Genomic DNA, 72,089 nt, shown 5'->3' with positions numbered 1-72,089 from the left:
GAGGTTTTAGTTTAAGTTCTCAAGCTGGCTGTGTAGACTTCAGTAAGTCAATTTCTCTGAGACCCCATTTTCCCTCATGCACAAAATGTGGAGAATAATAGCAGAGTACTTTGTGAAACATCCAGTGCAAAAATCTACTTTAAAATGCAATGTATAATGCACAGAGAAAGAAGAGACTTCTGTTTGGATCCTTCTCTGTAAGAGATGCCAGAGTAACTTTAGCAAAATTCCAATGGAAATAGGAAATTGTACTCAACCAGGAAGAAAAAATAAAACTGGTATGGAGTCCATTCACTGTGAGACACTGGACACATTAGGTAAAATGTTAGTCAGCATCACATTACCATAATGAAACATGAGATAATTAACTTATGAGAAAAGGTTTATTTTGGCTTTCAGATTGGAGATTCTAGTCCATGCTCAATTGGCCCTATTACTTTTGGACCTATGGCAAGGTAGCACATCATGGTGGGAGCTGGTGACAGAGCAAAACCACTCACCTCACAAGCCAGGGAACAAAACAGAAAGAGGAATGAGTTCATGCCCCACTGTCCCTTCAAGGGCATATTCCTGCTGACCTGAAAACCTCCCAGTAGATCCTACCTCCTGATGGCTCTTCTGTGTCCCAATAGCATCACTCTGGGCAGCAATCCTCCAACACATTGGCCTTTAAGTGACATTCAATATCCAAACTATAGCAGTGTACTAGTCATATTTTCTTGTCACTATGACAGAACTCCTGACAGAAACAACTTTGGGAGGAAGGATTTATTTTGGCTCACAGTTTCAAAGGGTTCAATCCTGGTTACTTGACTCCATGTGCTTGGGCAGAGCATCATCGTTGCAGGAGCATGTGGCAGAGGAACTTCTCACCTCATTGTGGACAGGAGGCAGAAAGTAAAGGACAGGAAGGGGCCAGTGACAAGGTACCTACAAAAACCCAGCCCAAGTGACCTCCTTCATCCAGCTACGCTCCACCTCCTAAAGTTTCCAGAACTTCCTAAAATAGCACCGCCACCTGGAGACAAAGACCTCAACACGTATGAGCCTGTGGGGGCACATTTTATATTCAAACCAACCCTGAGTTTCTTTTGCTCCAAAATAACATTCCTCTAAGGTTAGCTTTGAAAATTAAAGTCTCTAACATATGGCTCAGATCATAATTAAAATGAAGTAAATATGAGTTATAACTTTACTAATTTGGATATTTCTATTGATGAGACAATTAGTTGTGAATGACAACCTACAATAGGATGAAGTGAATTTCTAAGTAAACAGACTCCCCAACACATGACCTGTGCATGTAATAAGTATAATGCGTGTATATACATTCAAAAACCTAACAATAATATATTATTTAGTTAATGTGTCAGGGTTCCAGCAAACCAGCCTCAGGTTCTTGATGCACAATTAAGATACAGAACACAGAAAAACTGTTATATGGCTTATTTCAACAAAAGTACAAAGATTAAAATCAAGAAAGGTAAAGATCACATAAGGAAGAGCCAGGAGTGACAAGATACAAGCTTCTTGTTTCCTCTCCCGAGGGTGGGGAGGCTGTATGGGCTGCAGTGAATTTTCCCTATAATAATATATGACAGCACAACTGATCTGATGAATGGTCAGCCAGGAACATTCCACACTGTGGGTCCCAGGTTCTAACATGAAGGCATGGAGTACCTACCTAGCTCACCTCAGTTCCTCGGTGTGCAGCCCTGTCAGACCTCAAAACAGATACAGTATGACCCAGGGTCACCATCCTAAATCACACTGTCAGCCTAAACTGTATAGTATACAGTTTGGCCCAGGTCCCAGATATACAATGAAACTTGTATCAGGCAGGATATTCCAAGGGCTGAAAAGTTAAGTTCCAGGAACTAATGAAAGGCCAATTTGTTTGGAATCAGCAGGGATTAAACACTACAATTTGCTAAATTAGCATTTGCTGCAGAGGCTATCCCCCTAACCTGGGTCGAGTTTTTCTTACAGCAAAATAATCATTCTTATCTGAGCATTGATACCCAGTATGTAATATATACCCTATTGTATGTGGAATATAGACCTTAAACAAATGCAGTAACATTATGAAACATTGGTCACACTATGGGGAGGTCACACACAGAACGGTTAGTGTAAAAGCAGGAAACTAGGAACTTGAATATGGATGATGTACTCTCTATGCAAGAATGAATAGAGAAATCTTAAACCAGCTGGAACCACCATAAGAAAGGGATTAAGGTAGAATGTAGACAATTAGAGGAGATAAACCAATTGGGGGTATAACACATATGTGCATGGAAATACCACAAGGAAACTCCTGGTATAGCCACTTTTATCTCAAAGAAGCAAAAATGTCATGTTTTTCTTTTTATATTTTTTCTTCTGAAAAATTGGAGAACAGGAAGGTGGAACAGGTCCTGCCAAGTAGGGAGGGTTGGCACCAGTGGGAGGGGGAGGTGATAGGGGGAGAGGGTAGGAGGGTGAATAAGGTGCAAAAAAATGTATACACATGTATGCAAATGCAAAAATGATAGCTGTTGAAACTATTCCAAAGTATGTTGATACATTGTAAGAACCTTTGTAAGTGCCAAAATATATCTCCACTCAGCACAAAAATAAAGGAAAAAATATATACATATACTCCAATAGATAGCAGTATAAGTAGGCCTAACATTTGAGAAGCCAGGTTAATTAAGGGATAGATTTAAAGAAACAGCTAAGCCATCTCCATTAGCTAAGGTTCTCCAGAGAAACAGAAGCAATAAGATGTGTGTGTGTGTGTGTGTGTGTGTGTGTGTGTGTGTGTGTGAGAGAGAGAGAGAGAGAATCTGTATCAGGAATTGGCCATGCAATTATGCAGGCTGACAATTTCCAGATCTGCTAGATGAATTGCAAACCCAGGAAAGCTAGTAGTTTGGTTTAAATCTGAAAGCAGTGTATGTCTAGGTTCACAGGCTATCAGACAGGAGGAATTCTTTCTTTTTACCTGGGAAGAGTGTCAACATTCTTGTTCTATTTAGGTTCTTAACCTGTTGAATGACAGAGATTCCAAGATGGTGACTAGAGGGAGGAAGCAGAAAGTGTGCTTCCTAAAGTAAAATCTTGGAGAGACACTGGAGAAACACTCTGCAGGAAAAACCACCAAGAAGGGCAAAACTCCAACTCCTCCACACCCCCAGCCCATGCATAGCATCCCCACTCCACGTTAAATGGAGAAACCAGAGGGCTCCCGCACCACCAGATGCCAGCTCCTACTGGCTCGAGAGAAGCAGACCACCAGGTGAGCTAAGTGGCATGTGTTACTCCCACAAACAATCCTGGGCCAGATCAGCATAGCCCCCTGGACAGACTGACCCTCACCCAGGGAAAAAAGAGAAAAAAAACTTTATAAACAACAACAACAAAAAGATATGTAGTAAAGAGGGAGGGGCACCCTGAGCACCGAAGGGGGGGAGGGGCAATCCCTCACAGAACTGTAAATAAACAAGCTGGCTGGAGAAAGCAGGAGTGGTGGTACATGCCCAGCAACCAGGAGCAGGAAAGCTTGTAACACTGCCTGTGTGAGAAAAGCTCCACTGGAGAAGGGTTAGGGACACTTCCCACATGAAATGTAAATAAATACACCAGCCAGAGAAGGTGGGTATAGCACCACCTCCCCCAGTGTGCTTGGAAAGGGGAAAGCTTGTAGCAGTGGTGGTCATGCCCAGGAGAACTCTGAGTAAACAAAGCCTGCGGGGCCAGGTGAGTGCTAAGCTCACTCCTGAGATCTGCATAAATAAAGCCTCCAGCAACAGCAGGCTGACAGCAGCAGGCAGGCAAGCCACAGCCGCAGATAGCCATTCACAGAACTGTCTCCAGACCCTATTTCTCTTTTTTTTCTGTCCTTTGATGAGACAACGACTAACTAGAACTGCATGCTGAAGGTCTAACTGAAACTCTATTGCATTTGAACTTAGAGATTTTTTTAAATCCTCTCTCTGTCTCTCTAATGCCTGTTTAACTTACTGTTGATTAGTACACTGTATCTCCCTGTTTATTTTTGGCACTGTTTTTTTTTTAATGTTGTTTGTTAGTTTTGGTTTTTGTAGTTGTTTGTTTGTTTCTTTGTTTTTCCCTTTATCTTTACCTTCCTTGCTTTCCCTCTCCTCTCACCCTCCCATTCTAGATATCACCACTGTTATTATTATGAGCTAAAAAATACTTAATTGCACACACTACAAGGACAGTAACAATAGCAAGGGCAATGATGGGAAGACAGAAAAAACAGGGAAACCAGTTTCCCCCCAGTAATAAATTAGTATAGGAACCAGAGGGAAATAAAGAAAACAGATACTCAGATCCAGACTCCAACAAAACGAAGATAAATTATGCCAAAGAACCCAATGAAGCCCACAAGAACAACCTGAAAGGAGAAATCCTGCAAGTAATCAATGAGAATTTTATAGAGATGATACTGGATATGGTCAACCAAAATGTACAGAGAACATTCAAGAAATTCCTAGACAACAAAAATAGAGAATTAGAGAAAGCACAAAAACAAATAAAAAAAACTATAGAAGCACTGTATAAACACCAAAGTGAAACACAGAACACGATGAATAGATAAATGAACTCAGGACAAAAATAGACAACATTAAAGAGAAAAGGACTCAGGATATGGAAAACCTCAGAAAAAGAACAAAACAGAAATGCAAAACAAAATGGAAGGCCAATCCAGCAGAACAGAACAAGCAGAAGACAATCTCAGAACTCGAAAATGAAATGGTAATTAAAGGAAAAAACAAGGAACTATTAGTTAACAACTCAAGACCTGTGAAAAGAAAATGCAAGAACTCACTGAATCTATCAAAAGACAAACCCCAAGAATCATGGGCATTGAAGAAGGAGAAGAGGTGCAAGCAAAGGGAATGCATAATATATTCAACAAAATAATTACAGAAAATTTCCCAAATCTAGAGAAATCTATGCACATACAGATTCAAGAGGCCTCCAGAACACCAAACAGACCTGACTAAAAAAGAACCACCCCATGGCATATTATCATTAAAACAAGTACAGAGACTCAAGAAAGAATATTGAAGGCTCTAAGAGAGAAAAAACAAATAACACACAAAGGTAAACCCATCAAAATCACAGCAGACTTCTCAACAGAAAAATTAAAAGCAAGAAGAGCTTCGGTTGAGATATTCCAGGCACTGAATGAAAATAACTTCAACCCTAGGATACTCTACCCAGCAAAACTATCATTCAAAATGGATGGAGCAATAAAAGTCTTCCATGATAAGCACAAACTAAAACAATATATGACCACAAAGCCACCACTACAAAAGATGCTTCAAGGGATTATGCACAAAGAAAGTGACACCCAACTTAACCATGAAAAGACAGGCAGTACCAAACTACAGGAAAAGAAAAAGCAAGAAAGTAGAGAGTAACCTCAACTTAGGTACACAAAAACAAACCTTCAAACAACTAAGACAACTACATGATAGGAATCACCACATACCTATCAGTACTAACACTTAATGTTAATGGACTTAATTCACCCATCAAAAGGCACCGTTTGATGAACTGGCTTAAAAAGGAAGACCCAAAAATTTGTTGCTTACAGGAGACCCATCTCACCGACAGAAATAAGCACAGGCTTAGGATGAAAGGGTGGAAGAAGACCTACCAAGCCAATGGCCCCCCAAAACAGCAGAAATAACAATACTTATCTCTGACAAAGTAGACTTCAAACCTACATTGATCAAATGAGATAAAAAAGGACATTCCATACTAATAAAAGGGGAAATAGACAAAAAGGAAATAACAATAATAAACCTATATGCACCCAATGTCAAAGAATCCAATTTCATCAAACATACCCTGAAGGACCTAAAAGCATATATTAACTCCAACACAGTGGTCGTGGGAGAATTTAATATAGGTTCTTGAAGTAGTCTCTGATGATTTCCTGGACTTTCATGGTGTTTGTTGTTATCTTCCCTCTCGCATTCCTGATTCTACTAATTTGGGTTTTTTCTCTCCTCATTTTAGTCAGGTTTGCCAGGGGTCTGTCGATCTTGTTTAGTTTTTCAAAGAACCAACTTTTTGTTTCATTAATTCTTTGTATGGTTTTTTTTGGCTTCTATTTCATTGATTTCAGCTCTTATTTTTATTATGTCTCTCTTTCTATTTGTTTTGTGATTTGCTTGTTCTTGTTTTTCTAGGAGTTTGAGATGTATCATTAGGTCATTGATTTGGGATTTTTCAGTCTTTTTAATATATGCACTCATGGCTATAAACTTTCCTCTCAGGACTGCCTTAGCTGTGTCCCATAGGTTCCAGTTGGTTGCATTTTCATTTTCATTGACTTCCAGGAACTTTTTAATTTCCTCTTTTATTTCACCAATGACCCATTGTTTATTAAGCAATGAGTTATTTAGTTTCCAGTTGTTTGCATGTTTTTTGTCTTTACGTTTGTTTTTGAGTTCTAGTTTCATTGCATTGTGATCAGATAGAATGCATGGTATAATTTCTGTTTTCTTATATTTGCTGAGGCTTGCTTTGTGCCCTAGGATATGATCTATTTTGGAGAAGGTTCCATGGGCTGCTGAGAAGAAGGTATATTGTGTAGAAGTTGGATGAAATGTTCTGTAGACATCAAGTAGGCCCATTTGATCAACTGTATATTTTAGATCTAGGATTTCTTTATTGATTTTTTGTTGGATGACCTATCTATTAATGGTAATGGAGTGTTAAAGAGAAGAGCATGGGGTGGGGTAAGTGTCGGTGAGATGGGTCTCCTGTAAGCAACAAATTGTTGGATCTTCTTTTTTTTCTTTTTTGTCTAGCATGCTAATCTTAGCCTTTATTCCACCTCATGAATTATGTCACAGAATGGGCTGATAACTTTTGAGTGGTGTTCCATGCATTATACATTGTTCTGCTTCTAATACAATTCTACAATACTCATTTCACATACACATACATTAACCTATAAATTAAACCTACATAAAAATATTGAATGTTATCAGGCAAATGCAATTCTGGTACAAAGAATCTAAGCTGAATAATACACTTGTTTTGTCATCATAGAACTCAGAAGCTCATAAGGAAGACAAACAAGCAAGTCAATGACTATAAAAGACATCTAACCATTGGATCTTCTTTTTAATCCATTTCTCAAGTGGTGCCTTTTGATGGGTGAATTAAGTCCATTAGCATTAAGTGTTAGTACTGATAGGTATGTGGTGATTCCTGTCATTTAGTTGTCTTAGTTGCTTGAAGGTTTGATTGGGTGTACCTTAGTTGAGGTTACTCTCTACTTTCTTGCTTTTTCTTTTCCTGCAGTTTCGTGCTGCCTGTCTTTTCATGGTTATGTTGGGTTTCACTTTCTGTGTGCAGAATTTCTTGAAGAAACTTTTGTAGTGGTGGCTTTGTGGTCATATATTGTTTTAGTTTGTGCTTATCATGGAAGACTTTTATTGCTCCATCTATTTTGAATGATAGTTTTGCTGGGTAGAGTATTCTAGGGTTGAAGTTATTTTTATTCAGTGCCCGGAAGATTTCACCCCACACTCTTCTTGCTTTTATTGTTTCTGTTGAGAAGTCTGCTGTGATTTTGATGGGTTTACATTTGTATGTTATTTGTTTTTCTCTCTTACAGCCTTCAATATTCTTTCCCTAGTTTCTGAGCTTTTGTTTTAATGATGATATGCTGTGGGGTAGTTCTTTTTTGGTCAGGTCTGTTTGGTGTCCTGGAGGCCTCTTGCATCTGTATGGGAATGTCTTTCTCTAGATTTGGGAAATTTTCTGTTATTATTTTGTTGAATATATTACACATTCCCTTTGCTTGCACCTCTTCTCCTTTTTTGCTTCCCATGATTCTCAGGTTTGGTCTTTTGATGGAGTCAGTGAGTTCTTGCATTTTCTTTTCACAGGTCTTGAGTTGTTTAATTAATAGTTCTTTGGTTTTTCCTTTAATTACCAGTTCATCTTTGAGTTCTGAGATTCTGTCTTCTGTTTGTTCTTTTTTGCTGGATTGGCCTTCCATTTTGTTTTGCAGTTCTGTTTCATTGTTTTTTCTGAGGATTTCCATATCCTGGGTCATTTCCTCTTTAATGTTGTCTATTTTTGTCCTGAGTTCATTTATATGCTTATTCATCGTGTTCTCTGTTTCACTTTGGTGTTTATACAGTGCCTCTATGGTTTCCTTTATTTCTTCTTTTGCTTTTTCAAATTCTCTATTTTTGTTGTCTTGTAATTTCTTGAGTGTCTCCTGTACATTTTGGTTGACCCTATCCAGTATCATCTCTATAAAATTCTCATTGAGTACCTGTAGTATGTCTTCTTTTAAACTATTCTTGTGGGCTTCATTGGGTTCTTTGGCATAGTTTATCTTCATTTTGTTTCAGTCTGGATCTGAGTATCTGTTTTCTTCATTTCCCTCTAGTTCCTGTACTAATTTTTTGCTGTGGGGAAACTGGTTTCCCTGTTTTTTCTTTGCCCTTAGTGTTGTTATGGTCCCTGTACTGTGTGCAATTAAGTATTTTCTGGCTTGTAATAATAGCACTAGTGATATTTAGAATGGAAGGGTGAGAGGGGATGGAAAGCAAAGAAGTTAAAGGAAAAGGGAAAAACAAATAATCAAGTAGAAAAAAACAAAACAAAGAAACAAAAAAACTTTCAAAGATATAAACAGGGAGAGACAGTGTACTAATCAACTGTAAACTGAAAAGGCATTAGAGAAACAGAGAGGATTGAAAATAAAAAATAAAAAGAGTAAAGATAAGAATAAAAATAATAAGTAAATGAAAGAAAAAATATATAAAATATAATATAATAAAACAAAATAAAAAATAAAAACCTCCAAGTTCAAATGCAATGAAGTTTCAGTCTTAATAATTTTTGTGTTCGTCCCTCAGCCTCCAATCCTGGAGATGGTGCCTCAGATTTTGTTCTGTAGTTGTCTCATCAAAGGGGAGACATAAAGTAGAACAAAACTGCACAAAAAAAAAACCCACCAAGTGTCCCAAGTTCCAATGCAATACAGTTTTAGTAAGTTTTTCAGCATGCAGGTGTAGTTCAGTTGTTTTCTCATCAAAGACAGGGAGAGAGAAAAAAAAAAGAGTCTGGAGACAGGTCTGTGAATGGCTATCTGTGGCTGTGGCTTGCCTGCCCGCTGATGTTAGCCTGCTGTTGCTGGAGGCTTTACTTATGCAGATCTCTGGGGTGAGTTTAGCACTCACCTGTCCCAGAAGGCTTTGTTTACTCAGAGTTCTCCTGTGCGTAAGCCGCTGCTACAGGCTTTCCCCTTTCCAAGCACACTGGGGGAGGTGACACGGCACCCACTTTCTCAGGCCTGTGTGTTTATTTACAGTTCACATGGGAAGTGGGTCTTCCTCCCTCTCCTGTGGAGTTTTCCTCCCACCACCACTTTTACAAGCTTTCCCGCTCCTGATTGCTGGGTGTGTTCTGCTGCTCCTGCCAGCCTGCGTGTTTGTTTACAGCTCAAATGGGTAGTGGGTCTTCCCTTATCTCCTGTATCATTTTCCTCCCTCCACCACTCTCAAAAGCTTTCCCACTCCTGGTTGAGGAGTGTGCACCCCCGCTCCCACCAGATCCTCTCCAGCCAGGCCGGGCTTGTTTATTTACAGTTCTGGGAAGGATTCCCTTCCCCCCCTCTTTGGTGCTCAGGGCACCCCACTCTCTTTGCTACGTGTCTTTATTGTTCTTTTTGCTTATTACTCAGTTTCTCTTTTTTTTCCCCTGGTGGGAGTTGGTCTGTCCAGGGGCTATGCTGATCTGGCCTAGGGTTGTCTGTGGGAGTACTGCGTACTGCTTAGCTCATCTTGTCCACGTCTTCCCAAGCCATCTGGGAGCGGGTGAGTGGCAGCGGCCCGGGTCCCTCCTGGTTTTCCTGTTTAATGTGAAGTGGAGATTCTCTGCACAGGCTGGAGGTGTGGAGGGGTCAAAGTTTTGCCTCTTCTCGGTGGCCTTGCCTGCCAGGTGTGTCTCCAGCGTTTCTCCAAGATTTCACTGTAGGAGGCATGCTTTCTGCTTCCTCCCTCTACCTGCCATCTTGGAATCTAGGTCTATAACAAAATTCTTGTGATCAAATGATTTATAAATAATTTCTGTCTTATGGTTCTAGAAGCTAGAAGTTCAGATTCAGTGTGTGCTAAGGGATTGCTCTTATTCCAAGATGGTGCTTTCCTGCTCTGTCCTCACATAATGAAAGAGCAAAAGGAATGACTGCTGTCTCCTCACATAGCAGGAAGAAGGGCAAAAAAGAAACTATGACACTCCCTTCAACTGCTTCTGTAAGAATATTAAACTATTAATCATTTCCCTGAAAGCCCCATCTCTTAATAGGATCCTATCATATTGGCAATTATACCTCAACATATAATTTTTGGAGAGACATATATATATTCCAACTGTAGTAAACAGCTCTCAAAAGATTGCCCAGGAATACTTAGGGAATCTCAAAATCCTTTTAGGGGGCCATAGGCCAAATTAGTTTCATAGTGTTACTAAGATTACTAAGATTGTTTTTGCTTTTCTAACTGTTTGGTATTTATATCAATGGGACAAAAGAAATAGTGGGTAAAATTGCTGAAGCCTTAACATGAACCAGCACTGTGGTACCACATTGAACCAGCACAAAGCATGTGCAAGAGAAAAAAAAAACAGAGTTACTTTAGAATGCCACTGGTAAAGCAGTAAAAATTATTAAATTTATTGAATTTTCACCCTCTGTGTATATATTTCCAATGCTTCATGTGAGAACCAGAAGTCTACATTTTGCACATTTTGCTGTATTTTGCAGATGAATGGTTGTCTAGTGGAAAAGCACTTATGTGATTATTTGAATTGCAAACACAACTAGCTGCTTTTTTTTCACAACACACCATTTTTAAGGGAGTTTAAGGAAAACTGGTTATTCAGACCTGTTTGGATATTTGTCAAATATTTTCTACCAAATTGACAAGGACAGCTTTCTCCAGTTCATATCCTCCAAAAGCCATGTGTTGAAGTCTTGGTTGCCAGGTTATATTATTGGGAGGTAGTGGGACATTTATGGGCTGAAGCTTAGTGGAAGGAAGTTAGGTCACTGGGTATGTGCTGATAGGACCCTGGCCTCTCCCTCCTTTCTCTCTTTACTTCCTTGTCTCCATGAGGTGAGCAGCTTCCTCTCATCATGACATACTGCCTTACTACAGGACCATGGCAATGAGACTAATGGACATGAACTGAAACCCCAGAACCCAGGAGCAAAATTCACATTTCCTCCTTGAAGTTTATTATTATAAGTATTTTGTTACAGTGACAGAAAGCTGCTTTGAAGCAAGTAACTTCAAAGCAAAACAACTGGAGGCATGGCTCAAGTGGTAGAGAGCTTGTCTAGTAAGCATGAGGCCTTGAAGTCAAGCCCTAGTACTGAAATGAAAAGTTTAACAACTGTTGTTCTAAACTACTAGACCCTTAAAAACTTTACTAAGGTGGTTTGCTATTTCTCAGTCACAAGTATATCTTATCATCAGAGAACTTGTCTTGGCAAATCAAATGTAGGTGTGAGGAGATGTTCTGTGTAACGGATTCCAGAACACCAAAGGGGATTACAGCACTCAAGAATAGCAGAGGCCAGGAGGCAACACTTGACCATTAGAGACAAAGTGGATGTAATTGTCATAATGGCCTCTGCATTTTGCCTGGCTTTCGTCATTAGTAATTCATCCTGGAAACTACATTCTAAAAGCAAATATAAATCTGTTTTAAGCTACAAAATACTCCTTTGTGTAGGTGTGCTGTATCTATTTAGTTGGTTCCCTGTAAAAGAAATGGAAAATGAAAATATAAGGAAATGTAAGGAAAATGAAATATAAGGTTAATGATATAACAGATTAGTTCATATCACACTAACTCTCCTGCCCTCCAAAAGCAACTATAGAAGCTAACTGTGATATATAAAACAATGTCTGGAACAATGAGTCAATAATTGAGGGTCCAAAACCCTGGGAAAAAGGGAACATTCAAGGTTAAGTACCTTTTCACATTGGTTTCCCCGTGGGAATTTTCTATTCTCTGAGTGCAAGGGAGCAGAGGTCAAGCAGAAATCGGAGTCATATGAAGAGAGACAGAGGAGAAAGAGGTCACAGTTCCAGGATGCACAAACAACACGAGGCTGAGAGAGAAAACTCCAGAGAGGAAAGAAACCACAGAGGAGTGAACTGAAAATTAAACAGTGGTGGAGTGAACATTGCTAAAAATCTGCTTTTTCCATCAAAGCCATGAAAACACTGTCAAAAATGATCAAACTTTAAAGTTTCACACCTCTGAAAATTAACCAAAGACCAGCAAGACTTCAAGGAATATTTACTTAAGAAAACAATAATTGAATGCCAGTAAGAATGGAAAATTCTATGACACTTGGACTTGCTCTAATTCCATCCATCTCTCATCAGCATCACAGTAGCCTCAAAAACCAAGAGAAATGCAGTGACCATATCTGGAATTAAAAAGAAAATAACAAAAACACTGGGAGGATCATAATATGATTGGAATGACCCCCTTTCAATAGAGCTGCTTTTTATTTGCCTTGTGTGGAAGCTCATCTAAGAACTCCATTTTCAGGATATGTCTTTATTTGACCTTACTTAGAGCTGTCCCGGTAAAACCAATTCTTTCTCTGAGCTGTCTGTCAAACAAACAGATGAAAAACCCAGAAGATATCACTTATATTGTAACTGTCTGAGATAGTGAAACCATATGGAGGAAACAAGGGGCTGATCAAAGCTTTAAAGAAACACTGGGGAATGCGATGTCAGGGCCTTGAAAACCTCTGACATAATCTTGGGAGTTGAGAGGGTCACAGGCATGTATGAATGGGGTCATGTGTCCAGTTGTCTCTCAGAAAAGGTCTGAGAAGTTTATAAGCTCTCATTTCTAGATGTCTTCTACATGGCTTTATGCAAGCAAGAATTGAAGGTAAAGTTGTAAACTCCTGTCAGAGCACTGATGGTGAATCCCAGCGTGAGCGCATGCACACACACACACACACACACACACACACACACACACACACATATCCTTCTGACAAAGGCTGACAGACTTACTGGATCAAGGCATTTAAGAAAATATTCATCAATTCCTAACCTGACAACTAAGCTAATTAGGCTGAGATGTTAGTGACTGCACAAAAGAAAAGAAATAGATGTTAAAGATTTCATTGTGGAAAGTCATTGCCCAAAGAGCAGCAACCACCATCAACAAAAATGAACTACACTGATTTAAAAAACAAAAAACAACTCTTTATAGAACCAGTGCAGGCGAGCTTCAGTTTTTCACTTTGGCCAATTTTCAATTGCAAATTAATTTCTAAATAAATAGTGGAGCATTCAGACTTCTTGTCCAATAAACAAACTCTGGTATTAGAATCTGAGTTCCAAAGTCACATAACTTATATCACTTAAAATGTCCAGTTTTCAATAAAAAGTTTCAAGACATCCCAAAGTACAAAACAATCACAAACCATTACAATACATTATAATACGGTTGCATCTCCAAAGCATTGTGTACAGTAAAAAAAATCTAATCACAAAATAGAAATTGCTTTGTGAATGAATTTACAAGAAGTTTCAGGACAGGCAAAACTACTTCATGGTATAAGAAAACCACTGCCTCAGGAAATCACCATTTTGGAAAATTCCTTCATGATGAGGGAAATCAGAGTGGTGTCTCTCAAGTAGTCTGGGGGGTGGCTGGGAAGAAGCTCTATATTTAGGCAAAGTATGACCTGTATATGTAAATGCATGTGTCATGGAGCTATAAATCATACAGTTTGTACCTTTCACACTATACAACTTATGTTTCCATTATTAAAATATTACGACGCAAAAATCATGACTGGACCAGAAAATAAATGACAAGAGCCAAAAAAAAATCACAACAAAACCAGGAAATTATGTCCCATACACAGAAAAATAATGTAGTCAGTAGAAACTACCCATCAAATGCCCAGATGTTGGATTTAATAGATAAAACTTTAAATCAGTTGTATTCATAAAAGTAAAAGAATCATGCCTAAAGAATACAAAAGAACCATGAGAAGACTATACCAACAAGTAAAGAATATTAGTAAGTAGGAAAATTTTATTTTTAAAGAATAGAGATTCTGAATAAAATATGTCTAATTACTAAAATGGAAAATTCACTAAATGATGGAAGATCATTGATTGATGATTTGATGGGGGGAAGAAGAAATCAAGTAACTGGAAGATTAGTTAGTTGAAATTATTCAGACTGAGGATCCAAAAAACAAAGCTCAGCAGGATAAAATGACTAGACAGAAGTTCAAGAAGAAAACAGGAATGTGAAAAAAATTACAAACTAAGCAGACCTAGCACACATCTAAAGAACACTCCAACCAACATGCAAAAATACAGGATTTCACATTCTTATTCAGTGCATAGAAGTGTGCAGAGGCCACAAGTTAGGTTACAAAACAAGTCTGAGCAAATTTTAAAGTAGTAAATTATACAAAATATGAAAATTTATTCTAACTCTACAAGGGAATAAAATTAGGTATCAATAATGGAGAGAAATTTGCAAAAATCACAAGTAGAGGAGAAGTAAACAACATGTCATAAATAGCCAATGGCAAAAGAATAAGTCATAGGAGAATTAAGAAATATTTGAACATTAATGAAAATGAAAACCTAATATGCAAAAATGTTTAGAACACAGATGAAGTTCTTATGAGGGAAACTGTGTTTGTAAATAAATGTATTAAAAAGAAGAAAGAGATAAATCAACAATGAGCACTTCCAACTCCTGGAATTAGAAAAAGGACAAATGAAATAAAAGAAAGTATGAGGAAAGAAATTATACAGATTAGAGTAAAAATAAACTGGAAAATAAGGAAGAAAATCAATGAAATTACAAGTCATTTTTTTTGGAAAGATGAACAACATTGAGGAATATGTAGTAAGTACGAAGAAGAGAAAAAGATACGTAAGCGACTCAAATCATGAATTCAGAGAAGACGTCATAACTGACATTCCACAAGCCATAAGCAAATGGAGACGTGTTGTTCACCAATTTCATACAAGTTTAATTTCTGATTGTACCTCAATAACTCTGGAGGGAAAAGCAAAGAGGGGAAATAGTACGTTATAGAATCCAACAAAGCAACATGGCTACCTTAAAACTTTTCCATCAGGAAACTTCCAGATCCAGTTGAATTTATTGGTATATATTTGAATATTTCCAAAAGAAACATATCTTACATTTGAAAATTTTTAGCAGAGAAAGACTTCCCAACTCCTTCACAAGGCCAGCATAGTTTATAGCAAGACAAGGAAGGGACATTATCAAGAAGAAAACTGTAAGCTAATTGTTCTCATGTGTATAGACTTAAAAATCCTAAAGGAATATTAGCAACAGAACCAACAATAAAAATTGATGTATTGTCATGAAATATCATTAATTCTAGGAATGCAAGACCATTGTAATGCCTAAACATCAATTATAATTTACCACATACACATATGAAATGCAGAAAAAAATATTTCCAAAATCTCAATAACCATGAAAGAGAAAAGGCTTAAAATACTAAACAGTGGTCAGGCGTGGTGAGACACGCCTATAATCTCAGGTGCTCTGGAGGCAAAGATCAAGAGGATTGCTGTTTGAGGTCAGCCCAGGTTAACAAAAGAATCAGTGAGACCCCCCCATCTCAACAAATATGCTGGGTATCATGGAACATATTTGTAATCTCAAATACCAAGGTAGCATAGGTTGAAGAACCTCATTCTGATGCTGTTCCTGGGAAAAAGTGAGACCCTTTCTGAAAAATAAACTAAAAAGTGAAAAGGGCTGAGGTGTGACTGTAGGGTAGAGCACATGCCTAGCAAGTGCAAGGCCCTGAGTTTAAAATATAATAATGTAAAATAAATAAATAGTAATATGGTTAATCTGGCTTTACATATTCATACACGTCATGCAGCAAAAGCCACACTTGATGATGAATATAAAAAGTTCCCTTTGAGAACAAGAATGAGACATGGAAGGAAGATTAAGAAAGAAGTAAAAGGAGTTAGGATTAGCAGCTCTCTGTGACGATTGGCAGAGATTTCAGATAAAAACACAAGATAAATAATGCCACCGTTAGACCTTTTATGTCACGCAAGATTTCTCTAGTCAAACAGTCAGTATCCCTGGACTTTGTCTTGAAATTACTGCAGTTCTGAAAGCAGCAGGACATAATGAAGCTCTGGCTCCACCTCGCGGTAAAATAGGCAAAACGCAAGTGCAGACCATGGAACTGGGATTCCATGTGTGGTCCGGATGCTACTTTTTTAGATCCAGGTGGTACCATTCCTGGGATCTGAGTATGGAGGTAGCACACACACAGAGCATTGCTTTCCTCCCTTATTTCCCTCAGTGTAGTTCAGAGCTTTGCTCTTTATTACTGCATCTGTACACGGATTTTGTCTTTGTAGTATCCTACAGCCACAATCAGATTCATGAAACAGTCAACTATTCTTCCAAAAAGCTACTGTTAGCAACACATTCTCCCTGACCTTCAATGATAATTTAGCCCATTTCAAATACTTCCAGCCAGGTCTTGTGCTAATCATTTTACATGTATTGAATTTGCAAAAATGACATATGAAGTTTTTAGGAGGAAAAGTTAAGTTTGGAAAATCAGGGTCATTTGTGTAGCCATATAGGAAATGAATGACAGTGCCAAGATTAAGACACAAGCAGGACTTACTAAAAATCTTGGTTCTATTTAACTGCACCAGAGTTGCACATGGTGTATTCACACTTTGTCAACTTAGCATGAAAGGTACTCCAGGACACAGATCCCACCTTCCCTTCCAGCCTGAATTGCACTATCTTCAGTGGCAACCATTGTCTTCACTCTCTTTAGTGCATTCACTGCTTCTTTATGTTCTCTGTGCATTCTTGCCTCTGAAACTTCTCACACTTTGTCCTCTACCTGAAATTATAGTACTTATATCATCAGTGTGTTCCCATGGATTCAAATTGGTACTTCAGTAGTAGATCAGTGGGGAAAGGGGACATTAAGACTAAAAATGGTTGGAGCACAGAGATCAAGGTGAGTGTAAAACTGGATGGAATTAGATTCTGATTTTAATGCCAATTACTGACTTAGTCATACATACTCTAGGGCTAGTCCTTACTGGTTCCCAGCGGACTCTGGATCAATGCCTATACGCAGGGAGGCACCCATTGCTATCTAGGTCAAATAAAGAGAGTAGTGGTCTTCAAACTGTAATAATGTCCAGGGCCAGACCAGCGGCAGCATTCTGATAATGATATGATTGATTTAGTGCTGGATCTAAGCTACTGGAAGGTAAAGCCATGAGTCCAGGGAGTGAGAAAGAAGTACACATGTTAAAGAGCCCTGAGGTGTGCAAGACTGAGTGCATAAGTTGATAAACAAATTAGAGCCTGAGGTGATGGTGAGGGGAAGGAGAAAGGATTTCTCTTGTGATTTATTTTGCCTTGTGTACCCTCTGCTCCACTTGTTTCCGGGACAAACTAGAAACCTGACAAAAGATAATAAGAGTAACTCCAGATCTATCACTACTTAGCCTGACCCTGTAGCTACATACTAGCCACCGTTGTTTCACTGAACAAGCAAGTGACTGTCACTGAAGAGATTGAGGACAAAGTAGCACCTAATGACAATAACCAGTCCCTGTGTCTCACTAATCCCTCAGAACCAGTTGAAGACTAAATTTTAGTAGATGTTTCTAGCTATGTTTCTCGTTGACTTGACTGTTAGATTTACATTTTAAGGCATGACACGTGTAGGGTGGCCTTCCAGTACTTATGGGTGATTTCTACTATGAATATTTATACTCCAGCCTACCTTGTTGGTTGACTTTCTGCAGTTATAACGTACTGACTGATCAAAAATCCTCATACAATAAACTATTATTAACTATAGGTTTTATTTTATATGTTAGTGCTCAGACTTGTTCATTCTACATATCTGCTTTGCATCTTTTGCTCAGTAACACCCCATTTCCTCTCCCTGCACATCCCCTGATAAACACTTTCTTATTCTTTATCTCTGAATACTTAACTTTGTTCTCTTACAGTACACACATAAGTGGTATCATGCCATGTTCTTCTTTCACTGTCTGGATTTTTGCACTTAGCATAGAAAACCTTCAGGTTCAACTATATGGCAGCATATGGTAAGATCTGCTTTTTAAGGCTGAACAATATTCCACTATCATTATATATTATTATGTGATATATAACATATATCTCCTTTTCTTTGTCCATTGATGGAAATCTCGGTGGTTTCCATCTCTTAGCTTGTGAACTGTGCTGCAATGAAAATGGAAGTGGATATATCTTTATGAGGTGGTGGTTTTATTTCCTTTGGGTAGATACCTAAAGGAAGAATTGCTAGGTCATATGGAAATCTTATTTTAAATTACAGTACTGTTTTTCATAATGGCTGTACCCAGTCTACATTTCCAGCAATAATGGGTAATTTTGAAAGTCTGTTGTTATGAGACAGGAGATTTTATTAGGTTAAATAGAAAAACTGAAAGGGGCATCTAGTATTATGACTTAAGAAGACCAAATATGTCTTCTTAAATACATTGTGTCAGTACAAATCATTGTGCTAAGTCATAAAGAAATAAATATTACTTGGTCAGCAAAACAGGTCAATATTAATAAGGCAGTTGGAAAGGTAGGCATCGAAGAGACAATGGCTGCTTAGTTTTTATATTCTTGTGATAGAGAGGGTAGAATAGGGTATGTTTGGTTCAGTGGACAGTGATAAAGATAGTATGGAGAAAACTTGTTCGTAAAATGTTAAGAGTTTTAGTCTACCACATCATGCCCTTTTACTGCTTTAATTGTCTTTGAAATCCACTTTTCCTTCCCTTAGCTCCATTATGTAAGGAGGAAGTCTTGCTTGAGAAAAGGCAGAGCTGGTAATTTTCAGAACTGCACTGAAGTTGTCCACAGCTGTGACAGCCTGCTGTGAAAAGAAAGCCCATAAGGACACATGCACAGATGGCCTAGAAAATCCCAGTTCAAATTAGATCACTGGACATATAACAGGATTAAGTTATGTGAATTTAAGAGTAAAATAAAAAGGCCAATGGGCTCTTCTTTCAACTAGATAAAAGAAAGGCAATTAGAAATGATCAGGAACCACCCCCTACCAAAAAAGCTACACAAAACAAACACCAAATACTTTTATGAAATTCAAAAGAGGACATATTTGAATTAAACTTGGATCATTCTCCTTCAAGTAAGTGGTCAAGGATTTATAAAATAGTATTAGATTTCCTTCCTTCCTGGACCAATTAAACAATACTATTATTCACAGATTCTGTATTTGAAAATTTTGACAATTTGTTGAAATATATTTGTAACCCTAAAATAAGTTCACCTTCAAAATCATTCACAAGCATGCATCAAAGTACCAAAACTTTGAGTCATTCGCCATGTAATTTCCAAGTCAAGAGATGCTCTGCCCGCTGGTTTTGGCTCTCACACTGTAAACAAGTGTCCTTTTCATGGTCTATTTAATACCATATGTTTGCATTTTAATGTTTATGTTAATGATTTTGTGACTCAAAAGGGCTCCCAAGTGTAGAGATGAAGAGCTGTCCAATGTTCCTAAGTGCAATAAGGTTGAGATGTGCCTTATGGGGAAAATATATGTCAGATAAATTCCATTTAGGCCTTAGTTATACTGTTGCAGACCATCAGTTCAGTATTAATGAATTAACCACATATATTTTGTTGATGAAAATGTAAAACTGTTGTGATGGAGGTTCAGAGAAACTTGACCCTGTCTTTCCCTTATGAGCAGTGGTGTAGCATTCACTAATTCAGCAGTGGAGGAGACCTTACAGAATGTAACTTCTGCAAATACTGAGAATTACCTGTATGGAGTATGGGGAAGAATAATGAGATCATTAGTTTTTTCTCATAGTGAGGAACTAATTATTCTTCAGTGGAATAAAACTGTAAACTGTCCCTGACTTTCCACTAAAGATTATTTGACTTTATGATGGTGAGAAAGTGATATGCATTCAGTAGGCACCACATTTAATTTTTGAATTTTCACCTTTTACTGGTCTACTGATGTGTGGTCCAGTGGCAGTGAGTTGCAGCCCCCAGTCAGTCACATGATCACAAGGGGAAGCAACTGGTTCTCTCCCATGTGCTGTGTTGCTGAGACTCAGGAGGTGAGGTATATTAGATGCATCTTCAATTTAGGACCTTTTCGACTTATGATGGGCTTATCAGAACATAATACCATCTTCAAGCACACAGCATTTGTTATATTTTAAATTGCTATTAAATATGAATGTCTGTTGCATTGCTTACCTGATGTGCCTCTTTTTCTTTTTGTTACCAGCATCTTGCTTTTCACTTTCACAGGAAGCGTTTTTCATTCTAAGTCCATGTTATAAAAACAGTTAGATAAGTCAGTCCTGCCCATCTGTGTCTTCCATCCCATTGGAAAGATAGATGATAAAAGAATTTTTTTTAAAACTCTGATAACCTAATTTGAACCCTGGATCCAGACAAACCTGAAGATTTTACATGTTCATTATTTCACAAGCCAATTTGAACTACTTTTGGTAACTTATAACAGACATAATCTTTATAGCTAAAGATAATGAAATTTTTTAGCAGCTAAGAGTTTGTGATAGAAAGCAAGTTAAGAAGGTAGAAAAGACAAGACTCTTCACTTACTAATAGCATTTTGCATTTTATGGTGAAAGAATGATGGAGTAAGTGCTACTAGTGTAGACATAACCACAGTGGGGAACTAGATTAAAGCTGCTAGTCAGAAGGCAGAAGGGTGACCTAACTCTTATGTGCAGCTGATTGGACCCTTTTAAATCCTAGTGATCCAGAAATGAGCCATGGGAGATACCAAGATTACTGCATTTCTTACTGCTAAGTTTAAATTTCATTGACACAGGAAACAACTGAAATGGCTGAATCATGTACCCCCTAAAATTCACATGCTGAATCCTTAGTCCCCAAAGTGACTGCATTTGGTAACAGGGCCTTGAGGGAGGCAGCTAAGATTAAATGAGCTCATACTAGTTGGACCCTAATCAAATGGGACATGGCCCTTATGAGAAGAGAGAAGGATGCCAGGGGTGCTGATGCACATAAAGAAAGCCACATGAAGACATAGTGATGAGGTGGCCATCTAAAAGCCAAGGAGAGAGACTTCAAGAGAAACAAACGGTGTCTGTACCTTCCTCTTGAACTGCAGCACTCCAGAACTGTGAGCAGATAAGTTAGTATTGTTTAATCTACCTAGCTTGCGATATTTTGTCATCATGATCCTAGCAGACTTAATCTGTTGTCAGTACCAGATTAGATAAGTAAATTATGGTTACCTATAAAGAATTCCCCAAAATGATTTGTAGATTCAGTGAAATCCCAATAAAATCCTCATGCAGAACATTTTTACATGCTGATTCTAAAGATATAAAGAATGAGTAAAGGGCAAGTATCAAAACTTCTGAAGATAAGTCAAGTATGAAGGTTCATCCTAACAGATGTCATAGTTTACTATAAAGGTATGATTAAGACTTTCTGTGGTGCTGGAAATTGAACATAGTGCCTTGTGCATGCTAGGCAGGTACTGCAACCACATCTCCAGTCCCAAGACATTTTAATATTGGTTGGGAAATAAACAAATTAAGCATTAGAATTAAACTGAGAGCCACATACAGTTCTGAACATTAATGGAAATTTTATTTATGAAAAGTTTCACATGAGAATGTTAAAGAAGGAGCAGTAGGGGTCCTGGGACAATTGGTTATCCATATGAGAAAAAAATAATTGGTTTCTTATTGAACACTATATAAAAATATTCCAGAAGGATTAAGGCTATTACAGCAAAGGTGAAGCCTAAATTTTTATTAAAAACTAAACAGGGCTTTGTGGTGAAGAAAAATGTTTAGAAATTGATATGAAACATAAAAATCAAAAAGTAAAAGAATGATATATTCTACTTAACTAAAATTAAGAACTTCACTTGGTAGAAGTCAAAATAAATAAAGAAGAAGCCATAATCTGGAATTTTGCTTCACTTTGTGTTATTATTGTTTTTGCTGTGCAATGTAGGGGAAAGAATGAATGTCTAAAGTAGATATGAGTGTCCTATAAAATAGTAAGAATAACAACAGACCACTGTATACAAAAAGGGGAAGTGGAAGAGATATAAACAAACACACAATTCACAGAAGTGTAGTCACAAATGATTAATAAACACATTGGCCATTTGGTAATCAGTTGAAAGAAAAAGGAAGAATACAGCAAGATACCCTATTGCATTTATATAGATTAGAAGTTTTCATCTGAAAAACTTCATAGCTGGTGACATTATGAATTTGGAAGCCTGGAACTATTGCAGTACTTTTTCTTGTTCTGCTACACTCAAATAGCTTTTCAGGTCATTTGGTCAGTGGACTGGAGTAGCACATCTAAATGAGGTACATTTTGCCTCCAAAATCTAAAGAGATTGGGATATAGCGGTGCATACCTGTCAGTCCAGCTACCAGGAGACTGAGACAAAAGGATCACTTAAGCCTAGAAGTTTGGGGTAGCCTGAGAAACATGGCGAGAAGCTTTTCTCATAAAACAAAACAAAACAAAACAAAAAACAAAGGTAAGGTCATAATAGTAAAATTTGGACTCACAGGGATTAAGAGGGAAGAGAAAGTGAGGAGGGCAGAGAAAGGAATAAAAAAGAGCAATAGAGGGAATGACCATAGTCAAACTTGATGGTATGCATGTATGGAAATGTCATGGTGAAATGAACTTACTTTGTACAACTTAATTTATGCTAATAAAAAATAAATTTTCTTCCAAAAAATCCAGAGAAATTTAGTAAGGATTGCACTTCTTCTGTGGTGGGGCCACAGAAGTGGGACCTTAGGGCCAGGTGCAACAACTTTTTCTTCACCTTGCAAAGGATAGTTCAATATGTCCTGTACCACTGGATTCTAGAAATTTTGGTGAGATAGATGGCCCATGTATATTTGGGGATTTACTTACTGCCTTCTGGTGTGCAAGTGTCTAACTAGTGCAAACCATTTACATCAAAGAGCAATTGCTTTCTCTTTAGAGAGTCCAAGCACCATAATATCCAAGTAACAGATTGATGCAATGTGTGGCAGGTGGGTAGGTTGTCTGGAATGTTGATAAACCCCAGAGATTTCACAGTACAAATACATAACTAGCCTACTTAGCTAACTCAAACTGCTTCTAGTGAACTTTGCTAATAGATACAGAGAAAATAAAAAGTTATTCTACAGATTAACAGCTGTATACCAGCTCCCAGGGCATAGTTAATATGTCCAACAACAAAAAGACCTCTCCATAACAGCAGCTGTGTATGGAGTTCCCTCCTGAAAAATTATGATAATGCATCCTTCTCCAATGTCAGTCTATCTTCTCCACAGGCCAGATTGGCACATTGGATAGGATGTGATATTCACCACATCTGTATCTTGATCAATGGCCACACTAATTTCTGCAATCCCTTCAGGAATGCAGTGTTGATTTGGGTTTATTTTTTGCAGGAAAAAGCAGTTCTGGAGACTTTTAATAATTCAATAGTCCTCACTCTAAGCATCAGGCACCTGTGGGTGTTGGATGTGGGAATTCTGTCAGTTGCTGAGTCTGCTTTTTCCAGTTACACATTCCAGAATTGAAGAAATAAGTACAGGTTGGATTCTTGGAGACCCTAGGTCAACAGTGAGCCAGATCTGAGCTAAACTTTCAGTGATTACTTAACCTGCCTAAACCTTTACTCTGACAGGTTGGTTTGGATCTTTAGGAATTAGTCATTTAGAGCTAACACTTCTGCAAATGTCTGATTATTTCCCTCTTCCCAGGCAGTGGCTGTGGTAAAGGACTGTGGGCACTTTTGGGAAAGGTCAGGAGAAAAAAATTTCACATTTTTGACATATTATGGTTCTTCTTCAACAGGACTATTCTTCATTCAAGAGGTGTTGGGTCTATAAAGTAGTTCAAGTTTGGTAATCAGTTGTGCTGCTGGAATTGTTTTGGGCAATTTACTTCACACTTTTCTTGGCTAAACCAAGACTTTTCTGATTGCACAGATCAAGTAAGAATTTAGTAGACTGGCCCTCTATATCTTTCCTAGAAATATTATGACAACCAGGCAACTCCATAGATCTTTGTGAGTTGGTCTATTACCATCCCTGCTTTGGCTACACTGCCCATTATGGTGACTGAAATCACCTTGTCTCTAGAAATTGGGTAATGCCACTTGTGCTTCATTGCATTTAAGGATCTAGGTTTGACTGTGGCAGTTCCCTCTGTAATTTCTCACCTATATGGGAGAGTAGCCACAGAACTTTTGAGGATACCCATAAATTTATTTCTCACAGCTGTGGTAAAAAATATATCCTCTACCTCCCAGGATGGGTGAGCAGTCTTTTGCAATAAAATCTACACTACCATTCCAATATCCTTAAGCCTTTCAATACCTTCCTCTTGTATACCAACATAGTAGGCCACCCTGATGTCCATATTTCAGCTAAACAAAGACTTTCCTAACTCCTTCAGCTAGAAATTCTGAATCCATTATTTCTGCCCACTGGGACCATATCAATAAATTTGTCCTGATTTAACTTTATATTGCTTCCACTTTGATCCCACTTAATATATACATAAATTGGAAAAATATCATTGGGATAGGTCCTAAGGATGCACAGTAGTGTCTTTCAAGGCACTACGTCAGGAGAAGCCACTGTGAGTTTTTCAGGCAAAGCAGGTTGTCCTCCTCAGGTAAGAGTGGAAGGGCTCCTTTGATGGACAAATGACAGATTTAGAGGGTTAGGTCCACAGCTTCACTGGGAGCTGCTAATGCTTCCCATTCTCATTTTTATTTGGGGTTTTTGAAATTGGGCCTCACTATGTAGCCCACACTTGACTCAACCTCAAAATCTTGCCTTATTCTCCCAAGTCCTGGGATTACAGTTATGGCTATACCATGCCAACTTCCCTCATTCTAATGTAAGTGTCCAATTTCTACTTTTTTTTAAAAAAATTTTACTTTATTCATAAGTGCATACAATGTTTGGATCATTTCTCCCCCCTTCCACCTAACCCTCACTTACCCCTCCACCCTGCCCCCTCCCTTACCCCCCCTTACCCCTTGCTACCCGGCAGAAATTATTTTGCCCTTATCTCTAATTTTGTTGAAGAGAGAGTATAAGCCATAATAGGAAGGAACAAGGGTTTTTGCTGGTTGAGATAAGGATAGCTATACAGGGAGTTGACTCGCATTGATTTCCTGTGCATGTGTGTTACATTGTAGGTTAATTCTTTTTGATCTAACCTTTTCTCTAGTTGCTGGTCCCCTTCTCTTATTGGCCTCAGTTGCTTTAAAGTATCTGCTTTAGTTTCTCTGCATTGAGGGCAACAAATGCTATCTAGTTTTTTAGGTGTCTTACCTATCCTCATATCTCCCTGTGTGCTCTCGCTTTATCATGTGATCAAAGCCCAATCCCCTTGTTGTGTTTGCCCTTGATCTAAGGTCCGCATATGAGGGAGAACATACGATTGTTGGTCTTTTGGGCCAGGCTAACCTCACTCAGAACGATATTCTCCAGTTCCATCCATTTACCTGTGAATGATAACATTTCATTCTTCTTCATGGCTGCATAAAATTCCATTGTGTATAAATACCATATATTCTTAATCCATTCATCAGTGGTGGGGCATCTTGGCTGTTTCCGTAACTTGGCTATTATGAATAATGCTGCAATAAACATGGGTGTGCAGGTGCCTCTGGAGTAACCTGTGTCACAGTCTTTTGGGTATATCTCCAAGAGTGGTATTGCTGGATCAAATGGTAGATCGATGTCTAGCTTTTTAAGTAGCCTCCAAATTTTTTTCCAGAGTGGTTGTACTAGTTTACATTCCCACTAGCAATGTAAGAGGGTTCCTATTCCCCCGCATCTTCACCAGCACATGTTATTGGTGGTTTTGCTGATGATGACTATTCTAACAGGGGTGAGGTGGAATCTTAGTGTGGTTTTAATTTGCATTTCCTTTATTGCTAGAGATGATGAGCATAATTTCCTGTGTTTTTTGGCCATTTGAATTTCTTCTTTTGAGAAAGTTCTGTTTAGTTCACTTGTGCATTTGTTTATTGGTTCATTAATTTTGGGAGAATTTAGCTTTTTAAGCTCCCTATATATTCTGGTTATCAGTCCTCTGTCTGATGTGTACCTGGCAAATATTTTCTCCCACTCTGCGGGTGGTCTCTTCAGTTTAGAGACCATTTCTTTTGTTGAGCAAAAGCATTTTAGTTTTATGAAGTCCCATTTATCTATGTGATCTCTTAGTTGCTGAGCTCTTGAGGTTCCATTGAGAAAGTTCTTGCCTATACCTATTAATTCCAGAGCATTTCCTACTCTTTCCTGTACCAACTTTAGTTTGTGGTCTGATATTAAGATCCTTGATCCATTTTGAGTTAATACTGGTATAGGGTGATATATATGGATCGAGTTTCAGCTTTTTGCAGACTGCTAACCAGTTTTCCCAGCAGTTTTTGTTGAAGAGGCTGCTATTTCTCCATCGTATATTTTTGGCTCCTTTGTCAAAGACAAGTTGGTTATAGTTGTGTGGCTTCCTATCGGGGTCCTCTATTATGTTCCACTCGTCTTCTTGTCTGTTTTTGTGCCAGTACCATGCTGTTTTTATTGTTATTGCTTTGTAATATAGTTTGAAGTCAGGTATTGTGACACCTCCAACATTGTTCTTTTGACTGAGTATTGCCTTGGCTATTCGTGGCCACTTGTGTTTCTATATAAATTTAACAGTATATTTTTGAATCTCTTTAATGAATGTCTTTGGGATTTTGATGGGAATTCCATTAAACATGTAGATTACTTTTGGGAATATAGACATTTTTACTATGTTGATTCTACAAATCCATGAGCATGGGAGATCTCTCCACTTTCTGTAGTCTTCCTCAGTCTCTTTCTTCAGAAGTATATAGTTTTCCTTGTAGAGGTCATTCACATCTTTTGTTAATTTTACACATAGGTATTTGATTTTTTTGAGGCTATTGTAAATGGAATTGTTTTCATATATTCTTTCTCAGTTTGCTCATTGTTAGTATATAGAAATGCTAATGATTTTTCTATGTTGATTTTATATCCTGCTACCTTACTATAGCTGTTGATGGTGTCTAGGAGCTTTTGAGTAGAGTTTTTTTGGGTCTTTAAGATGTAGGATTGTATCATCTGCAAATAGGGATATTTTGACAGTTTCTTTACCTATTTGTATTCCTTTTATTCTTTCTTCTTGCCTAATTGCTCTGGCTAGGAATTCCAGTACTATGTTGAATAGGAGTGGAGATAGTGGGCATCCTTGTCTAGTTCCTGATTTTAGAGGGAATGGTTTCAGTTTTTCTCTGTTAATTATAATGCTGTCTGTAGGTTTGTCATATATAACTTTTATAATGTTGAGGTACTTTCATTCTATTCCTAGTTTTCTTAGAGCTTTTATCATGAAATGGTGTTGGATCTTATCAAAGGCTTTTTCTGCATCTATTGAGATGATCAAGTGGTTTTTGTCTTTGCTTCTGTTAATGTGGTTTATTACGTTTATTGATTTTCGTATGTTGAACCACCCCTGCATTCCTGGGATGAAGCCTACTTGGTCGTGGTGAATGATCTTTTTGATGTGTTCTTGAATTCGGTTTGCCATTATTTTATTGAGGATTTTTGCATCAATGTTCATTAAGGAGATTGGCCTATAGTTCTCCTTTTTGGAGGTGTCTTTGCCTGGTTTTGGGATAAGTGTAATACTGGCTTCATAAAATGTGTTTGGCAGTTTTCCTTCCCTTTCTATTTCATGGAAGAGTTTAAGAAGGGTTGGTGTCAGTTCTTCTTTGAAGGTCTGATATAATTCAGCAGAAAATCCATCCGGTCCTGGACTTTTCTTTTTGGGGAGACTCTTGATTGCTGCTTCAATTTCATTTTGTGTTATAGATCTATTCAGGTGATTAATATCCTCTTGGTTTAGTTTTGGATGATCATATGTAGCTAGAAATCTGTCCATTTTTTTCAAGGTTTTCGAATTTACTGGAATATAGGTTTTCAAAGTAGTCTGTGATGATTTCCTGGACTTCCATGGTGTTCGTTGTTTTCTGCCCTTTTGCATTCCTGATTGTACTAATTTGGGTTTTTTCTCTCCTCATTTTAGTCAGGTTTTCCAGGGGTCTGTCAATCTTGTTTATTTTTTTAAAGAACCAACTTTCTGTTTCATTAATTTTTTGTGGTTTTTTTTGGTTTCTATTTCATTGATTTCAGCTCTTATTTTTATTATTTCTCTCCTTCTATTTGTTTTGAGATTTGCTTGTTCTTGTTTTTCTAGGAGTTTGAGATGTATCATTAGGTCATTGATTTGGGATCTTTCAGTCTTTTTAATATATGCACTCATGGCTATAAACTTTCCTCTCAGGACTGCCTTTGCTGTGTCCCATAGGTTCTGGTAGGTTGTGTTTTCATTTTCATTGACTTCCAGGAACTTTTAAATTTCCTCTTTTATTTCATCAATGACCCATTGTTCATTAAGCAATGAGTTATTCAGTTTCTAGCTGTTTGCATGTTTTTTGTCTTACTTTTGTGGTTTAGTTTTAATTTTATTTCATTGTGATCAGATAGAATGCATGGAATAATTTCTATTTTCTTATATTTGCTGAGGCTTGCTTTGTGCCCTAGGATATGATCTATTTTGAAGAAGGTCCCATGGGATGCTGAGAATAATGTATATTGTGTAGAAGTTGGATGAAATGTTCTATAGACATCAACTAGGTCCATTTGATCTATGGTATATTTTAGATCTAGGATTTCTTTATTTATTTTTTGTTTGGATGACCTATTTATTGATGATAATGGGGTATGTAAAGTCTTCCACGACCACTGTGTTGGAGTTAATATATGTTTTTAGGTCCTTCAGGGTGTTTGATGAAATTGGGTGCTTTGACATTGGGTGCATATAGGTTGATAATTTTTATTGCCTTTTGGTCTATTTCCCCTTTTATTACTATAGATTGTCCTTCTTTATCTCATATAATCAATGTAAGTTTGAAGTCTACTTTGTCAGAGATAAGTATTGGTACTCCTGCATGTTTTCGGGGGCCATTAGCTTGGTAAATCTTCTTCCAGCCTTTCATCCTGAGCCTATGCTTATTTCTGTCAGTGAGATGGGTCTCCTGTAAGCAAGAAATTGTTGGATCTTCCTTTTTAACCCATTCCCCCATTTTGATGGGGGAATTAAGTCCATTAACATTGTTAGTACTGATAGGTATGTGGTGATTCCTGTCATTTAGTTTCATTAGTTGTTTGAAGATTTGATTGTGTGTACCTAAATTGATGTTACTCTCTACTTTCTTGCTTTTTCTTTTCCTGTAGTTGGGTGCTGCCTGCCCCAACTTTCATGGTTATGTTGGGTTTCACTTTCTGTGTGAAGAGTCCCTTGAAGAATCTTTTGTAGTGGTGGCTTTGTGGTCACATATTGTTTTAGTTTCTGCTTCTCATGGAAGACTTTTATTGCTCCATCTATTTTGAATGATAGTTTTGCTGGTAGAGTATCCTAGGGTTGAAGTTATTTTCATTCAGTGCCTGGAAGATCTCAACCGAAGCTCTTCTTGCTTTTAATTTTTCTGTTGAGAAGTCTGCTGTGATTTTGATGGGTTTGCCTTTGTATGTTATTTTATTTTTCTCTCTTGTAGCCTTCAATATTCTTTCTCTAGTCTCTGTACTTCTTGTTTTAATGATAATATGCTGTGGGGTAGATCTATTTTGGTCTGGTCTGTTTGGTGTTCTGGAGGCTTCTTGCATCTGTATGTGCATAGATTTATCTAGATTTGGGAAATTTTCTGCAATTATTTTGTTGAATATATTATGCATTCCCTTTGCTTGCACCTCTTCTCCTTCTTCAATGCCCACGATTCTCAGGGTTGGTCTTTTGATGGAGTCAGTGAGTTTGCATTTTCTTTTCACAGGTCTTGATTTGTTTAACTAATAGTTCTTTGGTTTTGGTTTTTTGTTTAATTACCACTTCATCTTGGAGTTCTGAGATTCTGTCTTCTGTTTGTTCTATTCTGCTGTATTGGCCTTCCGTTTTGCTTTGCATTTCTGTTTCGTTCTTTTTTCTGAGGTTTTCCATATCCTGAGTCCCTTCCTCTTTAATGTTTCTGTTTTCATTCTGAGTTTATTTATCTCTTTATTAATTGTGTTCTTTGTTTCACTTTGGTGTTTATACAGTGCTTCTATGGTTTCTTTTATTTCTTCTTGTGCTTTTTCAAATTCTCTATTTTTGTTGTCTTGGAATTTCTTGAGTGTCTCTTGTACATTTTGGTTGACCATATCCAGTATCATCTCTATAAAATTCTCATTGATTACTTGGAGGATTTCATCTTTCACATTATTCTTGTGGGCTTCATTGGGTTCTTTGGCATAGTTTATCTTCATTTTGTTGGAGTCTGGATCTGAGTATCTGTTTTCTTCATTTCCCTCTGGTTCCTGTACTAATTTTTTTCTGTGGGGAAACTGGTTACCTTGTTATTTTCTGTCTTCCCATCATTGCCCTTGGTATTGTTATTGTCCCTGTACTGAGTGCAATTAAGTATTTTCTAGCTCATAATAATAACAATGGTGATATTTAGAATGGAAGGGTGAGAGGAGAGGGAAAGCAAAGAAGGAAAAGAAAAAGGGAAAAGCAAATAAGCAAACAAGTAAAAAACAAACAAACAAACAAAAATGTGTCAAACATATAAACAGGGAGAGATAGTGTACTAATCAACAGTAAGCTAAACAGGCATTAGAGAGACAGAGAGAGGATTAAAAAAATAAATAAAATATTAAAAAATCTCCAAGTTCAAATGCAATAAAGTTTCAGCCTTAATAATTTTGGTGTTAGTCCCTCATCCTCCAATCCTGGAGATGGTGTCTCAGAAGTAGTTCTGTCGCTGTCTCATGAAAGGGGAAAAAAACAAAAATAACCCCCAAAAAACCAAAACACCACAAAGTGTCCCAAGTTCAAATGCAATACAGTTTCAGTAAGTTTTTCAGCATGGAGCTGTAGTTTGGTTGTTTTCTCATCAAAGGAAGAGAGAAAAAAAAAAGAGTCTGGAGACAGACTCTTTTGTCTATCTGTGGCTGTGGCTCACCTGCCCACTGCTGTCACCCTGCTGTTGCTGGAGGCTTTATTTATGCAGCTCTCAGGAATGAGCTTAACACTCACCTAGTCCCTCAGGCTTTACTTAGAGTTCTCCTGGGCGTGACCACCACTGTTGCAAGCTTTCCCCTTTCCAAGCACACTGGGGGAGGTGATGTTACACCCACATTCTCCAGCCAGCATATTCATTTACAGTTCATGCGTGGGAAGTGTCCCTTCCCCCCTCTCCTGTGGAGTTTTCCTCACACGGCCACTTTTACAAGCTTTCCTACTCCTGGTTGCTGGGCGGGTGCCACCACTCCTGCCTTCTTTGGCTGGCTTGTTTATTTACAGTTCTGTGAGGGATTTCCCTTCCCTCCCCTTCAGCACTCAGGGCACCCCACCCTCTTTGCTACGTGTCTTTCCTGCTGTTATTTTTTATTCAGTTTGGTTTTTTTTTTCTCTTTTTTCCCTGGATGGGGGTCAGTCTGTCCAGGGGGCTATGCCGATCTGGCCCAGGGTTGTCTGTGGGAGTACCGCATGCCGCTTAGCTCACCTGGTGGTGTACGTCTTCCCAAGCAGTCTGGGAGCTGGAGTCTGGCGGTGCAGGAACCCTCCTGGTTTCTCCGTTTAACATGGAGTGAGGGTGCTATGCCCGGGCTGAAGGTGTGGTGGTGTTGGCGTTTTGCCTCTTCTCAGTAGTTTTTCCTGTAAAGTGTATCTCCAGTGTCTCTCCAAGATTTTATTTTAGGAAGCATGCTTTCTGCCTCTTCCCTCTAGTCGCCATCTTGGAATCCTCAAGCATGAAGTTCTGACTTCAACTCCAGTACAGCAGGTACAAGATTAGTGGAGTTCCGGCTAGGCAAGGACGGTGTCGAATTTCTGGGACAGGAAAAGGCTCTGAAGCCTCCAATTTCTTCTTAAATCAGTATTGTAATATTAACTAAGAGGCTATGGTGAGTATCATCACCTTTCAAAGTATTTCTTTTGCCAATATTTTCTTTAAAAAGTTTGAATCCATTCACGCAAGAGACACTGTGTTTGATGTCAGAATTCTGCTGATCATGGAAAGTGAGCTGGGGATTGTTCACTCCTTTTTTGAAGCTATGGCAATGTTTTTTCTTTTATTCTAGATATTGGTAAATTTTACTTTTCCCTTTGTTATTGTCTTGCTAGAGTCTTGTCATTTCTAAAAATTTTTCAAACATTAACTTTTGCTTTCTTTGTGTTTTTTTGTCTGTTGCTTGTTGCTGTTCAGTTTCATTATTCCTTTTGTCACCATTATTATTACCTTCCACCTCAATTAATCTTTGTTTGCTCTTCTTTTTACTGGTTTCCTGAGGGAAAAAACACGCCTCTGAACTAGAGCTTTTACTTTCATAAAATATAGTGTTTTTGCTAACTTAAGAGATTTTCTTTCAAATTCAGGTACTTCTGATCCCACATAGCTTTCTTTTTAATTCATTTCATCAGCATATATTAATTTCACAAAGGCGTTTCATTGTGGCATTTCCATAATGCATATAAGGTACTGTAATCACATTCACCCCATCTACTATTCATTCTTATCCCCCCTTTTAGAAATAATTTTCATAGGTTTCATTATGGTACTTTCATACTTGCACACAGCATATTTCAATCATATTTACCCCCCATCACTGAACAGTAATCCCTTGTCAGACATGAATAGCTTGCAAAGGATTTCTTCTATAAACTGTCTTTTCATTCTGATAATTGTGTCCTTGGAAATGCAGACACTTTTGAATTTGATGTGATCCCATTTGCTCCTGATGTATTGGAGTGCTATTCAAACAGTCATTGCCTAGGTTTCCCCATAGTAGTTTCAAAGTTTCCAGTCTTAGTAAGTAAGTGAGTAAGACCTTTGATCCACTTGGAATTGATTTTTGTATAGGAGGAGAAATAGGAATCTAGTTTCAGTCTTCTACATGTAGATATCCTGTCTTGTCAGCATAATTTTTTTAAACAAGATGTTTCCTCTAACTTATGTTTTGGGCACCTTTGCCAATGATAAGATGGTTGTCATATGAGGTCTTGTTTCTAGGCCCTGTATTCCATTCCATTGGTCTACATGTCTGTTTTTGTGCCAGCACAATGCCATTTTTGTTACTGTGGTTCTGCAGTATAATTTGAGGTCCATATTGTAATGGCTCCAGAAATACTGCTTTTCTGTCAGGATTATATGGGCTATTTGGAGGGTCTTTTGTGTTTGCACTGAATTTTAGGATTGAATTTTCTATTTCTGTGAAGAATGTCATTGGAATTGTGATGGAGGTTGCATTGGATTTTTTGATTTTGGTCACATAGTCATTTTCACAATTCTAATTCTGTTAATGCATGAAAATGGGAGATCTTTCTAACAGTGTCTTTTTTTTCAGTTTCTTTCTTCATTATTTTCTAGCTTTTATTGTAGAAGTTTTTCACCTCCTTAGTTAAGCTTATTCCTAGGCATTTTATTATTTTGAGACTTGTACATGGGATTGTTTTCCAGATTTCTTTCTCAGCCTGTTCATTTTTTTGGTATATAGAAAAGCTACTGATTTTTATATATTGATTTTGTATTCTGATTCTTTCCTGAAAATGTTATCAGATCTAAGAGTTTTGGTGGATTTTTCATTGTCCTTTAAATATAGGATATCATCTGAAAATAGGGTATTTGATTTCTTCTTTTCCTACTTGCCCTGTTATTTCTTTCTTTGGTCTTATTTCTCTGGCTAAGAATTCAAGCACTCTATTGAATTAAGGGTGGAGAGAGTGGATATCCTTGTCCTTGTCCTTGTCTGATTTTAGAGGAAAAGGTTTTAGTTTTTTGCCATTTAGAACCCTGTTGGATACAGGTTTGTCATATTCTTTACTGTGTTGAGGTATGCACTTGCTATTCCTAGTTTCATCAGGGATTTTATCATGAAAGGATGTTGAATATTGTTAAAGGGTTTTTCTGCAAATATTGACACTGTTATGTGATTTTTGTCCTTAGTTCTATTTATGTGCTGTCTCATAGTGACTGATTTGCATATAACATTAGTACTTTATAAATTTGCAATGCTTTAGACACTCTGCAGAAACAATAATAAATAATTTCAATTTTCTTCCACAATTTTTTCCATTTTTAGTTGTATTTTCTTTGATCCATACTTTGTTTAGAAAGTGACTTTTTATGTTTAAGATATTTTGACTTTTCTACTGTTATTTTTCTTGATTTCCTGTATAGGAAATCCTTAATTTTCACCATTCCAGAGAATTTTGAAATTGCTTCCACATAGTTAAGTTACCATGTATTTTGTTTTTGAAAGACCTAATGGCAGTTTAATTCTTTTGCCAATAACTTTTTGTTTGATTTTTTTCTCTTGGAGACCATGAAGACATTTTACCTTCAAAGTCTAATAATTTTATTAGTCTATACCTTGACTTTTATTTTTCCAGGTGAATATTCCCAGGTACTCAATAGATCAAGCTTACTTCTGCATGCATTTATTGCAGTGTATTTTTACATATTAATTTTATTTATTCTTTTATTTTATTTTTCTTCTCCAGGGGCATCAATTACATAAAAAGTATTTTTTGCTTACCTTCCATTTCTACCACTCTTTTCTGACCTTTTGAAACTTTCAAAATTTTTGATCTCATTTCAATTCTCCAGCCTGTTTTTCTACCTCAATTCAGTGCTTTCCAGTACATTTTCATTTCATCCATTCCATTTTGTGACTTGCAGTTTGCTTTGCACTTAGTAGATAATTTTACATTTTCTTCTTTTATGTGTCATCTGGAATTAATTAATTATCTGTATTTCATTCCTGTGTTTTGCACATTTTTGTTTTTTTTAGATGTCTGACTTAAAGTGTTTATTTTTTTCATATTCATAAAAGTTTGTTTTAATACACACATTCCGTTTGTAATGCTAATTTTATTCTGATCCACAGCTATTTTCTTAAGAGGAGACTTTTAATTCGTTAATGATCGCTTTTTTAAAAATTTTTTATTGTTTTATTATTCATATATGCATACAATGCTTGGGTCATTTCTTCCCCCTGCCCCCACCCCCTCCCTTACCAAACACACCGCCCCCTCCCTCTCCCCCCACCCCCTCGATGCCCGGCAGAAACTATTTTGCCCTTATTTCTAATTTTGTTGTAGAGAGAGTATAAACAATAATAGGAAGGAACAAGGGTTTTTGCTAGTTGAGATAAGGATAGCTATACAGGGAGTTGACTCACATTAATTTCCTGTGCATGTGTGTTGCCTTCCAGGTTAATTCTTTTTTATCTAACCTTTCCTCTAGTTCCTGGTCCCCTTCTCCTATTGGCCTCAGTTGCTTTTAAGGTAATTGATCCAGTTTTTTGATAGCAACTCTTTATACTGGGTTTTCCTCACCATTTATTGTGGATGCTTGCAGACATACAGAATTCCTGGTACAATGCCTCCCTCTGCCGTCCTCATGGCAAATTACAACTTTAAATTGGATTTGTTTCAATGGTTTATGAGAGATGTTGATGTGTCTTCCAATCGTTTGATTTTCTTTTGTCACTTAGGATGCTATAATGTTTCCATTTCCTCCCTGTGCCCTTCAGTACACAGTTGCCAATGGATACCTCTGTTTATTTTAGTCTTTTCTTTCCCCTAAATGATGCCTTTCAAGATTGACACTTCATAGTCCCTGCACTGATCTACTAGGACTCATTTTTTTAGTACACCCACAATTATGGTAGACATAATATTTCGGGAAGTTTTCTTAGATGGACATTTGGCGGCCCATGGTTAGCTCTTATTATTATTTTCTTTCATAATCTTTGTAGCTTATGTTGGTATTTGTCAGATACATGATCTGACATTTACTTGTTTCTTTACTCTTCAGCCTTTTGTCCCTAACATATGCTTAGTTAGGTTGATATATTCCATTTTAACTATGAAAAGCTTGGAAGTGCAATACAGTCAACACAGTTCCATTGAAGATACTTTCAAATGTCTACCTGGTTTCCTCTTTGACCCATGATAACATGGAACTGCTGCTTTATTTTAATTTTCATTATTTTAATTTTTTATTGTGGATTTTCAGCTTTACTTCCCTACCATCAGAGAATATTTTCTCTTTGATTTCAGACTCTATAATTCATTGAGATGTTCTTTATGGGCAAGGATATGGTAAATTTGCTACACATTTCATATATGCTTGATAATATGCACATTAGAGTTCATAGGGGTGATGTTTTCTAGATTTTCATTTGTTTTATATTTTTACTGATGTTTTGTCTACCACACTTTTAGTTTGTTTTGCCATTAATTGAAATGAACCACTTGGGAGTTTTCTATTTTTTGTTGTGCTTTAATACTTAGACTGTATACTAGTTGCATATCTATTTATATATCAATGGCAAATTGAATATTTCATCAAATGAAGTAATCTTTTTTAATATAGTTTTTGACGTAAAGTTTATTTTTTATTTTTTTTCACAGAATCGTACAAACTAGAAGTTTTATTTTCCTCAATTTTTTTTGTTCATTTATTCACATGTGCATACATTGTGTCATTTCTCCACTCTGCTCCCCTCCCAACCCTTCCCCCACTCCCCTCCTCAGTTTCAGGCAGGTCCCATTCTACCCTTTTGACTGATTTTGTTGAAGAAAAGACACAAGCATAATAAGGAAGACAAAGCATTTTTGCTAGTTGAGTTAAGGATAGCTATACAGAAAGATTCCTACTATTGCTCTCAGCTACCCATGTGTTATGACCCATGTTGATTCAACTCTAACTGATCTTTACATTGGTTCCTGATCCCCTGCTAGTGATACCCTGTCATTTTAAAGTTTCTGTATTAGTTCCTCTGGAATGGGGACATCAAATGCTTTCATGTTTTGGGTTTTCTGTCTATTCCTATATCTCCCATATGTGCTCTCCCCTTTTATTGTGCTCCAAGTCCAACAACATTGCTGCATTTGTCCTAGATCTAAGTGCACATATGAGGGAGAACATACGATTTTTGGTCTTCTGAGCCTGGCTGATCTCGCTCAGAATGATGTTCTCCAGTTCCGTCCATTTACCTGCAAATGATAAGATTTCATTTTTCTTCATGGCCGAGTAAAATTCCATTGTGTACAAGTACCACATTTTCTTGACCCATTCATCAATAGTGGGGTATCTTGGTTGTTTCCATAGCTTGGCTATTGTGAATAGTGCTGCAATAAACATGGGTGTGCAGGTGCCTCTGGAGTAACCAGTGTTGCATTCCTTTGGGTATATCCCCAGGAGTGGGATTGCTGGATCATATGGCAGGTCTATGTTTAGATTTTTAAGGAGTCTCCAAATTTTTTTTCAGAGTGTTGCACCAGCTTGCATTCCCACCAGCAGTGGATTAGGGTTCCTTTTTTCCCACATCCTTGCCAGCACTTGTTGCTGGTGGTGTTTTTGACGATGGCTATTCTAACAGGGGTGTGGTGGAATCTTAGTGTGGTTTTAATTTGCATTTCCTTTATGGCCAGAGATGGTGAGCATTTTTTCATGTGTTTTTTGGCATTTGAATTTCTTCTTTTGAAAAAGTTCTGTTTAGTTCACTTGCCCATTTCTTAATTGGCTCATTGATTTTAGGTGAGTTTAGTTTCTTAAGTTCCCTGTATATTCTGGCTATCAGTCCCTTGTCTGATATATAGCTGGCAAATATTTTCTCCCACTCTGTGGATGGTCTTTTCAGTTTAGAGACCATTTCTTTCGTTGTGCAGAAGCTTTTTAATTTCATGAAGTCACATTTATTCATCCTTTCTCTTAGTTGCTGGGCTGCTGGGATTCTATTGAGGAAGTCTTTGCCTATACCTATTTGTTCCAGAGTGTCTCCTACTCCTTCCTGTAGTACCTTCAGAGTTTCAGGTCTGATATTTAGGTCCTTGATCCATTTTGAGTTGATACTATTACAGGGTGATAGACGTAGATCTAGTTTCAGTTTCTTGCAGATGGATAACCACTTTTCTCAGCAACATTTGTTGAAGAGGCTGTCTTTTCTCCATTGTATATTTTTAGCACCTTTTCAAAAATGAGGTGGGTATAGTTGTGTGGCTTCATATCTGGGTCCTCTATTCTGTTCCACTGGTCTTCATGTCTGTTTTTGTGCCAGTACCTTGCGGTTTTTATTGCTATTGCTTTGTAATATATTTTGAAGTCAGGTATTGTAATATCTCCAGAATTGCTCTTTTTTGCCTTGGCTATTTGTGGTCTCTTGTGTTTCCAAATGAACTTTAGTGTAGATTTTTCAATCTCTGTGGTGAAAGTCATTGGGATTTTGATGGGAATTGCATTAAACATGTAGATTGCTTTTGGTAGTATAGCCACTTTTGCTATGTTGAGTCTACCAATCCATGAGCATGGGAAGTCTTTTCATCTTCTGTAGTCTTCCTCAATCTCTTTCTTCAGGAGTTTCTAATTCTCCTTGTAGAGGTCATTCACATCTTTTGTTAAATTTACTCCTAGGTATTTGATTTTTTTTTTTTGAGGCTATTTTGAATGGAATTGTTTCCATGTGTTCCTTCTCAGTTTGTTCATTGTTGGTGTATAGAAAAGCTAATGATTTTTGTAGGTTAATTTTGTATCTTGCCACCTTGCTGTAGCTGTTTATGGTGTCTAGGAGATTTTTGGTGGAATTTTTGGGGTCTTTAAGGTATAGGATCATATTGTCTGAAAATAAGGATATTTTGACAGTTTCTTTACCTGTTTGTATTCATTTCTTCTTCTTGCCTAATTGCTCTGGCTAGAAATTCCAGTACTATGTTGAATAGGAGTAGGGATAGTGGGCATCCTTGTCTCATTTCTGATTTTAGGGGGAATGATTTCAGTTTTTCTCCATTAAGTATGATGTTGGCTGTAGGCTTATAATATATAGCCTTTACAATGTTGAGGTACATTCCTTCTATTCCTAGTTTTCTTAGAGCTTTTATCATGAAGTGGTGTTAGATCTTATCAAAGGCTTTTTCTGCATCTATTGAGATGATCAAGTGGTTTTTGTCTTTGCTTCTATTGATGTGTTGTATTATATTTATAGATTTGTGTATGTTGAACCACCCCTGCATCTCTGGGATGAAGCCAACTTGGTCATGGTGAATGATCTTTCTGATGTGTTGTTGGTTTCGGTTTGCTGTTATTTTATTGAAGATTTTTGCATTGATGTTCATTAGGGAAATTGGCCTGTAGTTCTCCTTTTTGGAGGTGTCTTTGTCTGGTTTGGGAATGAGAGTAATATTGGCTTCATAAAATGAGTTAGGCAGTGTTCCTTCCCGTTCTATTTCAGGGAACAGTTTAAGGAGGGTTGGTATTAGTTCTTCTTTAAATGTCTGATAGAATTCAGCAGTGAATCTGTCAGGTCCTGGACTTTTCTTTTTTGGGAGGCTCTTGATGGCAGCTTTAATTTCTTTTTGTGTAATAAATTATTCAGATGATTAATATCCTCTTGGTTCAGTTTTGGGTAGTTTTAAGTTTCTAGAAATCTGTCCATTTCTTCGAGATTTTCAAATTTATTGGAGTATAGGCTCTCAAAGTAGTTTCTGATGATTTCCTGGATTTCCGTGGTGTTTGTTGTTATCTCTCCTTTTGAATTTCTGATTTTACTGATTTGGGTTTTCTCTCTCCTCATTTTAGTCAGGTTTGCTAGGGGTCTGTCAATCTTATTTATTTTTTCAAAGAACCAGCTTTTTGTTTCATTGATTCTTTGTATTTTTTTTTTGTTTCTATTTCATTGATTTCATCTCTTATCTTAATCATTTCTTTTCTTCTGCTTGTTTTGGGGTTTGTTTGTTCTTGTTTTTCTAGGAGTTTGAGCTGTAGTATTAGGTCATTGATTTGAGATCTTTCTGTCCTTTTGATATATGTACTCATGGCTATAAACTTTCCTCTTAGGACTGCCTTTGCTGTATCCCATAGGTTCTGATAGGTTGTGTTTTCATTTTTATTAACTTCTAAGAACCTTTTTATTTCCTCTTTCATTTCATTAGTGACCCATTCATCATTGAGTAATGTGTTGTTCAGCTTCCAATTGTTTGTGTATTTTTTACTGCTGTTTTTGGTTGTTGATTTCTAGTTTTAATGCATTGTGGTCAGAAAGAATGCATGGGATTATTTCTATTTCTTATATTTGCTGAGGCTTTCTTTGTGCCCTAAGATATATCAATTTTGGAAAAAGTTCCATGGGTGCTGAGAAAAATGTATATTGTGCAGAAGTTGGATGAAATATTCTGTAGACATCAGCTAGGTCCATTTGATCTATGGTGTGATTTAGTTCTAGGATTTCTTTATTGATTTTTTGTTTGGTTGAACTTATCTATTGGTGATAGAGGGGTATTAAAGTCTCCCACTACCACTGTGTTGGGGTCTACATATGCTTTTAGGCTCTTCAGAGTACGATTGGTGAAATTGGGTGCATTGATGTTGGGTGCATTTAGGTTGATAATTATTATTTCCTTTTGGTGTATTTCCCCTTTTATTAGTATGGAGTGTCCTTCTTTATCTCATTTGATCAAAGTAGGTTTGAAGTCTACTTTGTCAGAGATAAGTATTGCTACCCTGCCTGTTTTCAGGGACCATTGGCTTGGTAAATCTTCTTCCAGCCTTTCACTCTCAGCCAGTGCTTATTTCTGTTGATGAGGTCGGTCTCCTGTAGGCAGCAGATTGTCATATCTTCCTTTTTAATCCAGTTTGCCAATCAGTGTCTTTTAATGGGGGCAATTTAGTCCATTAACATTCAGTGTTAGTATTGATAATATTCAGTGTTAGTATTGATAAGTACGTGGTGATCCCTGTCATATAGTTGTCTTTGTTGATTAAGAGTTTGATTATGTGTAGCTGAAACAATGTTACTCTTTGCTTTCTTGCCTTTTCTTCTCCTGTGGTTTGATTTTGCCTGCCCTTTCATGGTTTTGTTTGCTTTCATTTTCTGTGTGCAGAATTCCTGAAACAATGTTACTCTTTGCTTTCTTGCCTTTTCTTCTCCTGTGGTTTGATTTTGCCTGCCCTTTCATGGTCTTGTTTGCTTTCATTTTCTGTGTGCAGAATTCCTTGGAGAAACTTTTGTAGTGGTGGCTTGGTGGTCATATATTGTTTTAGTTTCTGCTTATCATGGAAGACATTTTATTTTGAATGATAGTTTTGCTGGGTAGAGTATCCAGCTTTGCTGGGTTGAAGTTATTTTCATTCAGTGCTTGGAAGACTTCACCCCATGCTCTTCTTGCTTTTAATGTTTCTGTTGAGAAGTCTGCTGTGATTTTGGTGGGTTTACCTTTGTATGTTTTTTTTTTTCCTCTCTTACAGCCTTCAATATTCTTTCTCTAGTCTCTGTACTTGTTGTTTTAATGATAATATGTCGTGGGTAGTTCTATTTTGGTCAGGTCTCTTTGGTGTTCTGGAGGCTTCCTGTACCTGAATGGCCATAGTTTTCTCTAGATTTGGGAAGTTTTCTGTTATTATTTTGTTGAATATATTACACATTCCTTTTGCTTGCACCTCTTCTCCTTCTTCAATGCCCATGATTCTCAGGTTTGGTCTTTTGATGGAGTCAGTGAGTTCTTGCATTTTCTTTTCACAGGTCTTGAGTTGTTTACCTAATAGTTCTTCAGTTTTTCCTTTAATTGCCATTTCATCTTCAAGTTCTGAGATTCTGTCTTCTGTTTGTTCTATTCTGCTGGAATGGCCTTCCATTGTGTTTTGTATTTCTGTTTCATTCTTTTTTCTGAGGTTTTCCATATCTTGGGTTACTTCCTCTTTAATATTGTCAATTTTTGCCCTTAATTCATTTATCTCTCTGTTTGTGGTGGTCTCAGTTTCAGTTAGGCATTTATTTAGAGCTTCTATGATTTATTTGTTTTGGTGTTTTCTCATATTCTTTATTTTTGTCCTCTTGGAATTTCTTGAGTACCTCCTGTACATTTTGGTTGACCATGTCTAGTAACATCTCTATGAAATTCTCATTAATTACTTGCAAGATTTCGTCTTTCAGAATGTTCTTGTGGGCTTCATTGGGTTACTTGATATAGTTTATCTGTTTTATTGGAGTCTGGGTCTGAGTATCTGTTTTCTTCATTTTGCTCTAAATCATGCAGTACTTTATTGGGGGGGGATAGTTTCCTTCCCTTTTTCTTCTTCCCATATTTGCACTAGGTAACATTTCTATCCCTGAACTATGTGTAATTTAGTATTAGCTGGTTAGCAATATTAATACTAGCAAAACCAAGAGAGAAGGGTAAAAAGAGAGAGATGGAAAGATAAAAGGAATAGAGTAGAGAGGAAAAGAGGAAAAAATGGTAGAGATGGTGGATGATCAAACAGTGAACCAGGCAGCAAATCCCTTACAGAAGGGAAAAAAATAAAAACTAAAAATTAAAAAAAAAAATCACCAGTTCTGGAGCTCTAGAATTGCAGTCTTAGTTTTTCTGATGCTAGTTCTTTAGCATCCAGACTTGTGTATATCTCTTAGGTAGGTTTGGAGCCTTCCTGTGGCAAGTGGATGGTGGGTGGGGTTCCATGGGCCTTCAGATGGAGGCCTTTAGCTGAGGTGAAGTAGCCGGCCTTTGGAACATGGACTTGGCATGCCTGAAGGGTGCAGGCCATCAGAGTGGAGATCCTGCATGTCAATGGATCCCTTGCTTGACAGGCTTGGGGTGCATGGTGGAGCAGAATGGAGATCATGTGTGTGTGGGTCCCCGGCTTGGCAGGCCTTAGGGGCACAGCCTTGCAGAGTGAATATTGTGCAGTGCTGTGCAGGCTTTGGGGGCATGGCCACCAAAGCAGAGATCATGCAGGGCTGGGGAACACAGCCCAGTGAGAAGGAGCTCCTGCAGGGCTGTGCAGGCCTGGGGGGGAGGGGCGTGGCCTGGTGGAGATTGTAAATGTCTGTGGATCCCTGGCCTTAAGGGCTCCTCCCATGAAGATCCTGTGGGTCTGAGGGGTAGGAGTTTGGGGTAGCACAGCCCTGGTGGGGCAAAAGAGCAGGGCCAGAGGATCAGAGATCCCATGGTGTATGGAGCAGCGGCTCTGCAGTCCTATTGGGCGAGGCATGGCATGCAGCGCCTGTTATTCTTTTAGTATATGGTGGCATGGAGAGGCCTCCCACAAGCTAGGGGCTCAGAGTGCTGATGTTTCAGCTCTCCTTGGTGCTTTACCTCATTCAAGTAAGTCTCCAGCTTATTGTCAAAGTCCCTGGATCACGGAGGTCAAGAGGTCTGTAGCTGTGTTCTGGTCACCATCTTGGATCCTTTTGACATAAAGTTTAGTTTTTGTAATCTGTTTATACATTAAGGCCTCTTCCTGAGATTGGTGTAAATTTTTTCTTTTGACTACTATAATTCACATGGTTCATTTTTACTACTCCTTTACATTTGTTTTTTGTAAGATTTTATATTTACATTTGTTTTTTGTAAGATTTTGTATTTATAAATACATAAATGTATTTATGACAATCTTTTGAACTTTAAGCTTGTATCATTATTTGTTTTATATTTAATTAATAATGTCTCGCTTTAAAATCTATCATCTTGTATATTTTTATGATCTTTTTTCTCTGGATCATCACTTAACCATTTTATTTTCCCTCTTCTTGTTCAATGTTCTGTATTGTCAATTTTCACCTTTAATAGTTATGCAAGAAATTCATGACATTGTCAAAATTTAAAGTTAATCAAATTAATCTTTAGTTTCTTCCCACATAATAGAAGAAACTTGCAACAATTCAATTTGCTATTTCCCCCTTTTATATATTATTTTTATCTGGTTTTAAGAACTCTACCTTTAAGTTTTGCCTCATGAGATATTTTTATTTCTTTTTTGGTGGTAGTGGGATTTAAACTCAGGGCCTTACACTCTACTCTTAAGCCATGCCTCCATCACTTTTTGCTCTGGTTATGTTGGAAACATGGTCTCACTTTTTGCCCAGGCTGGCAAAGATTCCTGTCCTCACTGGGATGACATCATCATCACACCCAGATGTTTTCTGTCAAGATGAGAGTCTTGAATACTTTTTGCCTAAGGCTGTCCTGGAAGTGTGATCCTCCTGATCTCAGTCTCTCACATAGCCTGGGATGACATGAATACACCATTGTACCCTGCTACTGGTTGAGATGGGGTCTGGGGAACTGCCTGTCCAGGTTGTCCTTGAACCATGATCCTCCTGATCTCAGCCTCCCCAGTAGCTAGGATTGCAGGTGTGAGCCTTTGGCACCCAGCTTTATGGCTGTTGTTTAAAACTGGTGTTTATTTACATTTGCCCATATACTTATTCCTTGTTTCTCCTATATTTCTTCTTAATCTAACACCTTCCCTTCTGCCTCAAGTGTACATCTTTAAAAATTTTTTTTGGCCAAAATCTGCTGTTGATGAACTATGATAAAGGGTCTGACTCCATTTTTTTTTTATGTTTGCCCAGTGTCAGCTTTTCATTATGCATAACATCTAGGCAAGCTGATAGGAAAACTCCGGTTCTCCCTCCTTGACAGTGGAGGGAAGTTCAAACAATGCATGCAAACCTTTACCCAGGCCGCACACCCTCACCCCCAATAAAAGCTAAAGGCAGTCTTCTTTCTTTGTCTTCTTAAGACATTTACAGGACTGGTAGGGTGACTCAAGTGTTACAGCATCTTCTTTGTAAGCACAAAGTGCCTGCCTAGCAAGTGTGAGGTCCTAAGTTCAAACCTCAGTACCAACAATTAAAAATGAAAGACATTTTCAGACCAGTTTGGGAGGCCTTGTAATAAGGCCTCTTCGTACTGTAAAGGTGTGTGTGGTATCACCAGTCTTTCCATCTAAACCAAATTTAGGTAGGGGTCTATTTGCTCCATATTTATTTATTTGTTTGAAAATGTATTGATTTTGCACTCATCCTTTAACAATATTTTTGTTGGCTATAGAATTTTTATAGTATCTGTTCAGTCTGTCCAACATATAATTCTGCTATTTTCATTTGCTTGTTTTTCCATTTGTTTGTTTGCTACCAAAGATAGGGAAAACCAGAATTTCCTCATTCTCCACACAGGTGATTGTGGAAGAGGTGCCTTTCACTGACCAGAATGCAAGATGAAAATACATAAACCCCTGACTTAGATATTGTGAGTATGCACAGGGTCTCATGCTGGCTTTTCTCAAATTTGGATTATGTGGGTAGTCTAGAAAAGTTCTAGCAGTGGTGTCTGTTTAATGTAATTGTGGACTGATGATGCAGTTAAGGTGTTGCCAAAAATGGTATAGATCCTCTATGGGGGAAAACAACTCAATCCTAGGCTTTAAAATATACATAATTTTTCAAAGTCAAAGAGCAAAATGCAGAGATACCTAAACAGACCAGGATCTGAGGTACTGTGAATAAGAATGTGCAGTAGCAGGCTCCCCCATAATTCAGTGCTGGAATTTTTATTCCCACATGTTTAAAGAATTTTTTAAAGCTTGATAAATATGAAAATAAGTGGAACCTACATAAAGTAAGACTTTTTGAAAGGGAAATAAATATAGTTTCTGCACACACAAATATAATCACATAATCTAGAAGCTTGATGGATGATTTTGGTTGTGCTACCAGAGGAAGGAAATTTTCACAAAAATTTCCAGGAAATTGAGATCTACAAAAAAATGAAAAAGCATTTTAAGAGAGTCTCACACACACATAAAAGAGTCTTGCTGCATCGGCGGCTCATGCCTATAATCCTAGCTACTCAGGAGGCAGAGAACAGGAGGATTATAGTTTGAAGCCAGCCTGGGCAAAAAGGTTCCCAGACCCTGTATCAAAAATACCCACCCACAAAAAGGGCTGGCTGAGTGGCTCAAGTGGTGGAGTTTCTGACTAGAAATTGTAAGGCTCTGAGTTCCAAAACCAGTATAAGCCACACACACACACACACACACACACACACACACACACACACACACAAAACCCAAAAACAACAAAAACCGAGAGTGAATCTCACAGGTGAAAGTTTACAAAGGACTTATTTTTAGCAAAATGCAATAAAATAGGGAGGTAAAGAAAAAACATCTTTTTAGTTGAAGGTGATGAGAGGAGAGCTTACTGCTCTGATTTCATTTTTTGTCCTTCCCAGTGCTGTTTTAATTGCTGAGTCTGGCCCTCCCCCGCCCCCCATAATGTGGGAGAATTTGGTAAAACAACTGATCTTGAAGTACATACTGGAATAAGACATGATATCTTGGATTGCTTTAAAATCCTAAACAAAGAGAAAAAGAATATAAATGAAAGAAAAAAGGTATAAATGAAGCAAGAGAGACAAATGTGGCAAAAGGTTGAAAAGTACTGAACAGGGATGATAAATATAAGGGTGGAAGTGATTATATTATTTTCTCTACTTTGTCATTGTTTCACAATAAAAATTCCAAAAAAAAGAAACACCTGACTATGTCTCAGATATACTCTTTGTATTGTTTTCACTTACCATTACAAAGTCTTACAGATTTTATCTAAGTATCTCTTAAGTATATTGTCTCTTCTCCTTGGTCAATTTAGACCTGATATTATTTAACCTAGACAATCGTAATATCCTATTAGATGGTCTTCCTTTCTGCCATTAATCTTAGCTAATTGTAATCTAGTATCAATTTAGTTAGATTCATTTAAGTTTGAGACCATAACATTTACTTGCTTAAAATCTTGCTTCAGGATAACAATGAAAGCTAGCTCATCCTACCTGGTCAGTTTCACCCCTTAAAAATTTTAAACTCGAACAATGTAGCATTCCAAACTACTTGCACTTCAAATGTGCAATGCTTTTAGACATTTCTGCTTTTGCATATGCTGTTCATTCAGTAGACTCCAGCCTATGTGTCCTCTGAAAATCATTCCCTCTTTCCCAAACTCAAACTGCATATGGTACTCTGTCCCACAGTACTAGACATTTTCTTCTATATTGAATTTAAATCACAGAAAAATATTTTCTTGTCTGACTTCTACTGGACTGTAAACTTTGATCATTTAATATTTATTATTTTAATTTCTGTTACCTTATCTATGCATCCTGCCTCAATGGGAGTCTGGATATAGCACAGCACAAAACTAGTGATTAGAATATAGGTCAGAGAAAATAATCTATAATACTAAGTAAGAGATAAAAAGAATAAAATAGAAAAAATAATTTTAAATGACATGGAGATACTATGTAAGAGATAAAAAGGATAAAAAATAGAAAAAATAATTTTAAATGACATGGAGATACTATGTAAGAGATAAAAAGGATAAAAATAGAAAAAAATAATTTTAAATGACATGGATGATGGAGTGCAAAGTTTCAGTTGATCTTTAATCAGAATTATATTAAGGATAGAAAGATTCAAGAGATAATATGTGCAAAAATAATGAAGAGAGCATTCCAGAACTAATAAAATACCCAAATCTATAGATTAAGAAGCCCAGAAAATATCAATCAGGATTAAAAAAAAATATCAACACTTATGCACTTTCTTGTTATGGCAGAAACCCAAAGAGAAAGAGTGAAAAACATTCTATGCCAGAAAGCATGACAGTTACATTGATAGCTGGTTTCTCAACAACAAATAATAAACCCAGAAAACAGAATATCCATTGCATGTTATCTGTATACTAAAAGAAAACAGCTGGCAGCCTAAGCTTCTATACCTAAACTGGGCTTGCGACTAGAGTTAGGGCAAAAGTTCTGGCTCTGGAACTATCAATGGTCCAGGTTAAGCCAAATGTCCCAGAAAGCCAATCAAAGATATAAGCAGCAGTGACAGCAAGAAAGGAGCTTTATTAACAATGTGAAAGACCATGAAGAACAAAGATCTAATGACCCAAAATCTGTCTTCAAAGTGCTTATAGCAATCTTACTGTTTTATAGGAGAGAATACCAAAGGCAAGGATTATAGGGGTGCATATGGGATTCCATACTAGTATTCCAGGTTGACTTGTCTGGCCATGGTCTAGTTGATCATTATTGGGCATTCAGAGCTTTGTTAGTGCCTATAAGTTTTTGGTTACTTAAAGAGTAATTTCAGTCCTTTGTTTTAAGATAGTCATCAATTAGGACTAATGTTCTAGGAATCCAAAGAAACTGTGGGGGAGACTCAGGAGAACTGAGAAGGAAGGAAATGAAATAAGATGGAGTAAGAAATAAATGGAGTTAACTAGGTCATTGACTAAGCTCTCCTTCAAATCCCTACTGTCAAGCCATCATTCCATTCCTATGGGAAGGGGGGAAAAGGTCCTACAGTTCTAGTCTTCTGGAATTCTGACATAAGAAACTTTTAGACTTCTCATACCTGGCTGTCACTGGATTTTGACTTCCATTCATTCTTCATGGTAAAAGTACCTCTAAGTAATCTATTCATTTCTGTGGTTCATAGTTTTCTCTGAGATCATGATCTCCTATCTTTGCTATCTTATCAATTTTTGTTATTTAAAAATTTTTTATACTGTATCAATAGGAATACATGCACAAAGGCAAGAAAATCAACTATGCCAGATACTGAATTTCTATTGCAGCATCTTACAAACTTCTGATTATTTTTTATGAAGATTACAATTTTTTATTTAGTATCTTCTGTTGAGAGGAATTGATAGAAGCAATCATAGGGGTTAAGAGAAGGTATTTTTCCCCATTTTGGCAAGAGCTTTCAAACTATTACTATTTAGCTCCTATTCCTTTGGGAAAGCATCCCAAAGTGCTGTCCATAATCCAAAATGTCTAGATAATGCAATGATTTAGCATCCTCAGATCAGTAACCAAAAGGAAGGATCCCACTAAGTAAAACTGGCAAGAGATGACAAAAAGGCAACTCTAAATGTTCCAATTGATTACTAATTTTATTTTGTTTAAGAAGCTTTAACTGTACATTAGCAATGTACATTAAATAAAATATATAAACATCACAGAATGAATGAGGAAAACATTTAAAACACACCCTGATAATAGTTAAATCAAAGAGGTATGGTAGTCCCTCCTTTTCCTTGGCTTTGCTTTCTCTGTGTGGTTTTAGTTATCCATCAGCTAGAGTCCAAAACTATTAAATGGAAAAGGTCCAGAAATAATTTGGAAGTTTTAAACTGTGCCCCGTTCTGAGTAGTATAATAAAATCGCACATGATCCTGCTCGATGCCAACTGGGATGTAAATCACCTCTTGTCCAGACTAGCCCGAATGCATATTCAACTTGCCATTCCTGACTTAGCAGTTGTCTGGTTATAATGGTCAGGGTTTGTGTTTAAATAACTGATTTTTACTTTAATGTACCCAAAAGTAATGAGGCTGGCAATTTGGGTAAGTCAAAGAGAAGGCAAAATGTGCTTCCTTTTTCACCTTATACCATTACAAGCAAAAGGGTGAATATAGTACCAAAAGGCATTTCGAGATAGATATCATGTTAATGCTACTTTTATTGTAACATATTGTTTTAGTTTATCACTAATTATTATTGTTGATCTCTTACCATGCCTAATCTATGAATTAAACTTTCACAGGTAAGTATGCAGGAAAAATATAGTCTACACAGAATTCGGTTTTATCGAAGGTTTCAGAGATCCACGGGGAGTCTAGGAACCTCCTATATCAAAGCAGAAAAAAAACTGGGGAGAGGTAATACGTCCTCCCTGATACAGAAGGGATGACTGTAATTAAAATTAACAACAAAACAGATAACTTTTTATCCCAAATTAGATAACTTAGATAAATTAAAATAAATGAAAAAACTGAATACATAAAATCTATAGTAAACACAGGAAGCAAAAGTTCCAATAGAAAATGAGATAATATGAAAAAAAAGTAGATAAACATAAAATCACATTAATCTCACTAAACGCTATGTGCACATTTAAAGAACAAGAAACGCCACTTTTTGTTGTTGCTGTTGTTTTTCCAAGAATGACTAAGAAGAAAATACAAGGATTTCAAGGATGAACCCGAGAGATTCTGCCTTACTTAGTCTCAGCGTTCCTGCTCCCTCCTCTTCACGGTCCCGGGCGGAAGAGGAAGTGCGCCTGGGGCATTGTGGGAACTGAAGTCCCTGCGGCGCCCGCGAAGGCCATCCGCTTCCGGTCACCCTGTGAGAGCCCTGGGAGGTCGTTGGACTTTTAGCCAAAGGTGACTTGGATCCTACGGTGTTTGGACCCGCCGGGTGGCACAGTTTGCCGTGGACGCGGGAGTGGAAGGAAGGGCCGGGCTTGTGGGGCCGTAAGACGGGCAGAGCGGGGCCGATCTGTGCGCGTCTTTGGAGAGGAGCGCTCCTCTCCAGGGCCGGTGGCAAGGGCGCATGCGCATACTGCCTTAGCCAAGTGGAGTCAGGTCACCTGTTCTCCATGCTGTTTCTAGCTGGGACCTATCCTGGGTACTGAGGAATTGGCAGGTTTGTGGAGTTCAACAGGTTTAAAAGTCTAACAGAGGAGACAGACTTAATGCATAAGTTCAAGCCATCCTTATAAGAATTTTTTTTTTTTTTTTTGCGGTACTGGGGCTTGAACTTGGGTCTTCACTTTAAGCCACTCCACTAGCCCTAGTGTTGTGAAGGGTTTTTCGAGATAGGGTCTCGCGAACTGTTTACCCGGGCTAGTTTTGAACCTCCATTCTCCTGATCTCTGCCTCCTGAATAGCTAGGACTACAGGTGTGAGCCACTGGCTCCCGGCTGTGATAAGAACTTTCCTCCTCTTCAGGAGGTGAATTTTATTGTCTTGTCATCTGAGTCCTGAATGGCTGAAGGCCAGGGTGTGTCTTTAACAGCCACTTATACCTTCTGTGAATCGTTTTGTGCACCTCAGGTATTGTATGCAGACTCCCAGCTCTATTGCAGGGCCTCAAATAGGTCTGATGGTGGGCAGAGTCTGCTGCCTGCACCATTTGCTCCAAGCCTTAGCTGAGCAAAGCCAACTGTTACTATCCTAGGCTGAGATCCACTAGAGTAAGTACTCATCTTTAGGCACATGAATAGAGAGTGAATTTTGGTCTCAAAAGAGTATCTCCCTAAATTAGCATCTACTCTCATGCACCATCCCTGCTCCAAAGGCAAAATTCAGACTCTAGAAAGTGGAAGAGAAGGAAGCACCCTAAGCAGCAAAAATATATTACGAATGGAATCACCTCTGAGCTAAGACCTCTTAGAACAAATTGAAGGGAGAAGGTAGAGAATGTTTTAAAACTCTGGTACTCCTGGGTCTACACACCTTACTGGAGTGCTTGGTATAGGAAGAAGGTAGTTAGGAAAGAGGCACCATATCTACAAAAAGAAAGACCGTAGTCAGCTTAAACCAAAAGCCTGAGTCAAGAGGTGAATGTTACTGAATAAGCTATGTGGGAAAGGACCAAGATAAGGTGGGTGAGTGAGAAAACAAGGGCTCAGGTGCTGAGGGGGTAATGGCCTCAGTGGATTAAACTGTTGTCATCATTCTAGAAACCCAGACTGGCTGCTCTGAGCTAGTCTAGTCACTAATGGCTTCTTTCTTCTCTGCCAGCTCTGCTTTCTCTACACTTCCTCTAGAAAAAGAAGCCATGACCCAGGTCCTGGTAAGGTAATTTTTTCTTTTCTCCTGAAATACTATATTGATTACTGAAAGTTGGCTGACCTTTTCTCCTTGTTAAGAAAGAGAAAATAGATTAGCATTTACCAAGCACCTAATGTTTGTCTGATACTTTTAGACACTCACTGTACCAATTCCTGTATTTATGTCTTAGAGGAGCAACAAAAAAAGTAGATGATAATTTATTTCCATTTTGATGGAGAGGAAAAGATTTCAAAGATTTTTTTTGTATGTTGAAATTTTAACCATTTCATGTAGCATTCATTGATGATTGCTGCATAAACCACTTATTACTATGAAGGCTACAAAAGCTAATGATGTAACTATTATTCTTTTCTTTCTGCTTTTTTCTTTTTAGACAAAGCTTCACTTTGTAGCCCACGCTGGCCTAGAATGTATAATCCTCCTGCCTCAGCTTCCCAGATTCTGGAATTACAGGCAAGCACCAACACGCCTGACCTTTATTAGTCTGTCTACATCTGTAACTATTCTTTCGTGAAGACATTCTTTTCTACTTCTTTTATTCATATCAGTATTTTATATCAATAGGAATTCAAGGATCTTTTATTTGGTGGGAAGGTTTATAATCTGTTATACTTATTACTGATTTTGATACTGAAATTATCCAGATTTGTCCCAAGGGACTCCATTCAAACCATGTTCTGTATTCTTTTAACATATACTGTGTGTTTGGGACTCCAGTCAAAGCAGTATTTGTATTCTTTTACTATATACTGTATGTTTCTGTGTGTATTTGTGTGTGTGCACCTGTACTTTTTAGCACAAGATATTTTAGGCTCATTTTGTTCTTTCCATATCCTAGACCAAGAAGCCTTGGTTCCATTTAGTGGGAAGTGGCATTGTTGAATCAAAATCTGTATGTTAGGTGTACACATTGTTACTAGTATATCTGCCTATAGGCCCTCCCAGTGGACAAATCTATGTAAATACATGAAAACACATATACATATGTATATACACATATCTGTATCTGTATTAAAAACAACTAATCTATCCTGATGCTAATCCAACACCAAGTAGTTCATTCATGTCTTCTTCCTTGCTGTATTTGTGACTCCCTTCCCCCAAATGAGAAACCAGGCTCCTATCATGCTAAATATATTTACTCAGTTGCTTAATACCAGGACACACAATAGTTAGTTTTCCTAGCTTACACACCTGGCTTATGAAAAACCTACCAACTACCGTTCAATAATTGTTTACAGTTCTAAGACTGAGGGTATATAGTTGAATGCCAGTTCAAAAGTTACTTGTGAGCTGGGTGCCAGTGGTTCATACTTATAATCCTGGCTACTTGGGAGATTGAGATCAGGAGGATTGCAGTTTGAGGCTACCGTGGGCAAAAGTTAGCAAGACCCATTACAATCAGTAACTGGATGCAGTAATGTGTGCATAATTCGAAGGTACACAGGAGATAGGGAAGCTTATGGTTCCAGGCTAGCACAGTCAAAAGAAAGTTTTTGAGATCCAGTCTTAACAGAAAAAAAGCTGGGTGTGGTGGCATGTGCCTGTTATTCCAGCTGTAGCAGGAAGCCTAAAATAGAAGGATCAAAACCAGGCTGACCTGGGCAAGAAGTGAGACCCTTTTGCTCTAGCCTCCAAAATAACCAAAGCAAGAGGGCTGGAGGCATGGCTCAAGTGGTAAAACACCTATCTAGCAAGCATGAAGCCCTGAGTTCAAACTCCAGTATCACCAAAAAAAAGGTTACTTACATTTGGATATAGATTGTGACCTTCAAAATTTGTATATTGAAGTGCTAACTGCCAGTACCTCAGAATATGAACGTTTGGAGCCAGAGCTTTTGAAGAGGTAAGTTAAATGAGGCCAGTAGAGTATGCCCTAATCCAGTCTAACTGATAGCTTTGTAAAAGGAAATTGAAACATAAGCATGAACAGAGGGAAAGCTTTGTGATGTCATAGAGAGATGACCATCTATAAACTAAAAGAAAGGGGCCTCAGGAGAAACCAAATCTGTTAACATCTTGATCTTTTATTTTCTCTTCTGTGAGAAAATAAATTTTTGTTGTTCAAGATACCCAGTCTGTATATTTTGTTATTGTAGCCCTGAAAAACTAATACAGTATCATTTAGAAATTTTTCTTTATCCTCAATCTTCTAAAAATTTTATATAATGTTTCATGATTCCACAATGAAAAATTACACAGTGAGGATTTTTCAGAGAATTATCATTAATCCTTCATCCTTCAGTTTCTTCTCGTCCAGTCCATCCCTATAGGTAATCAATCTCATTGGATTCAGTATTATCCTTTTTGTATTCTTCCTTACAAAAATGAGCTAATACATGTACATTTCATTTCTATTTTGTTTTAAACAAAAGGTACCAATATACAGATATACTGTATATTCTACGCATTTTGCTTATTTCACCTAACAATTTTTCCTGCAAATTGCTGCATCTTTTTAATGAGATCTTTCTTGTTTATTCATTTTTCATAGCATAAGAGCACACACTGAGTATTGCATTAGTTTGCTAGAGCTGCCATATTTAAGTACTACACACTGGATGGCTTTACAGAAACTTACTCTCACACAGGTCTGGAGCTAGGACTCTGAGATCAGAGTAGCAGCAGGGTTAGTTCTTCTGAGGTCTGTGAAGGAGAATCTGTTCCATGACTCTCTTCCAGTGTCTGGTATGTGCTGGCAGTCTTTGACATTCGCTGTTTGTAGACACATTGCCCTACTCTCTGCTGTTTTCTTCCCTTGGCATTTTTCCTCTGTGTGTGTATGTCTCTCTATCCAGTTTTCACCTCTTTATTTTCCCCTTCGTTTTTTTTTTTTTTTTTTTTTCCTTTGCAGTGCTGGAGATCACACCCAATGGCCTTGAGCAAGCTAGGCAAGCACTCTACCACTTAGCCCTTGAATTTTCACATTTTTATAAGGACACCAGTCAAATTGGGTTAGGTGCTACCCCAATCATTTCACCTTAACTTGACCAGCCATAAAGACCTTTTTACCAAATAAGGTCACGTTTACTGGGGAGACTTCGCCATCATCATCTTGCGAGACACAGTATACTCATAACATCTGTGAACCATACCTTATTTAGTTATTCTGCATAAGAACATTCAAGTTGTCTCCAACATTCTGAAATTCAAAACAGCACTGCAGTGAGTAACTTTGTACCTGAATATTTTCATGTTGGATGCATACCTTTCTGCTTTTTTGTCTTTTAGAATGTGTTAGGGTTTTGTCATACAGTTTTTGTACATTTCAAATTTAGCTTACTTGTAATTAATGTCTTTCCTACTATACTGAGATTTTTTTTCTATCATCATTTCTCCTAACTGGGGGTTAATTCTGTGTATGAATACTGCAGATCTTTTTGGTAACGTTTATATCATGTTATCTTACTAAACTTATTATTTGAGCTAGTTTTATCATTTTATTTTTAGGGTTTCCAGATATACTGTCACTTGCAAATAGAGATGTTATTGTATTATCTTTTCAAGTGCTTATGGCTCTGATTGATTTCTCTTCTCTGATTTATTTGGCTAATACTTGTAGGAAAAATAAAATAGTGGTAGTTATAGTAGATATCCTTGCCTTAGTTGAACCACCTTCAGTGTTTGTTCTTTTTTAAAGGATACTTTTTTTTTTTTTTTTTGGCTTTAGGACTGATGGTTTTTCAGCATCTGAATTTATGGTAGGATTTTCTATTAGAAATACTAATCTAGTACACTTGATTCTCATCATTCATCATAGTTATGGTCTTTAAAGTCACCATGAATATTGCACTTAAGAAATACAGGGTTAGGATTTTCTTAGCCTCTGATCAAAACATTTTCATCAATCATACATAACTTTGGTTTATGTGTGATTAATTTAACATTGAATTTATGGCCAACAGCTCTATTTCTCCAGTGAATGACGCTTATCTAACATCAGTATTTTCTCTGTAATGCACATGAAGTGACTTCTTGCACTTAAGAACACAAGATAGCACTTCAGCAGTACACTTGGACTATGTTAAATAAGAGAATCACAAATAAAAGCACAAAGATATGAAAGACATGGCACTGAATAGACTAGAAGTATGAAAGCTGAAATGAGACTGCAGGGTCTAGGGCAGCTTAAATATTTTGTAGCTCTTTGCATGTCTGGGAATAATGGTGAAAACATTATATTAAATTTTGGGTTATAAATTTTAGCAAGTAGGCAGGTTTGGAAATACAGAATTGGTGAATAGTGAAGATCAATTATATGTCATATGAGTGGACTTCCTAAAATTGAGCCAGTCTTGAATTCTTAAAATACATTTTGCATTTTTACTAGTTTCTTTGACCCATTTTTTAAAATATTAACTTTATCTCATTTTTATCCTATTAGTTTTTTTCCTTTCTTTTTTCCACCTACTTTTTTTTATTTCTTGGACATTTTGCAGTTTAGTCAGTTCTGGGTTGTTATCTTTATGTATTTTACTAATTCTGTTATGAATTGCTGAATTTCTGACTCAAGGTTGTATGACCAGATACTTCTTTGAGTGTGTTTCACTTAGTTTTGGGTACTCTGTTGTAGCATTCTTCTATTTTCTGCTTTTTTTGGAGGAGAGATTAGAATATCAATACTTCAAATACTCTTCATTTCTGTTTCTCTTTTTCTAGGTAAGGGTTGCATTCCTGTTTGAATTTCATGGTCAGAGTTGACAGTTTGGGGAGGCAGTTCAGTTCTTATTTCATGAGTCACTTCTGTAGTATTCCAGAGTTTGACTTCTGTAATGTATCTTCTTGATTATATTTATCACTATCATTTTAACAACTTTTTGTGATTGTCCTCTTTTCTGTATGATTTCGGTTGTTTAAATTTGCACAGGTTTGGATTATATATAGGACATAATTCCCAATGTTCCTGAAACTCTGTTTATTCTTTTTTCCAGTCTACTTTCTCTGTATGGTAATTTCGATTTTAGTTTCACTGACTCTTTCCTTTTTCTTTTCCATTCTGTTATGAAACCTATTTAATGAAATTTTTATTTTTCACTTCCAAAATTTTCATTTGACTTTTCTTTATATCTTCTATGCTTTTTGTTTGCTGAGACTTTCCATCTCTTCTCTTGTTTCAAGCATTTATGTAATTGCTCTGTGGGGAATCTTAAATGCTGTTTTAAAATTCTTGTCTCAACTGTTGCTGGGTGGTGCATTAGGGAGGAATGTTACAATTCTGGGGAGAACCCAGGTAAGGTTGGAGATCTTGACTGTCCTGCTTTGCCCTGGCTGAAGGTAGTGAAGTAGAGCCCCATTTTCCTCTGCATTTGCTTAGAATAAGGTGGCTATTGTGTAATAAAAGATTTTTATATTGCTAGACTACACTTTTCTAATGCTTTTACTAGAAAAAGTTAAGCATTTGGTATTGCATTTTTCACTTTTTAAATAGTGGAGACCCTGGTTGGAGAATGGGGAAAACGTGTAACACAGACTTAAGCTCTGTTGAAGATCTGAGGCCTGTTTTCTGCACCCTTAATTTGGATTCAAGACTCCTGGGGTCTCAGTCTCCCAGTTCCACATATGGCCTCAAATATTGGCAGGTCCCTGAGAGGCCTCCTGTGTCTGCTGAAGAATAGTCTATGAAGGTTTCTGCTTTTGACAGTGTATTGAGTTTTCTCCTCAAACTTCCTGCTCTCTGCTTAACTGCCTCCCTCCATCATGCAGTGCCAGTTAAATGACGGCCCATTGGCATTGTCAATGTCACATTCCTAAATTGTTTCCAGAGGGTTCTTACTTTTTCTATTTAACAAAGGAGGAAGAGAAAGATTTTTGATTATAAGCTGAGGAAGAATTTTCAAGGAAGGATAATTTGAAGGTTAGCTAAAAATAGATCTAATTTGTGAGAGTGGATGTCTAGAGAATAACTATAGAAAACATCTAGAACATAGGTAAGAGGATAAAGGGAAAGGCACTTTTTCCTTTGACAGGAGGAAAGACATTGATGAAATTAGTGAATTTATAAAGTTGGAATAATCAGTTGCCCTCTTCTATTTTGGATAACTCCAAGGTCTGAGTATCATCGAATATACTTCTTGTACATCTTTGACTTTCCTGTGACTCAACTGCACTCTTTATGTCATGGATACTTGTTCAGATATTTAATAAAGGATAAATATGCTTGTATTTTAGGAACCAGTGACATTCAAGGATATTGTTGTGGACTTTACCCAGGAAGAGTGGAGACAACTGAGCTTTTCACAGAGGAATTTGTACAGAGAAGTGATGCTGGAGAACTATAGGAATCTCATCTACATAGGTAAGGACAGCTTAATGTTGTAATTGAAAACCTTCTGTCAGAGGGATGGTGCTTTCTCAGTTATTAACAGGGTGGATCTTCACAGTATTCTACTCAGCTGTGAAGAAGCCTTCAAATACAGTTGGCTACTGCATTAGCTTTCTGACACTGAATACTTAATAATCAACTTAGGGGAAGGTTTATTTTGGATCATGGTTTCAGTTCCTGCTTACTTGGCCTCATTGCCTTTGGGCCTGTGACCAGGCAGCACATCATGGTAGGGAGGATGTGGCAGGGGAGATGCCCACCACATGGTGACCAGGAAGAAAAGAGAGATAGGAAAGGACTAGGGTCCCACTATCCCTTCAAGGGCACGTCCTCACCGATCCGACTTCCTTATACAGTGCCCCATCTCCTGAAGTTTCTACCCCTCCCAATAGTGCCACAAGCTGGTAACCAAGCATTTAACACATGAGCCTTTGAGGGACATTCAAAATCCAAACTACAGTAGCCACAAAGACACAGGATGTTTCTAATGTATTTTCTACCAGGAAATTATCTTTATTTTTAAGAATTGATATGAGGAACCTCTCTGTCATAGCCTTCCATGAAACCTCCCCATAACCGTCTTTCAGAGGGCTCAATAGGACTATATTTTCAGATGTTTTATGTTTTTCTTTCCCTATGAGTATAGGGAACCAGTGCTGTCTCTCAGCGGGAGTTAAGAGAGGAGGCATGGATGATAAAAGCACCCCTGCATAGTACTTGTCCAGGTAAGACACAGGACATAAAGCCATTATACCCTGTGCATGTGGTGTCTGTCAGTGTTGGCTACAACTTCTTCTCATTGTCAGCTCTATCTTCACGTGTTCTTTATCTTCTTTTCCTGTTTGTTTCTCCTGCCTTCTCAGGGGAAGATTTGTTCCGCCCTATGTTCATATTTCTTGGTGTTTTTAAAATTCTTACCCATCTCTCTCACCTATCTCTTCTCTTACCTAATTCTTTTCTGTGACTTTAGTTGTAATTACTCCTTCTCACTCATAGTCTCCTTTCTTCACACATTCAAATTTTCCTAACTTTTTCCCTATAAATACAAATGTATATACGATTATACTGAAAGTAAGAATTAGTTAAAACGAGGACCGGGGGTATATTGGTGGTAGAGTATGTGCTTACTATCATCAGTGTTTTAATCCCCAACAAGAAGAAAAATAATTGGTTAAAACTTTCTAGAAAGGAGTGTAGCCATACACTAAGAGCTTTAATGATACCTTTCATACTGATCTTTTTTCTGACAGAACCCCTACCTATTAGACATCATAGGGGTCTAGAGAATGAGTCATGAATAAGTCTGTTTCCTGGACATTATAAGTAGCTAATTCCCATTATTGTAACCTTGTTTAAGTAAACCTTGGCATATCCAAACATTGAAAAACTGTATCATTAGAAACATTATATTCACAAAAATTCTCCAGGATGTGGGATAGTGCACTAAGTAAAGAGAGTAAGATACTACATTTTATGTATGCCTAGAATTTCAAATACACTACAGGGAAATATTTAAATGAAATGGCACATTGACTTTCCTCACTTTTTAACTATGTTACTTTTTTTATGATGCTGGAACTCAAACTCAGGGCCTTGCATATCCTAGGTAAGCACTCTACTGCTGAGCTATACCCCCAAGCCTCCGCTCACTTTCAAATGTAATTTTTACAATATGCTATTAACTACAGTTTTTCTCTTTACTTTCTATTCAGGCATTTCTTTAGACTCACTATTTCTTTCACTTCTTTTTATTTCAATATATTTGTACTGACATCCTTATGGAGTTTGGTTCTTTATCCCTCATTCATTCAGCAAACATCTCTTGAATACTACCAAGAAAAAGACCCGCAGGGAATGCTCCCAAATGTTAAAAGTAGACATCAGTGACTATCAAGTTACAAGTGACTTTTGTTCATTACTCTTTCATTTCTTCTAAAATTCCACAATTGGCAGATTTTAATTTCAAAATCAAACAGAAGTACTTTGTAAGATACTTGACTTGATACCTTGCATATTTTTCCATAATTTCTTCATGATTAAATTTCTTTTTTTCATCTCAGTCCTTATTTTAGTTTCTGAAGACTACCCCTGTACTGAAATTGCATATTCAGAAGCAACCATTAAATTTCTTCTAAAAATACTCTACCCTTTTCCCAATTGTCTTCATCCTCAATTATTCTACTGTATGTTAACATTTTAATTTTCCCATTTTTTTAAACTTGACTTTGGACACAATATAAATTTATTCTGCAAATTTTTAGAAAGTATCAATAAGGAAAACTAAATCAATTTATCCTCTGTTGGAAGGAAATAACACATATGCTATCTTGTCTTTATTACTTGACATATAAAACAATCAGTAGTCATATAAAATAACTGATCAGCATTCAATTTTATAGATTTACTGACTGATTAAATTAAATAACGACGATTGAATATTTAAGTTATTGCCAAGTTATTCCCATTGTAAATGATACCGATTTAAACATCCTCATACACTTTTTGCACATTAGTTCAGTCAGATCTTGGTACAAAATCTAGAAAATGAATTTTTTGCAGCAAAGGTTGTAAATATACCTTTACAAAAACGTTTTGTTAAAATTCCAGTCTACATTCCTACCAGTGACATATGGAAGTACCTGCAATAAATTATAGCTCAGTGTTTTACACTTTGTTTTTATTACTACTGCGTGTTTGCATTTTCCATGTAATTTACTTTTTATCTTTTATGAGTTATGTATTCTCATTTGCCTGTTTTCTTCTTATTAATGTGAAAATGTGTTTTAAAGATGCAGATCTGCACTGTTTGCTACTAACTGCATGTGACCCTTGAGGCCAGTTCTAACTGAGGCATGTGAGTATAAAATACACACTAGATTGTGAAGACTTTGTTTGAATGTAAAATATTAAATGTCTGTTCCGCTGACTGCATGTTGAAATAATATTTTTGCATATACTGGTTTGAATAAAATATATTATTAAATTAATTTCACCTTTTTCTTTGTATTTTTTTTAATGTGGCTATTGGAAGACTTAAAATTACATATGTGGTTTGCATTTATGGCTCTCATATTTCTTTTGGAAAGCACTAATATAAATATTTGATTTCTGTGTATTTTGACCATTTACCTTTGTTTTCTTTTTTTGGAGGGGAGGGTAGTTCATTATGATTAAAGTAATAAAACATAGTTGATAAAAAGTATTCAAACCATACAGATATAAACAAAAGTCTGCTGTAAGTAATCTGTCTCTCAACAATCCCATTAATAAACAATTTAAAGCCATTCAATGTAGACTATAGGATGCCTTGCATATTCTAGGATTTATGTGTGAAACCACATTGTCCCAACTTTTCTACCCTCAGCCCACAATTACCACAGGACTAAAATTCTAACCCTATATCCTGAATTATTCCTCTCTTCCACCCAAATTTTATAGATCATTTAACTCTTTAAGGGTTTCTAAATTGAGAAAAGTAATATCCTCATTTCTAGAAGAAAAGAGTTTTATTATAGTAGACAAAGGAATATATCATACAATAGCAAAGCACTACTTGTAGGTGGTAGTGATCTCAAAACTGAGCATTCTTTTCTGGAGCTCTACTGGTGCTAACCACTATCTTTTGCTGTTGAAAGTAAAGCTTCTGTCTTTCCATGAATTTTTCCCAGGCTCTAGCTAACTGCTAACTCAGCTGAAGTGGTGTTGTATTGGTCTGACTGCATCATATGCTTTTGTTTGAGTATTTGATTTATTAATTCCAAAGGATTCAACAGATTCCCTCAGTGTGGTTGATTTAAATTCCAAGCTATAATTTTATAATTTGAACAATACAGATACATGCATATACATACATGTACTTGTCAAACAGAGGTTTGCTATTGGTCAGGACTATATAGAATGTGTCACAGATAAGGAAGCAGCTATTCTTCATTGCCATGGAGAAGACCTTATCAAGTAAGAGAAAGAAGCAGATACCAAGTGAGTTTAGGATGTAGGTGTGCCTATTTGGACAGGAGAAATCACATGTTCTATGTGAACTATAGGAAATTTGATTGAGCTGATAATGAATAGTTCCCCTAATATTCTTCATATTTTTCTTGTTGTATCTTCCACAGCTTATCTCAGTTATTGTCTAATTCATCTCTTCCTCCCCAATTTTAGATCTCTTCTTTAACAAATGCTATATTTCCATTTATTCATTGAAAAACTTTATAGTGTGTGCCTACCTTTTTTTTTTTTGACCCAGAGATAAAACAGTTAATATGACCTAAAAAGCACTTCTCTCAGAACGTGCATTTTAGGCAGGAGAAGGGAGTGCTAGAAGATGGAGGAGACAACTGTAAATATATTAGGTAGTGATGACTGCTTTGGTGAAAACAAAATGGGGCATTGTGAGAATGTTGGGTGATTAGGTAGAAGAGGAGGGCTTTTTATAGATGGTATCATTGAAATTGGAGCATGAATGGCAGAAAGAATCCAGCCTTTCAAGAATCAGGAATAAGCATATTTCAGATTCTAAAGGAGGAACAAACTTGTGCGTCCCAGGAATTATGGCTGGGAGATAATGAGTGTTAGACATAGAAGAAATGAGATCAGAGAGAGTTTACTCTGAGTCAGGTAGTATAGAGCTATGGGAACCCATTTGAAGGATTTATATAGAATGGAGATCTGGATTATAAGGAGACAAACAGACCACAGGAGATCTTTAGCAGTGGTCTGGGTAAAAGTGGCCAGAGCAGCACTCAAAATGGAGAGCAATCAGATGAAATAGGATAGGATTTGGTAAACTTGGCAGGAATCTCATTGATTATTTAGACATGGGAGGTCAGCTGAGGACAGGAAATACTATATGGTTTTGGTTTGAGTAATTGTTTAAGAGGCATAGAAGTGAAATTTACAGAAATGAAGAATATTTGGGTATGGGGTAAAAATAACAGCGTTTCAGACATTGTGATGTGTATTTCGAATTTCATATGTATGAAGTAGAATATTTCAGACAGACAGTTGGGAGTAACAGTTCAGGAAGTGAGCAGGCCTAGAGACAAATTTGGAAGTCCTTGTCAAAGACATGGTGATTATAGCTATAGTACTGGATGCTGGATGATCTAAAGGGAAAAGAGGACAGAGCTATGGGTCAGTTCCTTCTTCATGGACCTCTTGACTTCATCTTTTGACCATGAGTTAACTATAATCACTTATCTTCCTGACTTTATTCTTTGTTTTGGCCCATTATATGTAAACATTGTGAGAGTTTTATTTTATCTGATTTAAAAAGCTGCAAAAGCTTTGCATGGCACCGAAGCACCTCTTATGATTTCAGGGCTCTCTATAATCTGGCATTGCACAACCCAATCCCTTTCCATTTATCCTATCATCCTGGTATCCTCTGTGGATACACTTGTGTTTGAGCCTGTTTGTTAGGTATTCTGTTGTCTTAGAGTTGAATCAGATTCCATTTTCTCCATGAATGATTTGACATCTGTAGTCCAAATCAATTATTCGTATATCTAAACTATTATTTCAGTAATGTGCGTTTAAGTACTTGTTACTGATTATTCAGTTGGACCTGCATTTGTAAATACTATGTTAGCATGCATATCCTGCAGATTTGAATCACAGGAATTTGTAAAGAATTGATGTCATTGCTGTTTTAGGAAGATGGATATGGACTGAATACAAGATGCTTAATAGGGGTAAATATTTCTTATTCTGAGACCTCCTTCTCACTCTCAGGTTTTCCTACCTACTACTTCACATAGACCATACAGTCCCCACATAGGAAGTGTCTGAGATTCTTACATCTCCATATATTTCAAATGTATAGCATCTAAGTTTATTCTTTCCTCACATGTAAGTGGGATGGGTTGTTTTTCTCCCGTATGCTACTAATTCTTTCATCTTTTAGATCTCTTTGAGTTTACATGTCTAGTTCCAATTTCTTACCCCTATCTTCCTTAAAATTTCAGTAATTATGAGAGCAATGCCATGGCATTTTTTCTTTCCCCTTCCATAAGATATTTCAATTGAAGACTCTGTTCTCTTTTCATCATTGTGTCCTGGGTATCTAATTAGTGTGGTGTTTGGCAAATGGCAGGTGTGTTACTTAAATATAACAAACTGATGAAATAAATAATAAACCAAGAGCTGTTCAGCAAAAAGATATTGAAGGTTTGTAGGCAGAGATACACATTCTCTCTCTTGAAAAAATATTCCTGTGATTATTATCTTTGTTTTAATTTTCAGCACTTAATTTGTATATTACTGATTTTTTAGTCAATTTTTAATTGTGCTGTTTATGAATTTAATTATCAGTTCTTGGAAAAAGATTCTAGGATTTGTCACTTTCTTGAACTATATAGAACCAAAAAGAAATGAAAATTGGGGAAAGGGGCCAATTATTTCCTTCACCAGAAATGCTTTCTGGCAGAACATTTCTTTATTTGGAAATCTTAACATCTTCAAACAAAGCCTTGCTTATTCTCTTCACTTAATTCTTTTTATTCTTAAAGGAATATCAACTGAGGTATCCAGAAGTGGGGACTCTGTGGTGAATTGTCAAGGGATTGTTGTCACAAAATTAGAAAATCAAGAGCTTTTGCCTTGGGAAATTACTAAGCAGGTACATTCCCCAGACACTTTTGTGAGTGACTGCCAAAATTCTGAAGGAAGCAGAGATCATTTCCTGACCCGAGAAGACATCACCAAGGACAAAGAGCTGTTGAGGAAAATCCATCCCATGGGAAGTGATTCTATGAAGTTCTATTGTCATCTTGGGTCTAAATTATCAGAACAAACTTCATTGCTTCAGGATGAACTAATAGACCAAAGTAGCCACAAGGAAGAGTACACCTGTGTGTGTGGTAAGTGTCCAACAATTTACTTTTGGAAATCACAGTTTGTCACTTGTAGTCATCAGAAGAACCAAGCAAAAGTGAAATGGAATAACTGTGAATATTTCCTTAAGAAAAGTCCACATTTTGAAAGAAATAGAAAAATCTACATGGTTGATATGCAGTGTAAACATGTTCAGGGAGCTGATGACTTAAGTTTGAACTTAAACCTACATAATGATCACAGAAAAAGTGTGAAAGAGAAGTCTTTTAAGTGTAACGGTTGTGGAAAAGACTTCAGTTGTAGATCAAAACTAAATCGACATATGATGATCCACACTGGGAAGAAACCCTATGAATGTGATGAGTGTGGTAAGAAATTTAGTGATTACACAAATCTTCGTGTTCATCAGAGAATCCATACAGGAGAAAAACCCTATAAGTGTGGTAAGTGTGGTAAGGACTTCACTAGAAGTTCAGATCTAGGTACACATCAAAAAGTTCACACAGGAGAAAGGCCATACAAGTGTGATGTGTGTGGTAAGGGCTTCATTGCAAGCACAAAACTTCTCATTCATCTTAGAGTCCATACAGGAGAGAGGCCATACACATGTCAACAGTGTGGTAAAAGCTTTCGTAGAAGCTCAGATCTATCTACTCATCAAAGAGTGCACAGTGGAGAGAGACCTTTTAAGTGTAGTTTCTGTGGCAAAAGTTTTAGGAGGAGCTCCAAACTCTATATTCATCAGAGAATCCATACAGGAGAGAAGCCCTATAAATGTGAGCAATGTGGTAAAGATTTCAGTAGGAGCTCCAAACTTCATATCCACCAGAGAGTCCACACAGGGGAAAGGCCTTATAAATGTGAGGAATGTGGTAAGGGCTTCACTCTTAGCACAAATCTTTATGCTCATCAGAGAATCCACACTGGAGAGAGACCATATAAATGCAAAGAATGTGGTAAAGCTTTCAGTCAGAGTACAAATCTTCGTGTTCATCAGAGAGTCCACACAGGAGAGAAACCTTACAAATGTGAGGAGTGTGGTAAAAGCTTCAGTCTTAGCACAAATCTTAGAGTTCATCAGAGAGTCCACACTGGAGAGAGACGCTACAAATGCAATAAATGTGGAAAGGGTTTCATTCAGAGTTCAAAACTTCATATTCATCAGAGAGTCCATGGAGGAGAGAAAAACAGAATGTAAGTTTGATTATAACTAAAGTCAGAAATCTTCAGTCACATAAGAGTATACCATGGACCTGAATGAAAAATGTAATCAATGCAGTATATTAATATGCAGATTTTCAATATGGGAATTCAAATTACTGATAAAATTATAGAAATGTTTTGGTCATTAGCACCCAATATAATAATACTAGAATTAAATCCCCAAAGTACTCTATAATATATAAAATGTGTATAGGAATGTGTGTGCATGTATATATAACTACACACAAATATAACTATACACACATACACAAATGTATACATGCATAAATGTACACGTGTAAGAATGAAAAATTTTGCTTTTATAATTTGAGAAAACCACATAATTTGTAACATTCTTATATATTAAATGGTATGGTATAATTTGAAGAAAGACTCTGAGAAGTTACAAATGAATAATATAAACCATGAGGCAACTGTAAAATAACAGCTAAGTGCAATATGCCATTAAAAATAATACATAAATGCCCAGTTAATCCAAAAGAGGCCAAAATGGTCAAAAGTAACCAAGGGGACATATTTCAAATACAAACTAGATAGCAAGATGATAGACTTAAGTTAACCATATAAGAAAATATTTAAATGGTCTAAGGATGCTAAAGGAAAAGCAGAGAAGGTCCAAACACTTAAAAAGCAAGAACCAAACCATACTGCTTTTAAGAAATGTACTTTAAATATAAATACAAAAATAGTATAAACAAAAACATTTGGAATAGATATAGTATTCTAATTGTAACCAAAAGAAAGCAGAGTGACTCTATTAATAGACAAAGTAAATTTAAAGCAAAGTGTATCTCTATTGATAAAAATGTGATCATGTTAACCCATGCAGAAAAAAAAATTTGACAAGTCTAACATCAATTCCTGCTATAAACTCTCAGCAATCAGGAATAGAAAGACCCTTCCTCCATCTGATTAAAGGTATATACAAAAAAAAGCTACAATCAACATCAGCTGATACCATTCTGAAGGCAGAAAGCATGCCCTCTATGATAAAAATGGATGTGTTCTCTCACTTTTATTCAACAGCATTGGGACTTGGAGTCAATATTATATGAATACCAGAGAAGTAAAAGACATCCATAATGGCAAGGAAGAAGTAAAACTGTCTTTATTTGCAGATGATATGATTGTCTATGTAGATTATCCCATAGAATTTCCATAGAAGGATGCCTGGCTGAGTGTGAAAAGTGTGTTCAACACATACTCAGTGACCTTTGGCAAGGATTAAGAGACCTACTCTTCCCAGATAATTAAGGAATTTTTGGTGCAGTCATTTACTATCAATAAACAAACTGAGGAGAGACTTCACATTGCCCCCCAAAATGCAGAATTTATAGATTTAGTTCAGAAAGTCACTAAACAGCAGTGACAATAACAGTGAAACCTGGAGCAAGCACACAATCAGATTTCCAGAGTTGTCACAGTACCAAAGCACCCAGTTTCAAACAAACTGCATTTTTTTGGCATTCAAAGAAACAAAATATTGTCCATATGTTGGGGGAGGCAGGGAAAAAACAGTCAGTAGAAAACTGTTCCTGAGGCTGTCTCAACATTGGTAGATGAATCTTCATAGAAGATTCCAAATCAGCTTATTTAAATAATGTATTTCAAAGAATTAAGAGAAGCCATGTTGGCAGAAGTACAGGGAAATGTGATGGCAATACTCTATTAGCACAAAAGAAATTATAAAATAGAGCCATGTAGAAATTCTGAAACTGAAAAGTGCAATACATGAAATGTAAGAATGTGCTCGGTAGGCTGAATGTCCAGATTTGAACAGTGAGAAAAGAATTGCATTTCAAGATAGATCAATAGCAATTGCATAGTGAGAGGAACAGAAAGAATTGATGACGGAGAACTTCCCAAACTTGGTACTAAAAATCTTTACACTAAGAAACTCAACAAATTCAAAGAGTATGAACTCAGAGATAACAACTAAGTACATTAAAATTAAAAATTTATGAACTTGACATCATACAAAGAATGTTCTCCAGCCATAATGGAACAAGGTTAGGAAATGACAACAGAATTAAAATTGGGAAATTAAGAGACATGGAGAAATTAACACCCAATTAAATGAACAGTGGGCCTAAGAAGAAACAACAAGGGAAATTAGAAAATACATAAAGAAAAAGAAAACACAGCAAAACTTATGGGATGCTGCGAACACAGCATTCACATGACATGCACAGCTGTAAACACCACCCATATTACAAAAGATAATAAATAATAAGCACATTTTCACCATAGAAATCTAGAAAAAAAGGTACAAATAAACTAAAAGCAAATAGAAAAGGGAAATTAACGTTTTATTGGATTGGAGACGAGAACGTGGAGAAAATCAACAGTATATCAGTTGGTTCTTTGTAAACCAACTGGATTGGTTACAGTTCTGCTTCTCAACAGAATTGAGAAACGTACAGTTAGACTGCCCAAGAGAACGAGGAGGAGAAGAGGAGAGGAGAGAGAGACAGAATTACTATAATCAAGAAGAAAAAAAGACATTACTATTGATCTTACAAAAAATAAAAAGAATGTGAGGAAATACAGTTAATTGTGTAACAACATATTAAATAACTAGGCGAAGTGAACTAAATTCCACAAACACAAAATACCAAAGCTGATTACAGAGGGAATAGAAAATCTGAATCATGCAACTACTTTGGAAAACAGATTGACAAATTTCTTTAAAAAGTTAATAAATGCATAATCTGATAGGAGGTAACAATTCTTTGAAAGATTTAGCTAAGAGCAATGCAAGAATTTGTCCATACAGTGATTCATATGTTAATGTTATAATTATTTTGATAGCTAAAAAGCAGAGACAACCCAAAAGTCAATCAAGAAGTAAGTGGATGTGTTATAGCTATCTCTATATTTATTACTAAGCAATAAAAGGAATGATTCATTGGTAAATACTACAGTATAGATGAATCTGAAAGTAATTATGGTGAAAGAAGACAGATAAAGGAGTACAAAATGCATGAGTATATTTATATAAAGTAGATTAGTGATATGTATGATTCAGAAATGGAACAAGAATGATTGGAGGGAGGGAACTATAAAGATGCCCAAGGGAACTCTGGGATCATTGAAATGTTATCTTGATTGTGGACATAGTTTAACAGATATGTACATGTGCCAACTTACCAAGTTTGAGCACTAATTATATGCAGTGTAGTATTCCTATTATGCTTCATAAAGCTGTTTTAAAAATCACATATAAGTGATTTAATCAATAGACATAGAAATCCTTATTTTCATGAGTCCTGGAAACACTCGAGTTATGTTGGCATGGCCATTGGTGTCTGTTTTATCTTAACATTTCCGTTATCTTTTTAATACAAAATCGATGTGAAATCTCTTTATTATATCTATTTTAGAAAAACTGTAAACCTTCTTTGAATCCTGGGAATTTTATGATTTGTTGGTCTTTATTTTTGCATCAATTTACTTTTAATATTTCTTTGCTTTGGTATTGTGTTTGAAAGTTTTCTGTCACTATAACAGATTATCTGAGATAATTAATATATAAAGAGAAAAGATTTATTTTGGCTCACAATTTCGGAAGTCTCATTACACGATCTGTTGGCCCCATTGTTTTGGGCCTGTGGTATGGCATCACATCATGGTAGGAACATGTGGTAGAGCAAATCCACTCATGCTTTTTACCCAGGGATGGCCTGAACCAGTCTTCCTACCTAAGCCTCACACATAGCTGGGATTACAGGCATGGCCTGTTGACCATGGGCAGCTAGATTTTCTTTGAATTTTTTACTGTTTTAAAGTTTAGAACTATACAGTGTAACATCTTACATTAGAATAATGTGTGCTTGCACATGAAATCCCCAAGAATTTATTAGCTATTTTTACAAATATACATGAGTATTCCTGTAGCAAATGCCTAGTTTTACTTTTTCAGAAATTTCATAATAATAAAAGCGAGAGCACACAAGGGAGGGGTGAGGATAGGTAAGACACCTAAAAATCTAGCTAGCTTTTGTTGCCCTTAACGCAGAGAAACTAAAGCAGATACCTTAAAAGCAACTGAGGCCAATAGGAAAAGGGGACCAAGAACTAGAGAAAAGGTTAGATCAAAAAGAATTAACCTAGAAGGTAACACACACATGTACAGGAAATCAATGTGAGTCAATACCCTGTATAGCTATCCTTATCTCAACCAGCAAAAACCCTTGTTCTTTCCTTTATTGCTTATACTCTCTCTTCAAGAAAATTAGAGATAAAGGCAAAATAGTTTCTGCTGGGTATTGAGGGGGTAGGGGGGAGAGGGAGGGGGTGGAGTGGGTGGTAAGGGAGGGGGTGGGGGCTGGGGGGAGAAATGACCCAAGCCTTGTATGCACATATGAATAATAAAACAATAAAAAAGAAATTCCATAATAACAAATGCCATCCCATATCATAGATGTATTATTATAGGTTTAGAAATACTTTTCTGTATATATTTCATCCAGGGTTGGCTAGAACTCTCTATTTCTGAATATTCAGAACTTTAATAATTTTAGTAACACCTTTACTAAAGTATGTCAGCCTACTTTTATTTTGTCCATGTTAACTCACATCATATAACTCGTGTACCACAGGTTCTCCACATTTTCCCAAGAACCATAGATATCATTTTTGTAAACACAATTATTGTTTGCTTATATGTACGTATTTTATAATTAGATTTTGAGATTTTTTACAAGTAATGTAATTACATTTTTAGAATCCTATAGGATTGAAGCCATTCTGTTTCACTATCCTTATCCTTTAATTACATTCATTTATCCAGTAAATATTTGAATGCATCTGTGTGCTATCAGCTCTTGAAATATAGTGATGAAGCTCCACAGGTAAAATCACTGTCCAGACGAAGCATATTTTCTACTGAGAAATATTATACAACAAACTATTAAACAATTGAGTACATAATAGAATTTCTAGTAGAGATAAATGCAAAGAAAAAATTAAGAAGAATAAGGGGATGGTGTATGACAGAAGAGCTATTTTTGATACAGTAATCTGGGAAGTGCTTTTAAAAATTGCTTTAAAATGACCAGGTACTGTGGTCTAGTAAACCCAGCTACACCAGAAGCAGAGATCAGAAGGATTGATTGCATTTTGAAGCCAGTCCAGGCAAAAAGCAAGACCCTATCTCAGTCAATAAGGCAGGCATAGTGGCTCTTCCTGCTGCCTAGCAAGCATAAGGCCCTGAATTCAAACTCCAGTACCACCAGAAAAAAATTTGAGTAGAGACCTAAATTAAGTAAAGGAATGCTGGGAAAATCTGTGTGGATTGTACACCAGCAAAGAAAAAAACCAATAAGCACAAAGATTTGAGGTAGAAACAAATTGCAAATAGTTGAACTGGTTAGAAGCTCAAAATTAGAGCAGAGGGGTCAGAACAAAAGAAAATGAGCATCAAAGCACAAAAACAGGGATTGCATCCACTTCTGCCAAGCATTTAGAATTTTACTCCAAGTGATATGCAGAATGAGGGGATTTTTAGAGACATGATCTATGATTTGAGTTCTATATTAATTGTTCATATTCACTGTTGTGTAGAAGCACTCACCATGAGAGGCAAGAACAGAAGCAGTAAAACTGGTTCAGAAACTATTTAATTATTACAGATAAATAGTAAATTAGTACTTGGTTTAGGAAGTAGTGCTAGAGATACTGAAAAATATCAAGATGTGGAATATATATTAAAGTTGGATGTACAGGGCTTGCTTGTGACTTGGCTATGTAGGGCATGATTCTGGTGCAATAAAAAATGTAAGCACTCAACCTGAACCTCACACCTTTTACAAAAATTAGGTCAATATGGATCACGTACTTCAATGTAAGAGGAAAACTATCAAACTTTAGAAAAGAAAGGATAGAGAAACTTTTTGAGATCTAGAAGGGCTTAAGTAAATAGTTCTTATATTTGACCCCAAAAGCATGATGCATAGAAAAAATATTCAACAAGTTAGACAAGTTAT

The 72,089-nt window shown here is 36.9% G+C and overlaps 1 protein-coding gene and 1 pseudogene across 7 annotated transcripts; one reads left to right on the top strand and one right to left on the bottom strand.

The window, feature by feature from the left end:
• Nucleotides 1-48,644: 48,644 nt before the first annotated feature.
• LOC141419332 (small nucleolar RNA SNORA8) lies at nucleotides 48,645-48,718 on the bottom strand (annotated as a pseudogene).
• A 1,506-nt stretch (nucleotides 48,719-50,224) lies between these two features.
• On the top strand, nucleotides 50,225-69,475 carry LOC109675608 (uncharacterized). 7 transcript variants are annotated; one of them, XM_074061521.1, is made up of 6 exons: nucleotides 50,225-50,309; nucleotides 51,672-51,723; nucleotides 52,096-52,175; nucleotides 57,891-58,017; nucleotides 58,691-58,769; nucleotides 64,554-69,475. In XM_074061521.1, exons 5-6 carry the CDS (start codon nucleotides 58,736-58,738, stop codon nucleotides 66,074-66,076), a joined length of 1,557 nt encoding a protein of 518 aa, XP_073917622.1. In that variant the 5' UTR covers nucleotides 50,225-50,309; nucleotides 51,672-51,723; nucleotides 52,096-52,175; nucleotides 57,891-58,017; nucleotides 58,691-58,735; the 3' UTR covers nucleotides 66,077-69,475. The 7 variants fall into 7 exon arrangements, with proteins under 7 accessions (XP_073917622.1, XP_073917625.1, XP_073917626.1 ...); XM_074061524.1 differs by lacking the exon at nucleotides 52,096-52,175 and adding an exon at nucleotides 60,834-60,898 and having other exon boundaries at nucleotides 50,231-50,309; XM_074061525.1 differs by lacking the exon at nucleotides 52,096-52,175 and adding an exon at nucleotides 60,834-60,898 and having other exon boundaries at nucleotides 50,231-50,309; nucleotides 58,686-58,769.
• Nucleotides 69,476-72,089: the final 2,614 nt, after the last annotated feature.

The sequence above is a fragment of the Castor canadensis genome, chromosome 19, assembly GCF_047511655.1.
Source record: "Castor canadensis chromosome 19, mCasCan1.hap1v2, whole genome shotgun sequence".
NCBI lineage: Eukaryota > Metazoa > Chordata > Mammalia > Rodentia > Castoridae > Castor > Castor canadensis.
Note: the sequence above shows the minus strand (reverse complement) of the source record. Positions and strands in the feature narration are given on the sequence as shown.

Excerpts from the sequence above, each read along its gene's own strand:
- LOC109675608 (XM_074061521.1), top strand. The coding sequence starts at position 58,736 with ATGATAAAAGCACCCCTGCATAGTACTTGTCCAG. Across the intron at positions 58,770-64,553 it reads CCTGCATAGTACTTGTCCAG|GAATATCAACTGAGGTATCC; the intron begins GTAAGACACAGG and ends TTATTCTTAAAG.